The sequence below is a fragment of the Ceratotherium simum genome, chromosome X (genome assembly GCF_057802395.1).
Source record: "Ceratotherium simum simum isolate JZ-2026a chromosome X, ASM5780239v1, whole genome shotgun sequence".
NCBI lineage: Eukaryota > Metazoa > Chordata > Mammalia > Perissodactyla > Rhinocerotidae > Ceratotherium > Ceratotherium simum.
This window is the reverse complement of record NC_141940.1, coordinates 34,598,289-34,670,377: the sequence shown is the minus strand read 5'-3', so window position 1 is coordinate 34,670,377 and position 72,089 is coordinate 34,598,289. Positions and strand designations below refer to the sequence as shown.

General features: G+C 36.4%; 1 long non-coding RNA gene across 1 annotated transcript; it reads left to right on the top strand.

Annotated features, from left to right (window-relative positions):
* Positions 1 to 18,456: 18,456 nt before the first annotated feature.
* On the top strand, positions 18,457 to 66,725 carry LOC147911814 (uncharacterized). Its single transcript, XR_015550668.1, has 3 exons — positions 18,457 to 18,542; positions 61,465 to 61,552; positions 64,048 to 66,725. It is a non-coding gene; the product is annotated as an uncharacterized LOC147911814 (long non-coding RNA).
* Positions 66,726 to 72,089: the final 5,364 nt, after the last annotated feature.

Genomic DNA, 72,089 nt, shown 5'->3' with positions numbered 1-72,089 from the left:
GGCGAGCCCCAGCACAGTTGGCTGCAAGTTCTAATACCACATTTGTGTTGCAGTATTTCTTTTAAGTGAGTAGGCCCCCACCGTGGCAGGTTGTTAGGCTCAGGGCCTTACAATTGCTGTAAGCCTCTAGCCTATTAGGTCTCTTGTCAGCTCTCTGAGGATTGCAGCTGGGTGGGGCTGGCCTCAGGCACAGGAGCACCGAATCGTTTCAGGCTTTGGAAGGTGGGGCAAACCCCCTATGTGGGTGTTTGAGAAGCACAAGTCTTCTGCAGCTGACAAACCCTGCCGCCCACAGGTCCACACACAAGTAAACACAGTCCTGCCCCGTGTGAGCGCCCCGACCTCCCCAAGCGGACCCAGTCTCTCCACGGCGGGAGCCCCACACTCCGCCACCACCCCACACTCTCCACCCGCTCCTTGTGCACACCCTGCCCTGCTCAAGTCGGCTCAGTTGCCAGGCTGCAGAGAATCCAGTCACCAATCTATGCAGGCCCACACGTTGCCTGAGGGCTTGTTGTTGGGTGGGGCCAGTCTCTAGGGTGGGCTGCCTGCCCTGGCTGAGCTGGATTAAATCGGTGCTCTAGCAGGTGGGGCAGACCCTGGCCTAGCAGGCCTCAGGGAGAACTCCAATGGTGTCTGTGTCAGCACGCCCACACCAGGCCACAACAATGGCCGCTGCCAATGTCCCAGTCCCTGGAGAGCTCTCACCCCTCACCGAGATGCACTCAGGGCCTATTAGGTGAGTCTCTTTTCACCACAGCACTGTGCACCTTTCTTTCTGGTGATTTTAGGTTGCTTTCTGAAACGGGTGAGTTTGCACGTGGGCCCTTTAAGAGCCAGTTTTAGTTTCTTTGTGAACCGGGTTTTCTGGGGGTACTCCCCAGTGTTTTAGTAGCAGGCAAAGTCAGATATTATGCCACTGGTCTCGATTGTGCTGGGTCCACAAAATGCCCACAGCGGGGGTGCTCCCCGGCTCAGTGCCCCACGCCTCCAGGGAGGCTGCGTACCTGTGAGCTGCTCCCGGCGGCCACGAAGCTGGCGGCTTGTGAAGGCGGCGTTTTTCCTCTCCGGAAGGGAGTCTCTGCCTCTTCTACCCCAGTTAGGATTGTCCGTTGTTGCAGGAGTTCCTCTTATCCAGTTTTCAGTTCTGTCTCAGGAGTAATTTTTCCACGAGTAGTTGTAAATTGGCTGTGTCCACGGGAGGAGGTGAGTTCCCAGTCTGCTTACGCAGCCATCTTGACTCCGCCTCCCCTAGATATGTATTTTAAATTATTTTAATCTGTGGTTTCACTCTCCATTTTTTCATGCAACTGCTTTACTGCAAGGAGAAGAGAAACTTGGTTGTTTGTTCTGGATAGATTTCTGCAAACTAGCTTTTGCAGATTGGTTCTGCATGGTATAAATTAGTATGTTCCCCTGTCATCTATATTTTGCGTGAATCAGAGGTTGGTAAGCTGTAGTCCTTGGGCCAGATTTGACCAACTAGCTTTTGTATGGCTTGCAAACTAAGACTGTCTTTTTTTCTTTTCGTTGTAAAAGGTTGAAAATTAAAAATAGTAAAAGAACATGCAACAAAGACCACATCTAGCCCACAAAACTTAGAATTTTTACTCTCTGGCCTGTTATAAGATTTTTTTTTCAAATCCCTGCTCTAAATTAATAGCTGGATCCAGAGACTTAGACTGATTCATATTCCTTTGTTTTATTTTATTTTTTTGCAAGACTATTTCATAGGCTATCATGGCTTCTTCCATCTTATGGCATACAATGTCTGTTTGAGTCTTAACTGGTTATATTTGATTAAATGTCAGATATTGTGAAAAAAATTAGAGATTTAGAATCTGAACAATATTATCATTCTCCAGAGAAGATTTAGTGTTACTTTACAAGTTATTTAGGTTAGGGACAGATTATCTTAATCCAGTCAAGAAATGTACTGATTCAAAGCTATGCTTTAGTCCTTGTAAAGGCTAATCTATTTTTATTTCACCAATACTCCTAAGGTATATTCTTTTCAGGTCCTAAATGAAAGCCTGAAGTGTTTATCAGGGCTCATTCTCTTCCTGGGGACTTGAACTTCAATAAATTTTCTAAGCCATGTGAGACTGCTGAAAGTTCTGCATGTGAATCTCTCAGGGAATAGTTGTACCAAATGTCAGGCCTCCTCTTGTTACTTTTTCTCCAGGATATTGGTCCTACAAGTCCTTCCTGTATCTATAGCTTTCCAATGCCTTTAAGTAGGTTTGTCTAGCTTTTCTTCATGTTCTCAGCAGGAGGGTTGGGGCAAAACAAACTATTGCACCATTGTTGTAAGTGGAAACTACATATTTTATTTGAAATACCTATATAACATCTAAAAAGCAAATGTCTTGAGGACTATTAGATATGAGAATCTGGAACAATTCCTTTGTCTGCCTCCTAAATACTGATGTTTTCCTAAATCTCTTCTCATCTCCCTGTCCCTGAGTGACCTCATAAACCCCTATGGCTTCATTTACCATTTATATGCTTATGCCTCCTTTTTCTAATATCTTTCATCCAGGGCTTTCTCCTAAGGTCTAGACTTGAATTTTCAGCTGTCTACTAGTTATCCATTTTGATGCCTCATACCCACTTCAAAACCAGATCTCTTGCTTTCTCATCAATGCCAGCAACTAACTTATTCTTTGTTCTGAGTAAAACTTCTCCTTCTTCCTTAACACTGTTATCCAATTCTTCATCAAGTCCTGACTAGTCTACCTTCTAAATATCTCTCAATTCCATTCATTTCCCTCCATCCTCGTTGTTACCATCATTTTCAAGCTACAATGCTGATCATTTTAATTTCAGGGACCATGATTTATTATTCATCATTTTACCTCTGATTGCTAGTAGAATGCCAAACATTCAAAAACATTTAATTAAGCAGAGTGTATTTTATTGAAATTTGAGGACAGATTTCATATAAATATGTGAACTCAATTCAGCATATTAAAATTGGAAAACATGATCCTTTGGAATCTGAGTTCTATTATCTCACACATGAGTTTGGAGCACAGGTTCTGAAATCAGACTATGTAGATTCAAATCCTGCCTTTCTGATTTACTGTGTGAACTTGAGTAAAATTTTTAATGTCTTAGTGTCTCAGTTTCTTCATCTGAAAAATGGACTAATAATGATATATTCTTTGTAAGATTATAAAGAAGAAATTAAATAATGAATATAGAGAGTTAAAAGCATTGCCCAGACATTGGAAGTGTTCAATAAAGGTTAGCTATTATTAGTAGTAGTGATAGAATTATGTAACTTACTTCACTTTGTCCAATATAAAAATTTTATAAGCACACCTTCTGTGCATTCTTCCATGTACTGACCATGGTCTTTTAAACTGGAAAGATTTTATAAGTGCTACCAAGAATAAGAAAATATATTAGTTCTTATATTTCAGTGTTAACACATGATATTTAAAATTAATGGTATTTTGATATAATTTATTCGGAAGATTTAAAAAATCAAATTCACAGACTCAGAAAAAAAGATACTTTTTTAATCATTAAAAATATAATAATATATAAGCTAATTTGTTATTTACAGATTCATTGGTTTGGGAAACATAAATTTACTTGTGGTACTCTAAAGTTCTTCATTCTGGATATTTTTATACTTGACATTTACTTTTTTAAGCTACATTTTTCTCTTTAATTCCATCAATTTCTATGATTCTTATATGTGCTGGATTTTCTGACACTTTTGAAAAATTTTGTGTGCTTTACATGAGCATCATATGCAACCATAAATTTGTATGATCCCAAGAGGAGACTAGAAAAGTAATGCTTCAAGCTCAGGTTTTTAAAGCCTCATTTTAGTTTTTATTAGTGATTGTAACAATAAATTTAAAAATTATATTAAAATTATAATCTTAGGATTCACACAATTATGTAACTACTGCCTACAGCCCTGCCATCTGAGTAGTACAGCTGTCTGTATTTTATAGATTGTTAAAAAAGCCCAGGTCTTCACAAATGGTTCTCAGTTATTCCTATGTTTATACTTACATAGTCATGAAATATTCAAAGACATACCATATATCTTGTATAAATCATAACTTCACCTTTTCTAAGGTAAAATTATATATGGCCAATATATTTATTACTTGTGGGGATTGCCTAATTTTTTTTGAGAAATAAGACAGCAATATGAGTCACTGCATCCTAAGCTTTTAAAAACTGCACATATCAATCAACAGTAGGGGAAAAAAACAATCTAGATGTTCACTGAAGCCTGACCTAGAAATAAATGAAAGAGTTACATTGAAATATCAATGTCTAGGTTAACATTACAACCCTCTAATAATAAATGGGAGGAGGGCTCTAAAGCTAAGCTGTTAGGGGGGAAACCTACTCTTCTGCTGGTTAGGTGATCTATTAATGTTGTTTAAATTATTTTTTCTGCCGCTAATCCCTCTCCCTAGTTTGGTGTGATTGTGGAAGCATACAGAGCATAGAAAGCACTGAATGAGGGCATCTGTGAGTGAGGTTGGTAACCTGAGTTGAGAAAGGCTTGAACATTAACTTGTTTTGGGTATGTGGATCACCTGAGAAATAGTGCCAGTCTTGACATAAGAAAGGAAATTCTAGGAAGTAGTTTGACTAAAGGTATGGACTTTATAAAAAGGAAAACAGAACTCGTCTGCTGTGTTGGGGAGGATGAGTTGACTGTAATGGGGAGCTTCTTGAAGGTACGGACCTTGTCTATCTTGTATTTGTGTGTCCTTAGTGGTTAACACATAGCAGTGCGAAAACTTATTTGTTGCATAAGTTATAGGACCATCCCAAATGTAGAGAAGTTTTATGTTAATATGACTGTCTGAATCCTGAGATTCCCAGGAATTAGAGATTTCAAACAGGGTAAGATGGTGGAAATTTGGAGTATTAGACACTTAAAAGGAAAGTAGATTTGGATGTACCAGTGAGGATACTTGGTCAGCTAATAAGAAGAAAGACAGCATTGAGTGCTTGGAGAAAAATGAGAGAGTTCAGAAAATAAGATGAGAAGCATCAAAAAGGTTAGAAGATCTTCACCTCAATTGCAAATTTGTCCAGACCCTGACGGCAGTGAACTGTCACTCTACCGTCATTGAAAATCAGCAAAGACTATTTAGTCTACCTATTAAATATCTTTGAAATCTAGCCCTCCTTTGTCATCCCCACCACTGCAAATCATGATCTCTTACCAGGATGTTTGCAACAATCCTCCACTAATGTAGGTTCCACAAAAGCAAGGATTTTATAAGTATTGTTCACTGCTGAATCCTCATAACTTGGAACATTGCTAAGCACATAACACACTCTCAATTACTATCTTATCCATTCATTCAAAAAATATTTGTTGAGCACCTACCATGTGCCAGGCATTGAGGTAAGGGGATGTAGGTACAGTGAAGCCAAGTTAGGCAATATCCCTGCCCACATGAAACTTACATTTTAGTAGGGTTATGAATAGTAATAAACATGAATATGTAGCATATTTTCAAGTAGCAGATCAGTTCTATGAAAAAAAGAACAGAGTATGTAGATAGAATGTTATAAGGGTTGAAGGTCATTTTAGACAGGGTTTCAGAGGCCTATCTGAGGAGCTGACCTCACAGACCTAAACAAAATAGGAAAACAAGACATGGGACGATCTGGAGAAAGATCATTTTAGGGAAAGGGAACAGCTAGTTTAAATACCTTGGAGTGGAAACAGACGATGTGTCTAGAGCAGAGTGAAAAAGGCAAAGGGCGTGAAGAGTTGTGGTTTGAAGTAGGTTTGTTGAATAAATGCTTGAATGACAGGCACATCAGCAGCTTATTTAACTCAAGGCCACAATGGCTGCCAGATGTTAACCTGCATGAAGATGCTGAGGTTCATTACAGGAAAATGTGTTTCACACTAATTTAATCAGACTAGCAAAACAAAACAAAAAAAATAACTTCTGTTCCTGATAAACAGTGCCAAATAAGTCAATCTGTATCTCTGGACCTCTCTCTGCTGGCTTAAGCAAAAAATGAGTTGTCGAGGGCGGATTAGCCAGGGCTCTGAAAGGGCCCCCTGAAGTACTATACAGTCAAGCCGAAGCACTAAAGAATAGGCTGCAGAACTAGGAAAGAAATTAAAGTGAAATCTTAGACCTAAGAAAATCGTGAGCAACTGTCCTTGTTTGTCACATCCATTCCTTTAGTTAACAAGAGCTCCAAAGAGCACTGGTAAGACCCACGTGAGAAAAGTAGCAATTTGGCAATACTGGGAGTCTTGGAGAATTTTGCTTCTCCTATGGACTAACGCTGAGCTCCACATCAAGGTAAATGGTGGAGTTCATGAGACTCCAAGGTTAAAGTAGATATTGTAAATTAGCTAGAAGTTAAACTAATTTTCTCTGTAAACCAGTAAGCTTGCAGAAAGGAGTACAACCCACAAGATATGATTATATTCAGAATCTTGTGAACTAAAGCAAGAACTGTGTATTCAAGTAGGAAGTAATCAGTGTTCCACATTCTGTAATCACTCAAGCAGAACTCTTATTTTCAGGGGAAATTAAGCATATATGTTTGAAGGAAGAATGTAGCCTTGCACTATAGAGTCAGGCTCAATACATGACAAAATAATATTGCACTTAGCCTCCCAGATTAGAATTTACTTATTAAAAATAATAATAAAGTACTTAAATTTTGAAAGCTTCCCACCTCCACCACTCCAACTCCCAAAATTGAGAGAAACATTAGCAAATTCAGAAAATGTGTATTGAGATAAGGCCAGTCTTGCTAATTCTAAAGCTTTATCCAACTGACTAAACGTAACATTAAAAAGGCCTACTTGGAAGCAAATTGTTGAGTCAGCTCTATGCTATTTTAAACTCAGGAAGGGTACCTCTCCTTGAATTCGTTTGGTGGAGGGGTTCAATAGGCATAGAAAAAAGCAATCCTTTTGCTTTTTAATCATGGACAATGAAATTCACCATCACCATCACCAACATCAGTGTCATCAATGTTAACCGATTATTTAGTATATCAAACTGCATAACTGTGGTGACTTATCCATAGGTCAAATTGGGAAGCAGGGTTTGATAATTCAGATACTTTTACAGTCCTTTTTGAGATCACATCCATCATATCATTTACTCATTCATCAAATATATAAGCCTCTGCTATGTGCAAAGCATGCTGTCTATATATATATAGTATGTTTTGTTTCTAGGAGCTCACCTTGACTTGGTTCTAGGTGTTCGAGATCTGGTACACAATAGTTGCTAAACAAATATTTGTTGACTAAATGAGTGAAAGAAAAGGTTCTTCTCATCTAGGAGTTTATAGTCTATGATATCTCTCATAATTAATATGAGGGCAAAAGTATAGCATAAGACATGTAGAATAATAGTATCAACACTTCTGTTTCTAAAATTCTATGATTCTATGTCAAAGTATTAGTTGCCAAGCATATATTTCATCTGCTGATCAGGAGTAAATAAATTCTGAGAATGGGGCAAGAATAAGTTCATACTAGGGACAAATTCTAAAAATAAAGGAGGGGGCCAAAGATTCTTTTCTGACAATTTGATTAATATATGAATTCTTCCTGAAGGAAGTAGAGTCTTAAGAACTGTTGCAAAGATGAGAGTATGACATTGGTTATTGATTTTTTGTGTCCCCCCCTTATGGTAGTGGTGGTGTTAGGGCCTCAGAACTATCCATACCTTTAGGTATTTGAGTCTAGCATTCAAGAAATATTTTCTTTCTAGGTGCTTTGCCTCCAACAAGATATGCTGACAATAGATGGCAGATAATACTACAGGAAGGCAGCCATCCTTCCTATAATCATGAGTAACTGAGAGAATATAATCAATTTATTTTTGTTTAATTATTACTATTTAAAGCAGAAAGATGATGCCACTAACTAGCTATGTGACTATGATCACTTAACTTTTGGGGCTTTAGTTTCCTCATTGTTAAAATGAGGCTTTCTTGGGCTGGCCCGGTGGCGTAATGGTTGAGTTTGCGCTCCGCTTTGGTGGCCTGGGGTTCATGGCTTCGGATCCTGGGCACGCACCTATGTACCACTTATCAAGCCATGCTGTGGCAGGTGTTCCACATATAGAGATGGGCACGGATGTCAGCCCAGGGCCAATCTTCCTCAGCAAAAAGAGGAGGACTGACAATAAATGTTAGCTCAGAGCTAATCTTCCTCACCAAAAAAATGAGGCTTTCGTGCAACCTGATGCCTGAAGTCCTTCCCTGGCCTCCAATTTTATTTGCCAAGCTCAACCCTTATACCTTTGTACTTTAAAAATAGAAACTCTATGATTCCTTGTTTACTTTGAATTTCCTCCCTGTAAACATGACTCCCCCCCACCACCACCCAAAAAACTCCTTTTGTTGTTGACATAATAAATTACTTTTATTTATTTATTTTTTTTATGTCTTTTTTTTTTTTAAAGATTTTATTTATTTATTTTTTTCCCTTTAAAGCCCCAGTAGGTAGTTGTATGTCACAGCTGTACATCCTTCTAGTTGCTGTATGTGGGACGCGGCCTCAGCATGGCCCGAGAAGCGGTGCATCAGTGCGCGCCCGGGATCTGAACCCGGGCCGCCGGCAGCGGAGCGCGAGCACTTAACCCCTAAGCCACAGGGCCAGCCCAATAAATTACTTTTAATACAGAGATTAGATTTCTAAAATCAAGCTCACTGGAACATTACTTAGCCACTTCTAATCTTTTCTGGAAGAGAGAGGCATATAAATAATAAATAAATGACATGAAAATGAAACAGCATATTTAAAAGCCCACTTAAACAAAACTTAACAGGGTTTTTAAGCACAGGAAGCAGAGACATCAAAAATCTCTCACCCTAGGGAATTCATTTAGCAAGCTGGGGGCAAAGGGTATTCCAGGAATAAAACATTGCAGAAAAAAACTTGGAGATGAGAAGACTTGTACCCAGAGATATCTTAACTTTTCTGAAATGGTAGGAATGTTTAGGGTCACAGAGGCTAATCAAGAACTAATGCAACTTAGACTACCATGTAAACAAAGTGGAGTGATGGCATGTGCTACAATTAAAAGTTGGGAGAGGGGCTGGCCCAGTGGCATAGCAGTTAAGTTCATACACTCAGCTTCCGCGGCCCGGGGTTCGCAGGTTCTATCCCGGGCACAGACGGACGCACTGCTTGTCAAGCCATGTTGTGGCGGTGTCGCATATAAAGTAGAGGAAGATGAGCGTGGATGTTAGCCCAGGGCCAATCTTCCTCAGCAGAAAGAGGAGGATGGGCAACAGATGTTAGCTCTGGGCTAATCTCCTCACAAAAAAAAAAAAAAGTTGAGAGAAAGACAGCTAGACAGTCTGGTAGTTAGAGTAGAAGTAATGATACTACTACCATGTAATTCAACCATACTATGAGCCAGGCCCTGCACAAAGTATTTTGCATGCATTTTTATATTTATTCCTCATATTAACTCTATGCAGTTGGTAGTTTTACCCTCATTTTATAAATTAAGGAAACTAAGGCTTAGAAAGTTAATTAAATGTTCCATCGTCACACAGCTTATGTGCATCAGAGCCTGTCTAAAAGATCTGCCTCACTCTAGGGCTTATGTTCTCACATACTACCTAGAGTGTCTGTGCTTCAATGTTGCCCTGATAATTCTAGGGATTTGGTCTCTAGTTTTGCATGCTTAAGAATTCTGTTCCTGACATACAAATGTATACTTCTCTTTGACACTCCTTTACTTGAAATCTGTGTTCACACATCCTTCTGTTTTGCTAACATGACTTGTGACATGTTACAATTAATTAACTAAAGCTCATCTTACAGTTGCTCTATTTTTGTTTCCTTAATGGACTCCTGAGTGACACATTCTGCTCCCTTGATGAGATTCAGCTCAGAAAGCTGCCTAGGTTGTCAGTAACATGTTTCTTAGTTTGCTTCTATTTTTTAATCTGATCAGTATCCATTTCAAAAAATAACAGGGTTCCCATTTTTACAGTTAACACTGGCACTCATGATATCAAAATGAGTTTAAGCCATTTAGCTGTAAGATCAAGCTTGGTTATAAAATATTAGCAATGCAAATAGATGTTTAGAAGAAAAAATTTCCAAATTTCTTACTAGTCTATTTGAAGATCCCAGTATTCTGTTATGGGCTTATATTTGGCATTTGCACAGTTTAAATTTTTCTTGTTGGGCTACTTTTGTAAGAGTGGCTATTTTCTCCACTTTCGATTTGGCTTGTAGTCATTGGCTATGCAGAGAGGTACAGATCTATCCTTCTAAACTTATAAGCTATGCTATGTACTTAAGAATATGCAAATCAGAATGAATTCATGCACTGTGCCAGGCAATAGGGATGCCAGAGTGATTTAGAAATTGTTCCTACCCTCAATGGAGCTTATTGTTTACTCTATCATTCTAACATGTGTTTCTTGAAATTTTAATATCCCTTGAGACATTGGATCTTTGAAATAATGGATATTCCCAATATAGTTAATATATTTTAAAACATTGAAAAGTTTTAGATTTATTGGATGAGGAGAATCTTGTTTAACTTTTTTTAACCCAGAGAAAGCCAAATATGCTTGACCACAGATCTTTTCCTTCCTTCATTTCTCTCCCTCTCTTTTTCTCTCTCACACATGCCTACATACATACAAATATTAACATTTTGCAGAATGTGGATTCTCATAAAATAAAGATTGGAAATGCCAATCTAGTCCATTACAAAAAATCAAAAAAGAAGTAAAATGAACAGATGTGGTTTCTTCCTCACCTGGCATCATACCTGGGAAAAAGCTTAGCTTACGCCTGCATCCTTCTTAGAGGACTGCTGGGGAAAGGCAGGGAGTGTCTGTTGTTTATGAGACAATATTGTTATGAAGTAATTCTTTTTCAATCTTTTTAAGAAATATTTACATTTTAAAATAAACTTACTAGAACTCATTCTATTATCAAAGTTATGATATAGTCTAGACCTCTTTCATGCATCTACTGTATATTTCTAGTATTAACAAGGCAAGAGGTAGTTCTAGTTCAAAGTTCTAGTTCAAACATCATGAATCATATGTGTGCTAATCCAGAATTCCTAAACCAAGTTACTAGTCAATTTTAATTCTCTGATACTTCTTTTAAGCATGACAGGGTCTTTATGAGTAATTTGATTTCCAAGTTAATTGAGTCAGTACAGTTTATTCAGAATAGTTAAATAATATTTGAGCATTGCACAGTGTGAATCATGTAAATGGTTTGAATGTTGTCCTAAAGCACCGGACTGGAGCAGTGATCTACAGACTCATTTTAAAGGACTTCGTCAGCCCTGTTCTACCACTTTGAGGTTGTAGTGGTATATATATACAAAGAATATAAATTCTTTGGCAAGAAGCAGGGTATTTTCACTGTTCTAAATAGTTAAACAAATGGGCAGTACTTCTCCCATCGGTAGCTTAAATATAATTTCCAATTTCAGACGAAATTCTCTGAACAGAAGGCACCATGGCATTTTTCCAATTATGATTTTATCAATCCAAGTTACCAAAATGAGTTAACTATTTTGTATAAATCAACAATCCCTCAGAGGAATGTAATTTCTAGTTTTTGAACCTCAGAAGGAAGAAAGTATCACAATTTATTACATTTTCAGAGGTGTCCCATTACAACTTGATATCATATTCTGCTTTTTTTATTGGTGTTGTTCATAATTGTGTGGATCAATAATAAACTAGCATGAAATAGTGATTCTAATCATATCAGTAAGCATGTCCTCAGGGTCAGTTTAAATGATTTATAACTGAGAAAATTAGTATAGATTTTATGATTTGTTTATCTATATGTCTTTCATGTGCAGGGACTAAGAATTCCTCCTGTTTTCCAGGGTAATCAATATTCTAATTACCAGAAAATATCGTACCATGAAAGTGATTTACAATGAAAGGAAAAGTTCCAGTGACATGTATTCTGTCCTTATGTATCCATTTGTTCATTCATTCATTCCATCAACATGTACTGGGTTCCTACTTGACACCAAGCACTGAAGTAGGCAAGGGGATATAAAACTGAATAGAACACAGAACATGATCTATACATTTACTGGATAAGGAGAGCCTATAAGAGATAAAAATGATGAAATATCTTAGACACTTTACTAGAGATGAATAAAGTACTATAGAAGCAGAGACAGGAGCAAAAGGAACTTGTATCAAAGTAGAGATAATTCTAGGAACCGGGCATCAACAAAGTTAAAGTAAAATTAGAGTATACTTTGGGAGCTGTACAGAACAGAGAAATCCTTTATCTTTATTATCTTCACTAGATGGAAGTCATTTTATCAATCATATTAAGATTATGTTCAAAAATGGAAATGCTAACTATAACTGTCACTCAGTATCAAATACTTTGATGGCCTCTGACCCTACACTTTAACAAATTAAAACTATGTCAAATCAACATGGAGACTGACTCATAATAATGTTACTTTTATTATCTCAAGTGTATTCAGATTTCACAACTATTGGAAAGAGTGGAAATTTGTCCTATACACGATAAAAGACAACAATTAACTTAAATTGAGTTCAAAACAATGCAGCTTAATTTAAATTTTAATGTCTCACCTATATACCCAATTATATTCTATTACAGAACCATACTTCCACTGGGTCGGGAATAACAGAACAAATCATGGAATATCCATTCCTTAATTAGTATTTAGACTCTTTAGGAAGAATTTGTCTTTGTAAACTGCTATTTGATTGAATAGCAGTTTATAATAAAAGCATTATAAATGCCTGGTTCTTCACTGCTGAAGGTAAGATAGACTTCACAATTAAGAATCCATATGCATTTTTCTAGTTGTCAATTCTTTAAAAATAAAATTTTATGGCAGCTTAAAGAGATCATCCAAATTAATTACTACAACCATATTTCCCTTATAGAACCCTAAATCTTCGATACAAATGCTTTGGATATTATACCTGCCTGAACCAAGTGTGCTATGTGCATGTATATGATAATTGAATCCAGGACTAATTGCCCAGGATTCTGTTCAGCCATAATTGCAAATAACCAAGGGCAGAGTCCTAGGGAATTCATAATCAGCATGAGGTGTTTTGGCACAGAATGACCAAATGAGATATTTTAGCACAGAAAGAATGGCGTATTTCACATAAAATAGAAGTGGTGGTCCTGGCATCAGGATCAATGGAGAGGAGAAAAAAAGAAACATTGGCAAAGAAATTGGAGGAAGAGGAGTTGAAAAGAAGGGTAACGTTTTGCATGTAGGTCTTTTTTTAGGGGAAGGTAAACTTTTCGAGCTCAAGTATTAAGAACTAAACCAATTAGTTTAAAAGGAGCTCAGATGTGGCAAGACTGTCACTCTGTCACTTCATATCTTTGTTGATTAAAAGTGACTGTCACTGGCAGTCAACACAATATGTCTTTATATAATAAAGCAGAACAAAATAGCTTTGACCAGTTTAAGATCCCTCAGGCCCTTTGGGGAGAAAATAGTGTGTTTCATTGACGATTCTGGTTATTTGGAGAATAGCAGGGATTAGATGCAGAATTCATCCACATCCAGCAGGTGCAGAGAGGAAGAAAGCTTTCAGAAAAGTTAAATTTTGCTCCTACTATGACCTGTTACAACCCACTATCGTATGGGGCCTCCAGAGCATTAAGATTATGAGGGATATTCATAGAAACAGAAGTTTACAAAGGTCTTGTTATGGTCCTTAGAGAATGCCAAGGATCTAATTCAGTCATTTACTAATATTCATTGAATCTTTGCACTTGCTGTTCCTTCTGCCTGGAGCTCTCTTCCCTCCCATGACTTCCTCCCTCAAATTGTTTAGGTCTCTGTTCAAATATTATCAACTCAGGGAGGCACCTCCCTGAACTCCTCCTCTAAATGGCAATTATTCTCTATGCTTTTATCCAGTTTTATTTTTCTTCATAGGGATTTTACTACTTGACATTATATTGTATGTTTGTTTATCTGTTTATTTTCTGCCTTCCCCACTAACATGTAAGTTCCTTGAAAGCATGGAATTTATCTATTTTGTTCATTGCTATAAACTCATTGCCTAGAATATGCCTTGTGTAAGGTAGATCCTCAATAATTTAGGTGCAAACAATTTATAATTTAGTATATTAGTTGATCAAATTCTTTCAGTGTGACATGCCATATTTGGTCTCTATTTGGGTGAGACACGGAACAGATAAATTTTGATGGGTGGAGAGCCAGCCCTGATGGCCTAGTGGTTAAATTTCGGTGTTCTCACCGCTTTGGCAGCCCAGGTTCGTTTCCCGGTCACAGAACCACACCACCTGTCTGTCAGTTGCCATGCTGTGGTGGCAGCTCACATAGAATAAATAGAAAGACTTACAACTAGGATATACAACTGGGGCTTTGGGGAGGGGGAAAAAAAGGAAGATTGGCAGCAGATGTTAGCTCAGGAAAGAAAATAATTGATTGGTAGTGAGTGGAGAGAAAGGATGTAACTATGAGATTAATGTCTAGATCAAGATAATCAGGATGGAAAACCACAGTATGGAGCCTTGGCTACCTAGGGGCCTGGGTGAAGACACTTACGGCTATCCCTTCTAAATGGAGAATGACAAGCAGGAGATGGATTATAGTGGAGATAGTGGTAAGGATATCTTTTGAAGGAATCAGTTTAGAGGCGGAGAATCATAAATGAACACAGATAAATGAAATAAGGGGAAGAAAACAGCAGGGCCTAGCATAGGTAAACAGTGCACCCCAGCTTTATATTTGAGTTCTCACAAGGGTGCAGCCTACTCAGTGCCTAGCACTGTCGTAGCTTGGGGAATACTGTCCTCAATAGGTCTCTATTTTGATAGTGTTGTTTAGGTACCAGTAATATTATCTGAGTCCCAATAAAGAGATTAAAGCTAATCATATTGGATGGAGCTCTCTCTTCAGTTGCAAGGGCCTATGTCACAATAGTATTGATTACTTTAGACTAGCAAAAGAGTTTCCCATGGCCAATCTGGCTGATATTCACTTGCATAAACAGTGTTGAGGTCAGAGATATAGCTGGTAAGAAACGAGGTTGCAAGAGGAGCTGTACCAACTCATGGTAACAGCATGCCATGCCATGCCATCCATCATTGCTACGGCTAATCTGTACCTACAGACTTGGGTACACACAGGCTGATGCCCAGCTTGTCCTAGTGTCCAGGAGCCTCCTTATTCTGGTGGTGTTTTCCATTACCTGAGTTTCAGAATTTACCTTTTATTTAGTGAGATGAGTCCTTCTTGTTTTTTTTTTTTTTTTTTTTTTGTCACACTCAGCTCAAAAACCCCACCTCTTAATACCATCACCTTAGGAATTAGGTTTTCAACATATAAATTTTTGGATGACACAAACATTCAGACCATATTGCTTATAAAATAGGAAACATCAAGAATAGGTTTAAAGTCTAAACCTAAGGTCATTTTGGACGTGAAGTGTAGGATGTGGTAGAAGAATATCTGTTAAAGCAAAACATCCAAATTTTGATGTGAAGACATATTCCATGTGTTGGGTTAAACCAAGCAAGAGCTAGCATAAGACAGAACTTTAAGCACTTGAGACCAGAGATGTAAAACCATGTTAGGTAGAGCATTGAATTGGTAAGAGAATAAGTTTTGGATTCAAACAGATAGGTATAAGTTCTGTTTCTGCAACTTACTGGCTGTGAGAACTTGAAAAATTACTTAACGTAGTGCCTCAACTTTCTTCAACCTCAAATGAGAATAAAAAATAATACCAAATTCATAAGATTGTAGTGAAGATTAAATCAGACAGGCAATGTTAACTCTGTAGCACAATGCCTAGTACTTAATAAGCACTGATAAATGTTAGGTGGTTGCATTGTCTTCTGGCATTTGATGACTAACTCTGAGGCCAGCCTGATCTTTATTCCATTAAGGTAATCTGATTTGTGAGCAAGGGTACTGGATCCTTTTAGAATACTTTACTTGTTCATAAAATTTAAAACTTTCTTTTTTTTTTTTTTTTTTTTTTTTTTATTTTCTTTTGTTCTTTTTATTGTTGCTGTGTTTTTTTTTTTTTAAATTTAAAACTTTCAAGTAGATTAGTTTAGATTTTAATCTATTTTCTTCATTTTTCTATTCTCTAAGTCCTTTCAGCTTGTCAATTTAGTTCTCCATTCAACTCATTAAGCTTTAATTCTGTCTTTGTTCATTATTTTCCCTTTGTTTTGGTTCATTTTTACTAGCTGTGTGATATTATACAAGTTACTTAACCTGTCTGAACCTCAGTTTTCTTGTGTGTAAAATAGATATATTGATAATACTAACCTCATAGGGTTCTTATGAGAGGTCAGTGAGAAAATGCGTATAAAGCACTTATCACAATGCCTGGTATATAAATAAATATTGTTGTTTATATTGTTATTGGCATAACAATAGCTTCCTTATATCTGCTATGAAGATTAGTGATATAATATCTAAAGTTCTTAGAACATAATTGGCATTCAATGAGTAGCACCGCAAAGGGTTACAAAAAGATTAGTTGTTACAATGATTATGAACCACAATCATAATAAAACACATGAGATAACCACACAGTGGACCACAAACTCCTTCCACTCTGACCAATAAATAGCTTAGCCTCTTGTGCTGAGCCATGCCACCAAAACGAACATGGGATAGAGCAAGTATTGGTATTTGACCAAATATGTTAGTAGAAAGCAATGTAGAAGGAGAGGGAAATAATGGCTATTTCAAGAAACAGATACTGCTATGTGCTCATTGTCAGCGAAATTGCACAACTCAGTGTAAATCACCTACTGCTTTATTAAATACTTTCTGTATTCACAACACTATGTTATGTACTGAGAAATGACTAGGACGTAGTCTCTACCCTCTAGCAAATCACAGAGATATGGGGCAATCACTTAAGCTAGATACTTATATATGAAAATAATGCAAAGCAGACTGTGGTTTGTGCTAAAATAGAGATAGAGATAAAGTTGTCTGGGAGCATAAAAAAATGAGATAACAGAAAAAACAGTTTATTTCCACAATACTGCTGGAAAAAACACAAATACATCTACTTCCAAGGAATTGCGATCAATTAACAAGTAATAAGTTAGTTAAGGATGATAATTTCATACAAGCTAAGTCAAAACAAGTTATATAAAAATATAAAAGCATCAACGTGTTTCAATCGATTTAGTTTGCAGAAAAGATGATAAAGATCAAGAAGATGTGTGTGTGTAGGTCAGATTTGGAAAGGAGACGTGATATGTCAAATACCACACAGATGTTATCTGGAGTGATTTTGGATCCAAGTCAGAGGGATGTCCAATTGAATAATCTTCATTGGTTTTCTGAAAACAAAGGCAAAGAATGTAGTGGAACCCAATTATAGCACTGAAATTGGGGAACAAGAATAACATCTTTGTAATAGGCAATCAGTGAGAGAATATGAGTGCTCCATCAAAGAGTATTATTCAGAACCATCTGGGGGTGGGGAAGCAGAGTCTTCTTTGACGTAGGGAGGGATTTTATACTTCATGGTTTCACTCTTTGTGAGTGAACATGGAAATGAGGAATAGCTCTGGCAAGTCTCCAAATATCATTCCGTAATTGAATTAAGTAAAATTTGTTGTGGGGAATGTTATTTAGGGAATATCAATAGTACTCTAAGAATTGAAGAAAGGGATCGGTGCTACTGAAACTGGTTTTTGTTTGCATTAAGAAGTAAGGCGAGCTTTCTGCCAAAGATAGAAGAGATACAATTGTAACATTACAAAGGATTGAGTGTACTGGCACCTGGAAATACATAGGTGAGTCTGCGAAAAGAATGGACATTCCTTCAGTGGGAAATTAGTCTGAAAGAAGATAATAACAGTCAGCCAACTGAAAGATGTAACCTTACTTGAAGGATATGATTACCACTTGGAATATAAAAGCCAAGGTTCCTGCAATTATCCAGTGAAGTGGGAAATGAAATGTAATGAACTACATTAGTTCAGTAACTTTGAACTACATTAGTTCAGTAACTAATTAGTGACGTGAAGTATAAGATAAACGCAGTAAAACTTTATATCCATGACCTCTGCCAACATCATACTTTCTGAAATAGACTATACATTGTTCTCCTGCTGATGTTGTATTTTGAATCTATTGTGTAGGCATGATGTTTAAGACTAAGTTATATAATATCTGGGGCTTTGAAATATGATAATGGTACTAATTCAGAGGAATATTGTAATGACTGAATGGGTACAAAAGTGTAAGTACTTAGAACAATGTCTGGCACAATAAGGGCTCAAGAATAGTATCATGTGGCCATGGGATCCGGGGCTACTTTATCTCTGCCACAACCCTCATGGACAAGCTTCCCATTCAGAACCCTCAGCTATATTCTACAACTCTTCATAGGAAACAGTAACTTCTGTATGTATATCTTTCACCACACAGAGAAGCTCTCAGGAAGACTGGTGAAGGGGCCACCTCTGAGGCCTCCTTTCAACACCTTCTGGAATCCCAAACAAGAAGTGAGACAGATAGGTATGTATCTGCCTGCCCTCTTTCCCTACATCTCCCTTCTAATCCTCGTATTCCACTGGGGCTGGTAGGATCAGACTTTCCCTTTCCCGCTTTAGCTGACCATGACTACTTCTTTTATATAAAACTCTAGATCAAGTGTCTTTGCTTCTTGCTATGTTAATTGTGAATAAAAGGAATTAAGGATATTAATAGCTCTCTCTTCCTCTCTCCTGCACACACACATTCCTGGATTTCATAACTGTTATTCTGCAAAAGGGAACACAGGCTTTGTCAGAAAGAAGTAAACTGCTGCTTCTGAGCAGGATATAAGGACAGATGCACTTTCAGTTATGGGGAAGAGTTGAGGAGAAAGTGGCAGGAGGTATTCCCTTATGAATGCATCTAAGAAGGCAGGGTCTCTAGAGAGTAAAGGGGGAGGCAGGAGGGTAGCAGGCTTAAGGAGAATGTCTATAGGAATAGCTAACATTGGGAGTGAGAACAGCAGCTAAGATACTTGTGACAAGGACGATATTTGCAAAATATGTAACTGATTCATTTTACTTGCCCTCTTTTTTATTGTGGTAAAATATATGTAACATAAAATTTACCATTTTAACCATTTTTAAGTGTACAGTTCAGGGCCGGCCCCATAGCTTAGCGGTTAAGTGCGTGCGCTCCGCTGTTGGCGGTCCGGGTTCGGATCCTGGGCGCGCACCGATGCACCGCTTCTCTGGCCTCATGGCCGCGTCCCACATACAGCAACTAGAAGGCTGTGCAACTATGACATACAACTATCTACTGGAGCTTTGGGGGAAAATAAATTAATTAATTAATTAAGTGTACAGTTCAGTGGTATTAAGTGCATTCACATTGCTGTGCAACCATCATCACTATCTATCTCCAGAATATTTTTCATCTTCCCAAACTGAAACACTGTACCCATTAAACACCAACCACTTATTCTCCCTCCCCCAGCCTCTGGTAACCACCATTCTACTTTCCACCTTTATGAATTTTACTACTCTAGGTACCTCATTTCAGTGGAATCATACAGTATTTGTCCTTTTCTTCAAGGTTCAACCATGTTGTAGCATGTGTCGGAATTTCATTCCATTTTAAGGCTGAAGAATATTCCATTGTATGTATATACCACATTTTGTTTATCCATTCATCCATCGATGGACACTTGAGTTGCTTCCATCTTTTGGCTGTTGTGAATAATGCTACTATGAACATGAGTATACAAATATCTATTTGAGTCCCTGCTTTCAATTTTTTTTGGTATAAACCCAGAAGTGGAATTGTTGGATCATATAGTAATTCTATTTTAATTTTTTGAGGAACCATCATACTGTTTTCCACAGTAGCTAAACCATTTTACATTCCCACGGACAATGCACAAGGGTTACAATTTCTCCACGTGCTTGCCAACACTTACTATTTTCTGTTTTTGTTGTTAATATAATAACCATCGTGAAGTGGTATCTTATTGTGATTTTGATTTGCATTTCCCTACCAGTTAGTAATGTTGAACATCGTTTTGTGTGCTTATTGGCCATCTGTATATCTTCTTTGGAGAAATATCTGTTCAATTCCTTGGCCCATTTGTTTATTGGGTTGCATTGTTGTTGTTGTTGTTGAGTTGTAGGAGTTCTTTTTATATTCTAGATATTAGTCCCTTATCAGATATATGATTTCCAAATATTTCTCCCATTCTATAGGTTACCCTTTCACTCTGTTGATAATGTCCTTTGATACACAGAAGTTTTTAATTGTGATGAAGTTCAATTTATCTATCTTTTCTTTTGTGACCTATACTTTTGTTGTCATGTACAAGAAATCATTGCCAAATACAGTGTCAGGAAGTTTTCTCATATGTTTTCTTTCTTTTTCTGTTTTAATGGAGTATAATTGATGTATAACATTGTGTAAATTTAAGTTATACAAGGTGTTGATTTGATACATTTATATATTGCAATGTGATTACCACCATAGCATTAGTTAACACCTCTTTCACTTCACATAATTATCATTTCTTTTTTGTGGTGAGGGCACTTAAGATCTAGTCTCTTAGCAACTTTTAAGTGTATAATACAGTGTTGTTGACTATAATCACAAAGCAATGCATAGATCTCCAGAATTTATTCATCTTCTAACTACAAGTTTGTATCATTTGACCAGCCTCTCCCCAGGTCTCCCACCCCCTAGCCCCTGGTAACCACCATGTTACTCTCTCTTTTTACAAGTTCAGCTTTTTTATTTTTTACTTTTTGTGAGGAAGATCAGCCCTGAGCTAACATCCATGCTAATCCTCCTCTTTTTTTTTTTTGCTGAGGAAGACCGGCTCTGAGCTAACATCTATTGCCAATCCTCCTCCTTTTTTTTCCCAAAAGCTCCAGTAGATAGTTGTATGTCATAGTTGCACATCCTTCTAGTTGCTGTATGTGGGACGCCGCCTCAGCATGGCCAGAGAAGCAGTGCCTCGGTGCGCGCCCGGGATCTGAACCCAGGCCGCCAGTAGCAGAGCACACGCACTTAACCGCTAAGCCATGGGGCCGGCCCCAAGTTCAGCTTTTTTAGATTCCACACATAAATGAGATCATACATTATTTGTTTTTTTCTGTCTTATTTATTTCACGTAGCGTAATGCCCTCAAGGTCCATCTATGTTATTGCAAATAGCAAGATTTCCTTCTTTCTCATGGTTAAGTAATAGTCCATTGTATATATATACCACATCATTATCTGTTCTCCAATTGATGGACACAGGTTGTTTCCATATCTTGGCTATTGTGAATAATGCTGCAACAAACGTGGGAGTGCAGATATCTTTTTGATGTCCAGTTTTCATTTTCTTTGGATATATACCCAGAATTGGGATTGCTGGATCATATGGTATTTCTATTTTTAATTTTTGAGGAACCTCCATGATGTTTTCCATAGTGTACCAATTTATATTCCCACCAACAGTGCACAAGGGTTCCCTTTTCTCCACATTCTCTGCAACACATTATCTCTTATCTTTTTGGTGATAGCCATTCTAACAGGTGTGAGGTGATGTCTCATGATTTTGATTTGCATTTCTGTATGACTAGTGATGTTGAGTATTTTTTCATGTACCTGTTGGTCGTTTGGATGTCTTCTTTGGAAAAATGTCTATTCTGTTTCTCTGCCATTTTTAACCATATTATTTGTTGTATGAGTTCTTTATATATATATATATATATATATATATATATATTTGTGTGTGTGTGTGTGTGTGTGTGTGTGAGGAGATCAGCCCTGTGCTAACATCTGCCAATCCTCCTCTTTTTTTGTTGAGGAAGACTGGCCCTGGGCTAACATCCGTGCCCATCTTCCTCCACTTTATATGGGACACCGCCACAGCATTGCTTGACAAGCAGTACATCGGTGCGCACCAGGGATCCAAACCGGCGAACCCCAGGCCGCTGCAGCGGAGCGCGCGCACTTGCGCCACTGGGCCGGCCCCTCTTTATATATTTTTATATTACCCCCTTATCTGACATATGATTTTCAAATATTTTCTCACATTCTGTAGGTTGCCTTTTCAGTTTTTCATTTTGTTTCTTTTGCTGTCCAGGAGCTTTTTAGTTGGATGTAGTCCCACTTGTAGATTTTTGCTTTTGTAGCTTGTGCTCCCATATATTTTCTTCTAAGAGTTTTATAGTTTTAGCTCTTACATTTAGGTCTTTGATGCATTTTGAGTTCATTTTTGTATATGATGTAAGGTAAGGGTCCAACTTCATTCTTTTGCATGTGGATATCCAATTTTCTCAGCATTATTTGTTGAAAAGACTATCTTTTCTCCATTAAATGGTCTTGGCACCCTTGTTGACAATCATTTGACTATATATGCAGGAGTTTATTTTTGAGCTCTCAATTCTTTTCCATTGGTCTGTATGTCTGGCTTTATGCCAGTGCCACACTGTCTTGATTACTATAGCTTTGTTTAATGTTCCTTTTAAATCATGTTCTTTTTTAAATCATGTTTTCCACTTCTCAAACTTACCCATGAGGCCTATTTCCTCAGAGAAAGGGAAAGTTAGTATGCCTAGGAGGCCACTGATCATCTTTGACTCTCAAAGCTTGTGCAATTAGGTAGGGGCCAGGAGCAGGTTGTAAAACTGTTTATTTGCAGAGTTCCAAGTAGGAAGTGGAACAGAAGCCTCTTGCCCTCTCTATTTCCTTCAGATTGTCCAATAAACCTCTCCATGACCTTTACCCAGAGAGGGGCGATTAGACAGACATCTGACTACCTGCTTTCCCTGCCTGCCTTCCCCTTCATCTCCCATTATCCACCAAGAACAGATGAAATTTTCTTCCTTTCTCTTCCTGTCTGACCTGGACCTCCCATATATAAAACACTATCATTAAGTCCACTAACTTTTGACAGTGTCAATAATATAGACAAGTTTGCTTCTTCATCTTGGCTTACAAATTTGGGCATGGCTCTATAAATAATGGAATTATCTGTTTGGGGGTTTACTTGGCTCAACTATCATACAAATAAATACTAGCTCACCCTCTCTTCCATTTCTATCCGAAGCAAGGCATGTCCAAGTTAAGGGCCATTAAAAAAAGCATTCCTGAGTAAGACAGAGAAGTGACTGCAGCTCTGCCTTGGATCATGATTTGAAAGGCATTTGATAAGGAAAAATATTAATTCTGGACAAGGTTAGAACCTTGAATTACCTACTGAGTTATAAATATCAGGTTAAGAGATATACAGATGTCCAATGTTCCATTAAAAGTGCACAAAACTCAAACTAAGTGTACATTTCTGTTTTGTGTTCAGTAGAGGCTCTCATGGCATTAACCTATGAAATCAAAATGCCCTTTGGAAAATGACATATTGCTCTTATGTGAGATATTCTCAACTAAAATGATTTGAGGACAGTAGCATAGCCAGTACTGCTGACTGTCAATAAATGGAAAGGCCACCGACGCGCCGCTTCTCCAGCCATGCTGAGGCCGCGTCTCACATACATCAACTGGAAGGATATGCAGCTATGACATACAACTATCTACTGGGGCTTTGGGGGGAAATAAATAAATAAAATCTTAAAAGGTCTAGATCTGTTACCGAACTGCAAGTAAATATAGCATCACCTACCCTGCCTCTCTTCAGGACTACCATGAGGAACAAATGAAATCACACATAAAAAAAAGCATTAAAAAAAATAAATAAATAAAAATAAATGGAAAGGCCACTAAAAGTCTGAGAAACAGTACAAAACCAGGAATAGTAGAAAACAAAGAAAAAATTTGCTGACTGGATAGCACTGCCAAGCACTGGCCTTCCACATGGATGGCCAAAAAACTATTGCTGAATGTTGAAAAGCATCACTTGGACAAATCCACACAGGGGTCATTGCCATCTAGTTTACTGGCATTTGTTATTCTATAGAGTTTATCCGGGTTTGCATAGAATATGTAAGTTTGGAGTTTACAAAATCCTACTCATTGAGTTTTGAAAATCAAAGCCAAAAGGTTTTTTGCTTCTTTAACTTAAAACTTTGTTAAAACATAAGCTTCATCCAAAATTTAATCCCTCTGATTTTGTGACAGCAAAGAATATTTTAAATGCATATTTTCATTTTTCAATACTTTCCTCATTTATTATAATATAAAAAATATTGAGATGAAAAAGAGTACAGTTTATTAACTACTGACAAGTATCTTTAGCGAGTTATATGATGATGGGAGTAAAGTAATGCAGTTTTCTTTTCATGTCCATATCTGGCACAATTCTGGGTTCATAAAGATCTTAACAGGGCTACAATAAAATGGACTGCAATGGCCTCTTAGTGAAATTTAATAAGTTACTCAGTCACTAGCTTCATTAAAACACAATGAGTTCATTATAACCCAATCTTGCAGAAACTTTCATTGCACTGGGTTTGTATGACTTCATGTGATTCTGCTTTTTCCCCTCCTCCAAACCCCATCACACCCTTGGTACTACATTATAGCCAATTAACACATTTTAACTGCTTGTTTGCAATACATCATTTTTTTTATTACTATTCTAAAGGAGTTTTCTTCCCCATCATTTTCTTCATTGGATCATTGAAGTAAGTCTCCAAAGGCTTGAAATGTTATAATTGATTATACTCAGAGGTTTGAAGGAATGCTGTTTTAGGACTATGAGATACTACTAGCATTTTGAATCATTATACCCTCTCTGTGATAAGAATATGATCCAATACAATTCTTTTCTCTGCATTGATAATAAAAAAGATATGGGAGGCTCATATAGAAAAAAATATGTATATGTAATAGACTGTAAGCTTCTTGACAGGATAATTATGATTTTGTTTTCAAAGAAGCTACCATTTATCAAGTGCTTATAATATATCAGCTACTGTGCTGGTTAGGTTTGTTATCTCACTTAATATAACAGCTGAATGATGTATGTACTATGCAATTATCCTCATTTTACAGATGGAAAATAATGGAGCTCTGAGGAGCTAACGACTAGCTCAAGGTCACAAACTTAGCAGGTGGTGGAACAAGAGATGCTCTCTAGTTCTAACTCCAAAACCAGCATGTTCTGTGGTCTACCAGGCTGCTTCTCTGGGTCTTTGTGTCTTCAAGGCCCAGGACAGTGCTTAGCTCTGAGTTGACACTCAAATATTTGTTGACAATAATGTTGATGATGCTAAAAAATCACCAACAAGTAGTTGCAGTTCAATGCTGTTTTATTTCAATGTTGTTCTTTTTTTTTTTTTTAACAGTTTTATTTATTTATTTATTTATTTGTGAGTAAGATCAGCCCTGAGCTAACATCCATGCTAATCCTCTTCTTTTTGCTGAGGAAGACCGGCTCTGAGCTAACATCTATTGCCAATCCTCCTCCTTTTTTTTTCCCCCCCCCAAAGCCCTAGTAGATAGTTGTATGTCATAGTTTCACATCCTTTTAGTTGCTGTATGTGGGACGCGGCCTCAGCATGGCCGGAGAAGTGGTGCATCGGTGCACACCCGGGATCCGAACCCGGGCCACCAGTAGCGGAGCGCACACACTTAACCGCTAAGCCATGGGGCTGGCCCCATGTTCTTTTTAATAGCCATTTTTTGCTGGATTCAACTATTGTTTTATTTTGTTTATTGTCAAAGTGATTTGTGAGCACATATAGCTCAAAGAGCACTGAAAAGTAAATGTTTACCATAGCTACAAGGAAGCCAGTCAGGGTGTTAAAATGGAATTTGGCAATCAAAGGAAGCTGATAGAATAAGGAACCAGAGAAGAGAAAACCAACAAAAAAATCAATAAACAAAAAACAAGCACCTACACCTCCTTTTGTATTTTCTATTTCATTTGGTGCCACCATCATTCCCCCACTTACACAAACTAGAAACTTAGAACGCATCTATGACACTCCCTTCTTTTTTTTTGGTGAGGAAGATCAGCCCTGAGCTAGCATCCATTGCCAACCCTCCTCTTTTTGCTGAGGAAGATTGGCCCAGGGCTAACATCCATGCTCATCTTCCTCTACTTTTTATATGGGACGCCGCCACAGCATGGCTTGACAAGCAGTGCGTAGGTGCATGCCCGGGATCCAAACCTGTGAACCCCGGGCCACCGAAGCGGAGCATATGCACTTAACTGCTTGCGCCACTGGGCAGGCCCCCTCTCCCTTCTTCTTTACCTCCCTCATCCTTCTCAATAACATGCCTATTCTAAATACTGCATGTATTTTTGTAATCTGTCCTCTTCTCTTCTCACCTGCAATCATTTTCTGTTTTATTTCTCACCTGGATTAAAACTTTTCAAATTAATCTCCCTGCTTTCATATTCTTCCCCTTCTTAGGTTCTTTGTCCACACAGTTATAAGAATGAGATCAAAATTTCAAATCTTTTTAGTTCACTCACCTCTTTTAAACTCTTTAGTGGCCTCTCTCTAGCTCAGAATAAGTCTAAACCTACTCTATCTTTCTTTTTAAGCCCATTTCTATGTGTTGCAAATGAGTGAAACCAATGTGGACAATATATCCAATGCCAAGTTTTTTGTGTGTGTTCTTGTTGTTGTTAATATTGGTAGCCTCTGGTGATGAGAGATAGTTGGGCTATTAAATGGTATGTTACAATGCAAAAAGAGTCTTTTGTTAAATTCTATCCAATGTACAAACATGCATTAAGAAAGAGATAAAAAAAATCTATGTAACCTGTTCTATAGCTCTGGGAGATTCCACTCTCTGACCTAAACCCAAAGACTGGCACTTTGCATGAAAATCACATTCTGAGGAGGGCGCAATGTGGTAGCGATGGTAGAACTAGGGAGCTTTGTAGTTGGAGTAGGCAGCAGAAGACTGAGAAATGGAGATACATAAGATCAAATGGACTCTAGACCTCTAGCTCTTTGTTGCAATCTAAAACCTCCTTCATGCAGAAGTAAGCAGGTCTGATATATCACTTCTAACAGTAATCTACCTTAAACCCCATTATTTTCACCAATTAAAATTTATCACTTATATCCCTGAAGGTAAGGAGTAGACCCTATGGTATAGCTTTTGTTTAAGATGATCAATGTTAAGTAACCAATCCTTAAAGTAATAATTCCTGATTGTGATATTTCATGTGTTATTTGACAATCCCTGGAGTGATGATTGCAATTAGGGCACTTCTAACACTATTTAACTGCCCTCATAATGTACAACGTGCCCACTTTCATACACTTTTACCTCTAGTGACATGCAACTACTTGTACTTTCTTCACTGATTCATCCACAGATTTTTATTTAGTACCTCATATATGCCAATCACTGTTCTAGACCCTAGATATACAGTAGTGAACATGGCAGACAAAGTCCCTGTTCTCATAACACTTACATTTCAGCAGGGACACAATATATATATACATGTATATATCTGATAATGATAAACCCTATGCACCAATATTCAGATATCTTCCAGTTGCAAGTGAGAAAAATCCAAGTAAACTAATTTACCAAAAAAAGGAGAATTTTTAATAGAAAGATAAAGAAAAACAAAAGGTGATCTCCAGGAACCAGGAGAGTTTAGTGGATTCAGGAACTAGAACTGAAGATGTAGTTGTCTTAAGACTCATACTGTCTAAATCTCCCCATCTCTTGTTTCAGTTGTTCTTTACATGTTGACTTCCTTCTTTCCTATAGTAAAGGATCTTTCTCCAGTTAGAAGGTAAAATGGTTGCAGTGATTCTCACCCAGGGTCAATTTTGTCCCTCAGGAAACATTTGGGAATGTCTAGAGACATTTTTGTTTCTCACAACTTGGGTGATGCTACCGGCATCTAAGATAGAAGCCAGGAATGATGCTAACTATCCTATAATGCACAGGGCAATTGCCCACAACAAAGAATTATCTTGCCCAAAATGTCAATAGTGCCAGTGTTGAGAAACCTTACTCTAGTGGTGATTCAAATCTTACATCATCCCAATGTAAGAATCCCATAGCAATCAGTAGTAAGTATATAACAAATATACCAATAGCATATACAATACAACAATAATATCTACAATATTTAATAAGTACTTACTGTGTGACAAGAAATATTCTAAGTGTTTTATGTATATTAACACATTAATCCTCACAATACTATGATGCAGATACTATTGTGGTCCCCATTTAATAAATGAGGAAACTAAGATACAGAAAGATTGAGTAATTTATCTAAGTTCACACAGCTAAGTGGTAGAACTTACATTTGAACCCAGGCAGCCTTATACTAGAGTATATTGTCCTAGCTTTTGTGACACACTGTTTTTCATTTGCTACTCTGGTATATTAAAACCCTAAGGAAAGCGTCTGATTGATCTGGCTTGGGTAACATACCATCCCTTGTATGAACTGCTATGCCCAGGGGAATGTTATATTGTGATTGGCTGTATCTGGGTCATATGCCCATGCCTATAGCCATGGGGGTAATGTAATATGCTTAACAGTCCCACCACATAGTTGGAGTGAGAGAAAAACATATGGCTAAAATAAGAAATGGAAAAGGCATACAAAACAGACAAAAACAATAGAAACCTACCTTTTTCATAATGCTATTTTTCACCTCTGTTCATCTGCTCATATTGTTCTCTTTGGTTGGCATGCTCTGTCCAATATTTTCCCACAAGTACATATCTCAATTTGAAGAATGACATAAGATAAAATCTCTACTTAGAAATCTTCCATTATCACCCTCCTCAAGTTGAGCTATAAACTCTTTTCCTCTGTGTTCATAATATCCTACACATATCTCTATCATGATATTGTCCTCATGGCATATGTTTCCATTTCCCCCTCTATACTGTGATTGTCTTCAAAACCATGCCTCTGTTTTATTCATTTTTTTCTTCCTAAGGCCTAACCTAGTGTCCACACATATTATAGGAATTCAGTAAATGTTAGTTGACTGAATGGCAGATTTGGAAACCCATTCGGAAAAATCAAAGGCAAGAGTCTTAAGATTACTTGAGTTCCTATAGTAAGATGTTAAGAAAAAAATCCCAGGTGACATGATCTGTCTGGTAATAATTCAATTCTTTCAACTGAGCAGCCTGCCAAAAAGAATGCTTTTATATTGGTATTGTGGAGTTCAGAAAAGTCAGAATTCTAAGCTCTTTGCAAATTTATGAATCATAGAATCATGGAAGGATAGAGGTAGAAGAGTCTTTAGAAGTTATTTAGTCCAGTACTTGTCATTTAATAAATAAGAACTCTGAAGTGAGATATTTTATGTTAAAGTGTGCAGAGTAACGATGCTTGCAGAAGAGCCGGGAATGATAACACATCTCAACTACTACGCTAGTCTCTGGTACTTTACCACTTTAGCTTTCTTGACTGATTTCACCTTTGACATACTTTTGGCTCCCAGCTACACAGTGTTCCCCGATATTATTGACTGATTGCTTAGGTCCCTCTAGAATCTCTTAGCATTCTAGCATCTCCAGACATGCATCTTGACTTGACCTTTTGTTTTCCTTTTCCTTTCTCTCTCCATAAAACCTCAGACATTAAAACTTACTTGTCCTAAGAAGAACCCAGATCTCTATTTTCCCAAGTCATGGCTTCTGACAAACTAATTCTGTGTCAGTGGTAATTGTTAGGAGGCTCTCTTAATCGATGTGCCCTGTTTTGCTACTACTCATTGCAAGTACTATCTCCAACTTCATTAATTCTCTGCCTAAAAGGGCTGCAGATTCTCCAATATGAGGGGTAGCCACCAAATTCTGAGGAATCAGACACAGTAGCCTTCACATCAGGAAGCTAACAAAGCAGTATCAAATTCTCATTTGAAGGCCAAGGTTTTAAAGAACCAAGTTTGTATATCAAAGTTGAGCTTGCCTATTGTGTGATTAATTCCCCACTTAACACCTCCAAGGAGGAGACAAATCCAGTGAGAACTATGACTGAGTATGGCTACCATGCTACTCATTTTTTCCCCTCTTCTGTATCTGGAAGAAATGTGGAATCTATAGGAATAAGGCCTGTGGTCATTTGGGGTTGAGCATGTAATCTTTTTCTGTTGGGGAATATGAGGTAATATAGCATTAGTGGTAAAGGCTGTAGAATCTGGAGCTAGACTGCCTGGATACAAATTCTAGCTTTACAAGCAATGTCTGTGCAATCTTGGTCAAGTTACTTATACTTGTTATGCCTCAGTTGTCCCATCTGTAAAACAGAAATAATGAAAATAGCTATCTTATATAAGGTTGATCTGGAGATGAAATTTGTTAATACCTTTAAAGTGCTTACAGCAGTACCTTGCATATAGTAAGTGCTATATTGTTATCATTGTCTGGACCCAGTGGCAGAAATCATGTATCAATTAGCAATCTTTGCTGTGGTTCCAGGAGACAGGTGACTACACATGTCATAAATGTGTCATCCTTGGTAGAGACAAAAGAAACATTTAAGCTCGAAGAGGCTACTTTTGGAATGAATAACTTAGCTGTGGCCACATAAAGACCAGACAATTTAAAGTTAATTGAAATAGGTGTGACTACTTGAGGACCTTAACATTTACATTATAAGCAGCAAAGAAGAGAAAGGCAATGACTCAATTATTTCAAAGGTAGGAAAGAATAATCACAGGAGAACAAATTCTGCAATGTACAATCTACAAGCTATAACAACCACTTGAGAAGACTTAAAGATCACCAGACAATGTGAGAAAGGAAGAATATGGAAGCTTAGAATGCCAATGACAAAACTGGATGAGATTAAGAGCCAAAACCTAAACATTTACTTGTCCTTAAGTTTGTGTGATCTTGAGAGAATTATAATGTATTTCAATTAATATCTGCTGGTAAATTTAGAATAATCCAAGTACAATTTAGAAAATACCTCTGCTTGATCTTGTGAATTCAGCCTGTTTCTAATTGGAGTCCTTTTCTAGAAATCTGAATTCTTTTTCTGTTTCCACATGTTTCTACTGTAAATGCAACCTGAGCTTTCTCTGAGCTCTTGCCATCACTGACGAAACAGTAACTCCCATTTGGTCCCTCCAGGATGGATTTTGGCGTGTGCATAAATTCTTCTCCCCTAGTTGTTGGCCTTCCTTGGTGTCTACACCTCTTAAAGTTGACCAGTGCATATTTTTCTTTTATTAGTTACTTTCTCCCCACTTAGCCTCATTTCTGGGTCTAGCTATTTATCCATCAGTGGTGCAGGAACTTATTGGTTCTTCTCAAACCCAGAGACCGTGTATCTGTTAACAATTAGCTCTATTCATTAAGATACATAAGCACAGTCCCACACAGTATTGAACATATGTACAAAAGCAGGCCTTTCTTTCTAGTCAAAGATTCCAAATGTATTTTGTATGTAATGCTGGGCAATTTGTCTATACTCTCTGGGGCTCATTTGCTCTATTTATGAAATATCACGTGTAGAGAAAATATATGGAATTTAAAATAATTTTAGTTTTTCTAAAGAAAGCAGTTACACATAAAACCTAAAGAAACCTCTTCTTCACTCTGTACCATGAATAAATAAGTTGGAATACATTTCTGGTACAGATTTTAGTTCATGGAAAAAAATAAGTCAGGCAATATGATTTAGTTGGGAGCATCTGGAGTAGAACATCAGTTTATAATCCTTATACATCTTCATATAATCTTTATAATCCTTTAATCCTTGTAATCTTTTAGTAGCTGCATGACCTTAGGCAAATCACATAATCTGCCAATCAGGGAAAATACTACCACTTTGCCTACTTCTCAGAATTGTTACCTTTGCATAGGTGTAGAAAAATACTACACATGGGCCGGCCCCGTGGCTTAGCGGTTAAGTGTCTGCGCTCCACGGCCGGCGGCCCGGGTTCAGATCCCGGGTGCGCACCGAGGCACCACTCCTCCAGCCATGCTGAGGCCGCGTCCCACATACAGCAACTAGAAGGATGTGCAGCTATGACAGACAACTATGTACTGGGGCTTTGGGGGAAAAATAAATAAATAAAATCTTTAAAAAAAAAAAAAAGAAAAATACTACACAAATCTGTAAAACTCTCCCTCCCTGCCGTAAAAAATTTAATAAAATTTATTTCATTAAAATTTTATAATCAATGAAATACTAATTTAATAAAATACTAATTTAATTATTTTAAAAATTTAAATTCTAAACTTAGGATAAATTCTTATTATTAAGGAATATATCATTACTTTTACTATTAGCATAGACATGACTCTTACTGATGAATGAGCAACCTATTGATAGTCTCATAGGCCTCTGATGAGGATTGTTTTATGTAACAAATATTTGGCCACTACATATAAAATCATATTAATCTTGTATAGTGGAAAACCATTTGATTTTTTTTGTTTTGTATCTTGTAATGAGGCAAAAATTATCATTGAGGATTCCACACGGGTTTGCATAAATGGTCAGTGGACACTGCTTCCTAATCAGATGCATCAGAGGCAGAATCAATTGCATGTTTTGGTTGCCTATGCTTATTTCACATCTTCACCATTTTCTTTTATATTGCCAAAAGATTGCAGATACTCATAGATGAGCCATGTAGTTGAGCAACAGAGGCCCCAGCACAAGTTTTAATAACCACGGTGTTATTCTTTGCCATTTGGCCCTCAGTGCTTTTGCAATTCTCCTACTCACAAAGGTAGCTCCCCTATCTGGATCTCCCATCCCAGGAACCACTTCATACTCTAATTCTTGCTCTTTCATCTTCTTTCTGTAAGGATTTACTCATCTCCTGCCCTACTGAGTCAGGAACTGTTTGCTGCTTTTCAAGTTAACATCTATCTAATTTGATAAAGAATCACAGGGAGTGTGCTAGGGACAGTGTCTTTGAGTGCGATCCATGGAATGCCAATTCACTGAGTTACTCTGAAAAAAAATCTGTGGTTAAATAAAATTTGGAAATGCTTTGATATAATATACATGATATTCCTAATATCACCCTCTTGATAATTCAAAATGTACATTAGTATACTTAAAGGTCCTGAGAATTCCAGCAGTCAAGAATCTGATTTCACTTTATGTAACACCGTTTCCCACACTTATTTGAACGTGTATCTTATTTTCAAGTCACACTTATTAATGTCTCTCAGAGCACTAAACTTCCAGAGAACATACTTTCTGCATTAGAACACACATGGTATTAGAAAATGTTAATGACATGATATGTCACTCCTTTCTTGTAGCATGTTTACTTTTAACAGAGACTTTATGGAGAACTTTTAACTCAGAGATTGCCACATTTTCACAGAGAGGAGCAGTTGTTTTTTATTCCCTTTACTTTGTTATTCCTTTGTTACTGTATCTAAGATTTCCTACAATTATTATTGCACCTGGATCACTTTTATGCTGCCTAAAGTCCATTCTTTAGAATTTCCTTTAATGAGGGTCTACTTGTTGGCTGAAAACATCATTATTTCACACTAACCATTGGAGGATGAGCATATTTCAATGACAATGGAATTCTACGTCTGCAGTTTTTTTAGTACTTTGAAAATATTATTCCATTGTCTTCTGACTTCCATTGTCGCACTTGATAAGTCAACTATGATTTTAACTGTGACTGTTTTTTAAAATCTTCTCTTTACCTTTGATCTACAGTTTCACTGTGATGTATCTTAGTGTGGATTTATTTTTATATATATTTTATGTTCTCCACTTAGGCCTCATTGAATTCATGAATCAGTAGATTGATATTTTTTTTTTTTTTACCATTTCTGGAAAGTACACCACCATGGAAGAGATATTCTTTATTTCTCTTATGCTTAGAGATTGCTTGAGAATCTGATTGGGGATGTATTGAGTGTAGGTGGGGGGATGGAGAGAGTTGATAGTGGTGAAAGAGAATTGGTCCTCTGAAGGTCCAAGGTGGTTATGGAATATAGCTTCTTGCAAAGGCCCAATTCTCAATAAATAAGCTACCACAGGGAAGAGGATAGGCAGTTCATGCTACCCCAGAATTAATCATTTGGAGATTCCCATGTTAATGCCCAAAATACTCTTATGATGGGAATCTCTATGCTGTAGAAGATGGGCATATGATAGGGAAGTTTGTTGCTTGTTTTCTTGTTTGTGAAGGGGAGTGGTCTCACAATTCATAAAATTCTTGATAAGAGGCTGCCTATTCCACTTAGGTTGAGACCTTACCTGGATTTGAGTAGTAAATAGCTTTTATATCCTCTCAGAAACTTTTATTCAAGCATTGCTAGAATTCACCCAATTTTTTAATTTTTTAAATGTTACTTGGTGGTATTAAGCTTTTTTAATGTTAAAGCAGAAGAAACTTCGAAAATAAGCTAACCTTTTGGAGATTATATTTGATCTCACCTTCATACCCCGCTTGGGTATGGATGACCTCTTCTGGGCCACTAACCCTAGCTGGTATTCAATGATACTAGAGGTGTGTTTCACCACTGTAAAAGCTTAATTCAACTAATAAAAAGAAGAGATGAAATAGATTAGAAAATCATCAAAGGAACAGTTGAAAAATAATTTCTAGAATGGAAGACTATCAGCCCCTTGATTGAAAGGACCTACTAATTGTCTAGTACAAAAAAATTAAAAGATGCACACCAAGTCAAGCAATCATAAAATTTAGGACTCTGAGGACAAAGAGAAGCTTCCAAAGAGAAAAATAAATAGGTTACAGTCAAGGGATCAAGAATCAGAATAGCTTCAAACTTCTTAATGTTAATGTCAGAAGCTAGAAGGCAATGTTCAAGATTCTAAGGCAAAATAATATTAATCTAAAATTACATATGTGGTCAAACTATTGATCAGGGTATATTTTCACACATGAAAAGCCTCAAAAATTTAAAGCTACTGGATAAAGTATTTTACTAAAATGAGAAAATAAGCCAATAAATTGGGATCTAAGAAGCAGGTTATTCCACGCATGAGAGAGCAACAGAGAGACGAAGAAAATTCCACTAATGATGGTCAATGGAAGTCCCAGGATAGCGGTTATTCAGCAGAGCTAAAGTACAAGTCCAGACTAGACTAGAAGATGGAAGGCTCCAAAAAACATGGAACCTACAAATTACTAGATTGGTTTCAGCATGTGGGAGGCATAGAAAAACTTAGATATAATTTGAAAAATTTTGACAAATAAAAAAATATAGAGAATTATTAAGTCTAAGGAAAAAATGCTGTACATGAAAGGAAATGTTACCAGGAGTGCTATGTTCTTTATCTCAGTTACCATTTTAGCAAGAACCTGAACCCATTCACCCAAATTTAGAATTGGCAATGCTCTTCAATAATGCTGTTATCATTCGAGTGACCATAAAGTTAACTGTCCAAATTTGGAAACTTGAGAGTTAAAAAGAGATAATATTGATAGTTAATATGAGACAACAGGCATAATTTAGATCTCTCTTAAGCAAACTGGGACATATGGTGATCCTAGCTGTAATAAAAATATCACTTTCCACCTGGTGGCAGCTTACTTTTAATTGCAGTCAGAGTACTCAGGAGAAAATAAACTGTTTGCTGATCTTGGAATCTCTCTCCTACAATGTGAATAAAAATATCACAATCTACTTCTGAAATAGAAGTCAGACGCTTTATGTGCAGGTGTTCAGGCATGCATAGCTCACTATGTAAAAACAAGTAAAGAAAAGAATTCTCATTCATGAAAAGTAATTTGAAAATCAAATTCTTGGAATAGACATTATTTGTTGTTTATAATAAACAAGTATTTCATAAATTACTAATGTTAGCAACCATGGGTTTTAAGAGTTTCTCAATAAGGCTCCAAATGTGTGTAACCAATTGAGCCTAATCTTAGAGCTCTAACAACTTGATTTCATTAACTAATGAAAAACTCCCATCTTCCTACTTTTTTGTCAGTCCTTCTCCAGTCCTTAGCTAGGCTGATTCATTAATTATATTAATTATGTGGCGAACCCTCCCTCCAGCTTCAATACTCACTCAAAATCCCCATTGTGCACATGCAGTATTTTAAAAAATATATAACTGAAACATTATCGGAGGGGCCAAAATCAAAATATTCCCTAGTTCAACAACATGACCAAAGGTCTGTGACAACTCTTCAATATTGAAGCTAGATTTTTTTTCCAGGCAGCATTGTGAATATATTCATAAGAATTTGAATTGTGATTTCCTGATGAAGAATCACGACATTGCTGTTGTTCTTGTCATTCAAAGCTTTTCCCATCAAGTGTAACATGAGCACAGGATGGGCTATTACCTTAATCTGCTCAACATTTTCATTTGATAAGTTCAAATGTGACCATTTTGATGTGTTTTATGCTATAAATATAGAAGATTCAGTGAAGAAAATTCATGACTTCAAAGGTTTTCAAGGTTTCTGTAATATTTATTGTTAGTTATGAAAAAATTTGTTCAAGTGAATGAGCATAACTAATAAAACCACATACACAGCACTACTAATAGGAAAGATTTCTCCAAACTTAAGTAGATATTCACATTATTAGAAAATTGCTTACCTCAAGGGAAGCTTTTCTTTGGTTTTAAGTTTCTTATTCATTTCCCTTTTTAAAATTTAGCTCTTTACTTTTTTATTTTATTTTTAATTATTTTTTGTGGAATGAGCTGAAAAGGGGAAACACATTAAAGTTAATGTTTTGGGAATCTTACTTTTTAGAAGAACATGTAATGACTTGAGCATTTTAATAATATTGTCATCTGTGAAAACCCATGGATGTCGTTTTAACTAGTGCTTATAAAATTAAAGCAATTTCAAACATTTCCCCATACTCGTGAACAATTCTGGGAATTGTCTTTCTAAAAAAAGTCTTTGTTTTTCTAAATTGAGATGAGAGAAAGAGACCATGGGTGATTCTATGAACTTTTCTTCCAATGCTTGCATACATCTAGCCAATCTTGCTCGTGTCCAAGCGTGCCAGCCTAAATCACTAAGCCATCAGCATCTTGGAAAAGACTGTGCAAGTTTGAAGGGAAGCTATTCAGGAGTAGAGAGTAACAATAAATAAAATAAGTTGGTTTAACCAGAATTCAAGTAAATATCAAGGCTATATTTTGAAGTGGTAAGGTATTCACAACTTAAGTGTGAGTGTGTGTGTGTGTACTTCTGTATACATGTGACTCTTGTTTGTGTAGTAGAAAGTTTCTGGGAACTAATTCTAGTTCCTGAGTTCTAATTCCAGTTGATCCTGGGATCAGTTGAGGCAGGGTCACTATTTTGAGAAATTGCCAATTTCTTTACATAATCGCAGAAAGGCCTATGCCCATATGGGTACACAAGAGTGTTAACCAATGTTGTGAGGGGGTAAAAACCCTGTTTTTGTCTTTTGTTAGCTTAAACCATTTTCTGCCTCCTAAAAAGAAACTCTTAAATACAACGGCCTTTTCCCCCAGGGATTGAAGTCTGTTAACATGCAGTTAACGTCCATTTCAAAAATAGCTATATTCAACCTCAACTCTACAATATGAAACTGGGATTATATAGACGAAGCCTAAGTCATCCAAAAGAGAAAATCAGCGAGAGATGTCTATCTATTGGGTACTTGAATATGTCAAAGGCAACTTGGAATTTTAGCTAACTTTTGTAAACCCATCAGGCTTAAAAACTAATTAGCATCCAAGGAAACTAAAATTGTGAGGGTTCACAAGGTGCTCTTTCCAAAGAGAAAAGGCCTTTCAAGGATGCTTGAAGGAGGTTCATTCCCTGAAAAATGACCGGTCAGCTTTGGCAGGGAAATCTGTCAGGTGCCTGTGTTGCACTAATAGCACAGGTTGAGGAGGCAGACAGCTCTTCTGAAGGCTGCAGAACAGCCTCTGAAGCAATCAATCAGCAATCAACCAAACTGCCTTTCCCAAGCTGCTATGTGTCAGGCTCTAATAGTTAAGAAGTGAAAAGAAATTTGGAAGCTAGAAATTGAATAATTTTTATACTAACTCAAAGTTCAGCTTTGGCAAGATTACTTAGAAGCAGCCCATCCCATTCATGCTAACTTTGCTCTAAGACCTTTTTCCAGAACACATCCCATTCAGTCATTAGCCACACAGATCTCAGAGGTGTCCCCAGTAAAAGAATTTTTGGTAGAATTGGATTAAGGTCCTAAACCTTGAAACATTGTGGTGACCCATATATTGATATGTAATTAAAAATAAAATTGTATTTTTCAGAGTGACATAAAACTTGAATACAAGCTAAAATTAAATATTTCAGATATTTTTTCTAGACATTTTTCTTCTTTCTAGATTCTTTTATTACAAAATTTGAATAGATTAATCAAAGCTGAACTTTGCTGGTGCCATAAACAAGAGTTTAGTCTAAGTTTTGGGTAACTCAGTACTGAATCTTGGATAAGATTTCTATTATCAATCAGAAACATCCTGCCCAGCCATTCTTCCAAAATGGGCTTCCTAGAGTACACAACATAGACAAATTTCAGAAAACCGACTCAACAATTACAAAGCTCCTGAAATCTTTGGGAGCCCCCCCCCCAGTTTCTTGCCTATAGTAGAGGCTTCATTATTATTTAACTTAACTTTATTTTTAACTCTTGAAAATGTAATATTTGTTGGTCTACAGTTGGATGCCAAAAAAATATGTTCAGCCAAAGTGGTCAATGTACTAGAGGTTCAGAACTGAAAAATTTCTCCATTCAGAGTATTTTTTTAATCTCCTAAACAAACCTTAATTGATGCACACATTCATTTCTCAGAGGTGAACACTTTTACCTATACACAAGACCAAATCTAGCAGCCTCTTAAGGAATTGTAGTCTAAAATCCAATTAGTCAAGATTTAAAAAATTTGGTAAATCAATAGCTCATTCAATTAAATCAGTTAATCATTTGATTCATTAATTTTCACCATGTCAACTAGGTACTTTTAGATGTTGTAAATGCAATTCTTTGGGAGACAGGAGGCATAGATGAGGCAGTGTTACAAATACAAGCCTATGATAACCTCCAAATACAGAAATAGAATTATCATGAGGCAGTATTCAAATTGTCATTAAGAAAGAAGGAAAATTAATATTCATTAACAACTAGTTTCCAGCGACCTTGCTATGTTTTATTAAATTTGTTATTTTATTTCTTCTTTACATTAACCCTATGGGGTTGATATTACTATCATAATATTACAGATGTAGAAACTGAGGCCTAGGGACATTAAATAACTTGATTATGGCTGGTAAGGGGTAGATCCAAGACTGGAGCCCACATAAGCAGACTCTAGAAACTTCTCTTTTTTTAGGCAATATACATAATGGTTAAGAGTTGCAGCTCTGGAGCCAAACTGCCTGGGTTTGAATCCCTTGATTTCAGTTGTTTCAATTGCTAGTTGTGTGACCATGAGGAAGTATGTTAATTGTCTGTTCCTCAATTTCCATATTAAAATGAAACAATAATATTGCCTACCTCATAGGGTTGTTAAGAAGAATTAGTAAGTTAAAATTAGGAAAATTTTTAAAGCTTTTAGAATAATTCTTGGTACAAATAAAGTACTAAATAAATGATAGCTATTGTTACTGTTTTTATTATATCATCCAGTTGATACTTGTCAATAATGAGAGGCTGTTTATATTCCAATCAAAGTAACTCATTAAAAAAAAAATTTGTCCACAAGGGTTTACAAATGAGCGGGAAAAAAAGTAAAACTAGGATTTCCTGGCCAATTTCAGATAACAGTAATTTTCCTCTGAGCTTTTTTTTAAATATCAGAACTTATCAGAATAGTTAGCATATTATTTTCCTACCTTTTACAAGCCATGCCCCTTTGATACATATACAAAATTTTAAACTACTCTTAATATTATTTGTAATTTCAAGGTAAACTAAATGTAAAGATTGAAAACAGATTAAAGTTAATGCAACAAGGGTAGCTTTATCTTCAAAACACACTTTCCATCTATTCTTACAACATTTAAGAAACACTGATTTAGCAGATATGACAATATGTGCCGAGTGTCTTTAGACAAGTAATAAAGTCTATCAGAACCTCAGTCACCTGCTGTAAAATAGGGATAAATACACAGGTTTTATCTCCTTGCCAGGATGTGCTGGGAATCAAACACTAGATATGAAGGCCTTTTCTATTCCATAAAGCCTGATCCAAAAAGGAGATGTGGTTATTGTTGTGGATGGCAGCAAATTTGTCATCTTGCTGTTAGTAGCTCAATCATCTTTAGCTAAAAGCATCCACACGTATTTCATTGTTCTCAAAGTCAAAGAAATGCCAACCTTTTTTTGTCATAGTTAATAAGTAATATTTCAGTTTTAGGAAGGACAACTCTATGAAGAAAGACGTACACAGACCCTTCATGGACAATACTGTTAGTTTTCCAAATGCTTTCCGATCCAGGTTCACTTAGGCAATTTATAATTTAATGGTATGACTGTTAAACATATCAAATGCAGATACAGTCCTTATAATTCATGATATTGTAAGGAAAATATATTGTGAGTCCCTGCCATTTAATCTAAAGTGACATACACATCTTATATGTGTCACTTAGGACACTTTTTTATGGTAATAACCAGGATGAATCAGAGAATCATTTGGAATGAATATATTCCTGGTCACTGATTGCAGGAAGATTGGCTAATATACCATGTTCATTATTTCTACAATCTCTCCTTATTGCTATATTTGCATGCAAATGACTTCGTTTTTCTTTCAATTTAAATAGAATCCTCCATTACAAACAAAGAGCTAAATGTAAAACCATAAAAGAAAATTTGTGCGCTGCTTTTATTAAAAGTGGTCCTGAAAAAATAGGAGGCAGCTGCTGACAGAGTAATCCCATTTTCACATTCTCACTGGAATTTTAGCAAGTTTTAGGCAAAATAGGCACTATTTCATCTCATCTAGATTTGTCTTTTTCTCGATGGTGATGGAAGCAAGAAATGTAGTTATGGGGTAAGACTTAACTTTGGAGTTACAGAAGGAGAGTTGAGGAAGAGAAGGAAATAAAAGGAAGGGGGTAAAACGAAAAGAACTTGGATGGAGAAGACAAAGAAGAGGTCTGGAAAAGCTTGCAGCTGCACAAACGTGGAAGAGTGGGCTCACACATCCTGAAAAGAACTTGAGCCTCCTTCTTCTGAGCTTACTCCTCCTCCTTCCCCTATCCCCTCTCCTTCCCACACACACATTTCAAACTAAATCAGTCCCTCTAATCTTTGCTGTCATTCAGTTTAAAGCACAGAGCAGATTTTGACTGATGATAAAATGACTGCATTGCATCATTTTTAATAATGAGCAATTTTAATGCTTTGCCAGGATGAACGTAGGTTGAAACACTGACATCTTTCTTTGTTGTATTTCCCATTACAGTGTTAACTTTTTTTAATTGCTTCAGTTGATGTTTATCTGTGAATATAAACTACTGTAAGCTTTCAGAATACCATAAGAATAATTCCAAAGTAAAAACAAAAACAGAAGCAAAAACCCTTGCCAGAGACTGGCTTATTTTTGAGCTATGTCTAGAAAAGGGCATTGCTAAACAAATTAATATTTTCACAAGGATTATAGGAGGAATTCCTAAATCACTGATTCGAGCTCTTAGTTCTAGACTCGCTTTAGCAACTTCTATTTACTGGTAAATAAATACTTAAAACATTGTAGAGCTTCAGAAATCTCAAATATTGTCTATTCTAATCTCCTCATTTTATAGATGAGGAAACAGAGCACTGTTAGTAGCAGATCTGGAACAGGGTACATATGTCTTGACTCCTAGTCCATTGGGTGTATTCACTTTTTTTCATACTATTTGTTTAGAGCCTAATGACAATCATATTTTTACTAAAACAAGTCCTATCAATTGCCAAAAATTGGTTAGCTTTTTTAAAAGTTTATCTTATTAGACTGCTTGAAAGTGACTCTGCTATATCTCTTTTGAAGCATATGTGATTTAGACTTTTTACAAAATCAGAATTGCCTTCTTCTCAATTATTCTTAATTACTGATGGTTTATCTATGGTTGCATCCTTAAGCTTTGCTATTTTTCAAAGTAGGAATTTAGTAAACAGTGGTACAGTTTTGTTTATATTTGCTCTCCTGGTATTTTATCACCTCAAGATAGTTAATAAATCAGTGTCCCTACCATGGATATAAAGGGAAAGGAAATTAACTATGAAAAATGATTTTTAGAAGAGTGCACTTGAAGACTTTTTACTTTAGATTGTGAAACCATTTTATACTCTGATTTATGGCACATGATTTGTTTTTAAATTAATCATTCTCCAAAGCACATTCATTCCTGTGCAATTCAAAATGTCAAAATAGATAAACATATGTAGAAAGTAAGCCTAGTTTATGTTTATAAAAATGGAAAACTTTCTTGAATATTTATTGAAGTGTTCTTTTTTTCGAATGAGCATGACATTATTTGCATTTCAGTCAATGCCTATGCTGATCATCTGAGCCCATATTTCAGTGTCTCGTGACACAGGCATGCAGTGTCCTCATGCCTCCTTTTCACTATTCAACATGGACTATGCCTTTGTTCTTGTTCTACTTTTCCTGTGAAAGTTTACCTTATATATGTCCCATTCTTTAGAGCCCTGTCAGATGATTAGCTGGCAGATTTGTTGATTATTCCTTTGCATACACTTATTTCATCAATTCTAAGACACATATTGTTTTTCTACATTCAACATCTTTCATATAGGGATGCTTCCTAAAACTCTATGGTGCCTTACTATCAACCAGGTGTAAGTTGGTTGTCATTATCTACATGGTCATCGCTGTAATGTGTTGTATACTTTCTTGGTAATATACGCATTATTTCTAAAATGTCTCCAGAAAGACTATACTGTGATTTCTCATTGAGGCAAAAGTTACTGAGTATGCAAGAAGGGGCAGAAAAAGATCAGGGGTCATGAATCTGATATTAGTCATTATGGTAAGCAGAATAATGTCTCCCCTACAAAGATGTCTGCATCCTAATCCCAGGAACCTGTGAATATGTTACCTCATATAGCAAAGGATAATTAAAGTTGTTAATCAGAAGTCCTTAAAACAGAGAGGTTAGCCTGGATTATCAGGGAAATCCAGTGTAATCACAAGGATACCTAAAAGTGGGAGAGAGAGACAAGAGATGAGTCAGAGTTAGCAGGAGATGGGACTACAAAAGAGACAATTAGAGGATGATAGTGTGAGAATTTATCCCGACATTGCCAGCTTTGAATGGAATCATGAGCCAAGGAATATGGGCAGCCTCTAGAAACTGGAAAAAGCAAGGAAACAGGTTCTCGAGTAGAGCCTCCAAAAGGAATGCTTCCCTGCTGACAACTTGATTTTAGCCTGTTGAGACCCATTTAAGACTTCTGACCTCCATAGTTATAAGATAAATTTATGTTGCTTTCAGCCACTGATTTGTTAGCAATTTATTACAGCAGCAATAGGAAGCTAGTTATATTAGTGATAAGTGGAGAAATGATAAATTCCTAATTATCTTTCAAAGAACAAACCAAAAGTTTTATGAAACTTAAGAAATAAAGATGCCTACATGTAGATGAACCTGCATTATATCACATTACATTCCTTTTGATATATGTGGAAAATGATTATTTATCACATACCTAGTAATGCAACTGAAGGCAGAAGACAGAATAAATCGCCAAATCCTTTGGAGCTGATAAAAGAAATTGCAAAGCAGCAAGAGACTGATGTGACCAATTCAAATACTACATAGACCTATCATTAAAACATTAAGTCATAGTTTACAACATTTGTTTTTTTTTTCTTAGAGGTACATAAAGTAATGATGTTTCTTACTATTGATGTCATCTTTCATTCAATAAGTTAATAGTAAGGAATTTTCATATCAAAAGATTAATTCAGGAATAGAATCGAAAGCCCCGAAATAAACCCACACATCTATGGACAGCTAATCTTTGACAAAGGAGCCAAGAACATAGATTGGGGAAAAGAAAGTCTCTTCAACAAATGGTGTTGGGAAAACTGGATAGCCATATGCAAAAAAATGAAAGTAGACCCTTACCTTACACCATACACAAAAATTAACTCCAAATGGATTAAAGACTTGAATGTAAGACCTGAAACTGTGAAACTTCTAAAAGAAAACATAGGCAGTACGCTCTTTGACATCGGTCTTAGCAACATCTTTTCAAACACCATGTCTGACCGGGCAAGAGAAACAATAGAAAAAATAAACAAATGGGACTACATCAAACTAAAAAGCTTCTGCACAGCAAAGGAAACCATCAACAAAACGAAAAGACAACCTAACAATTGGGAGAAGATATTTGCAAACCATACATCTGATAAGGGCTTAATCTTCAAAATATATAAAGAACTCATGCATCTCAACAACAAAAAAACTACCAACCCAATTAAAAAATGGGCAAAAGACCTGAACAGACATTTCTCCAAAGAAGATATACAGATGGCCAACAGACACATGAAAAGATGTTCAAAATCACTAACTATCAGGGAAATGCAAATCAAAACTACAATGAGATATCACCTCACGCCCGTCAGAATGGCTATAATTAACAAGACAGGAAACAACATGTGTTGGAGAGGATGTGGAGAGAAGGGAACTCTCATACACTGCTGGTGGGAGTGCAAACTGGTGCAGCCACTATGGAAAACAGTATGGAGATTCCTCAAAAATCAACGATAGAACTACCATATGATCCAGCTATTCCACTGTTGGGTATTTATCCAAAGAACTTGAAAACACCAATTTGTAAAGGTACATGCACCCCTGTGTTCATTGCAGCCTTATTCACGATAGCCAAGACTTGGAAGCAACCTAAGTGCCCATCAAGGGACGAATGGATAAAGAAGCTGTGGTATATATACACAATGGAATACTACTCAGCCATAAGAAACGACAAAATCCAGCCATTTGTGACAACATGGATGGACATTGAGGGTATAATGCAAAGTGAAATAAGTCAGAGGGAGAAGGTCAAATACCGTATGATTTCCTTCATTAAGTAGTAGATAATAACAACAATAAACAAACACATAGGGACAGAGATTGGATTGGTGGTTACCAGAGGGGAAGGGGGGAGGGAGGAGGGTGAAAGGGATAATTCGGTACATGTGTGTGGTGATGGGTTGTAATTAGTATTTTGGTGGTGAACATGATGTAGTCCATGCAGAAATAGAAGTACAATGATGTACACCTGAAATTTTTACAATGTTATAAACCAACGTTACCGCAATAAACAAAAAATTAAAAAAAAAAAAAAGATTAATTCAAGCTCATCGTATATATTTTGGAAAATACAAAAATGTATCAAGAAGAAAAATGAAATCTTCCATAATCCCTCAGTTTTAGTCAGGATAGTCTAATTCATGTTATAACAACCAACCCCCAAATATCAGTTGCTAAAACAAAAGATTTATTGCTTGCTCATTCTACCTGTAAATTGTGATTTGGCAAGGAGAGTCTCTACTCATAATAGTTTCTCAAGGACCAAGGTTGTTGGAGCAGCAACTGAGTTGAACATTACTATTAGTCATGTCAGAGGGCAGAGGGATTTTGGAGAGTCTCACAATGCCAACTAACAGCTGCATCCCCGAAGTGACATTCTATTATTTCTGCTCACAAGCCACTGGCCAGAAGTAGTTATATGACACCATCCAACCAGAAGGAGGCCAGGAAATGCAATCCTGTTATGTGTTGGGAAGGTTGAAATTTTAACAAATGACAATTAATGACTATGGATTTTAACGTTCAGAGATAACCACCATTAATATTAAGAAGCTAATGCATTTCATCCAATTTTAAAATGTATATTTATGCATTACTAATGAAATTGACATTCAACTATATATACAATTTTATTTAATGTTACATATTTATAAGAGTATCCGGGGCCGGCTCCGTGGCTTGGCGGTTAAGTGTGCACGCTCTGATGCTGGCGGCCCGGGTTCGGATCCCGGGCGCGCCCCGAGGCACCACTTCTCCGTCCAACCCGGGGCCGAGTCCCACGTACAGCAACCAGAAGGATGCGGACCTATGACGTACAACTATCTACTGGGGCTTTGGGGGGAAAAAATGAATAAATAAAATCTTTAAAAAAAAAAAAAAAAAAAAAAAAAGAGTATCCGTATTACCTCAACAAGGTAAAACTCACAAATTCTGTCATCCAATGAAGAGTTACCAAGCATGGAAAGAAGCAGGAAAAGACAACTCATAATAAGGAGAAAAATCAAACGATTGAAATTGACCTAGATATTAGATGGTAGCAGATAAAGACATTAAACCATTTGTTATAATTGTATTATATATGTGCATAAACGTAAGCAGAGACATGAAAAAATATTTAAACAGATTCAAACAAAACATTTAAGCATGAAAACTATAATGTATGGGATGAAAAATTCACTGGTTGTGATTAATGGCAGACTAGGCATTGGAGATGAAAACGTTAATGAACTGGATGACATAGCAATAGAAACTTTCCAAAAGGAGCCTAATATATATATAATTCATGTCCTTAGAGGAGAGGAGAGAGAGGGGAGGACAGAAAAGATAAGTCAAGAAATAATGGCCAAAAACTTTCCAAAATTGATAAAACTCTAAACCTAGAGATCCAAAAAGTTCAAGGATCCTCAAACACAAGAACTCAAGAAAAAGTACAACAAGGCATGTCAGTATCAAATTGCTTAGAACCACCAATGAAGAGAAAATCTTAGAAGTAGCTGGAGAACAAATTGGAGGGCTAATACTATCTGATTTCAAGATTCATTATATAATTTTAAAACATATGAAGTATTGTGATTTTAGCCTTCAAGAAAGACAAATAAATTAATGAAACAGTAAAGATCTGAGAAAGAGACCTACAAGTACATGGACAACTGATTTTGACAAAGGTGCAAAGACAAGTCAATGGAAAAAAGTCTTTTTAACAAATGTTACTGGTCAATTAGATATTGATATGCAAGAAAATGAACTTTGATCCATATCTTGCAGTTTATATAAATATTAACTCAAAATGGATCATAGACCTAAATGTAAAACCTAAAATTATAGCTCTTGATGTAGTTGACAGAATTTCAGAGAAACCCACAAGAGACCACCTGGAATCTACACTGAACTGGTGTTCAGTACCAATAGGGGCCCATTGAGCATTCTCCCAGATCACTACATTCTTCAGGTGACCCTGGTACATTCTCCTGAAACCCGAACCTCCTTGTTTTAAGTCGATGGTCCAGAGTTTATATGAGCTGTTTCAAACCTTAAGAGTAGGTACCTTAAGGGAATACTGGTACATACCCTAGGTAAGAGGAACCTAGGAAGAATTCCTAGGAAAGAGAAACCTAGGGGGTATTTCCTAGGCCAGGAGACCCTAAGGGGAACTTTGGAGTGAATGGGGCAGGCTGACCTTTTTAATTTGGCTTTAAATTGGAAAGAATTGTATAATAAAGTCTGAACAAACTGCTTGATGGAGAAATGGGAGTCTGAACTTGTTCAGCTCCAAAGAGAAGGGACACCAGCTCCTTCCAGTCTAAAGGCATTCTCAGGTGACTGAGAACCACATGGAAGTGTTTGAGGATCAATCCTCGTGACGCGTAGCAGTCCCATGGGGAACTCGACTATCATTCACGTTAATTAATTAAAGACTTACCTGGGGACACACAAATGAGGAGTGTTTTTCCAGCACTTTGAGCCCCCATGGCAGTCTCAAACTGCCAGCAGGAGAAACTAAGGCATGTGAGAGAGTGTTTATGACCTTTCTTTAGGGCATAACACTCACAAGCAGCACATTTCTGACCCACTACACTGTCCCTAGAAATTGTTCAGACTTTATAGTAAAAGGAAACTAAAAGAAAAACAGGAAATCAAGCTTCTAAAAGCTTACCAGTTCCTGAATGGGCAGCCTCCCCTCAGAACTCTGGCTGGCTTCATGCTGAGACTTACAAGTGCTTAACAAAATGGGAATAGCTATAAATGGCTGGCAGGATAACCTGGGATAATTTAAAATTAGAATGGCCACTTCAGGGCTCCTTTTTACTTTTTTATTTATTTTTTAGGTGAGGAAGATTGGCCCTGACCTAACATCTGTTTCCAATCTTCCTCTTTTTGTTTGAGGAAAATTGTCCCTGAGGTGACATCTGTGCCAATCTTCCTCTATTTTGTACGTGGGACACCGTCATAGCATGGCTTGATTAGTGGTGTGTAGGTCTGTGCCTGGGATCCCAACCTGCAAACCCTGGGTCACCAAAGCAGAGTGCATGAACTTAACCACTATGCCACCAAGCTGGCCCCTGGGGCTCCTTTTTAAGAGCCAAATAACAGAGAAATCTTTAAAGAGTCGAACTCACCACCTTCTGGCACAATTGCTCAAAATAAAGGTTCCAGAAACTGTAAATATTTACAAAGAACAGCAAAAATCTTGCCAAGCTTGTTTCGTGTCCTGAGGGCTTGGCTTAATAACCGTCAGGTTGGGGTCCCAAAATACAGTTGGACAAAAATGTGGTTACACCCCATTTTGTAGTCAGTGATGGTCAGACAGAAATGTGGGTTGTGCACTCCATTCATGGCTAAGGCTCCTGTCAAGCTGCCACCAGCCTCAGGGAAATTACATTGACCATTAGAAGGAATGTTCTGATTAGATAAGATAATTTAATAAGTGGACCTAAAAGCAAAAACTTCAAAATGCCAAAATACCCTTATTGAAAGTTTTGTTACAAAAAGCCAACAGAAAAATAAGTTATAAAATGTACCTGAAAGAAAAATATATTAGGTCATGGTTTTACAGACACCCTCATTATCTACCTTCAAAGAGGGCCCAATATGAGCCCCTCCCAGAGTTAATGAGACTCAGAGATTTTCTGGGACTGCTATGTTAAAGATTAATAGAGTTGTTCAATACTGCCAGGTATAATTAGTTTGTCCTGCTGAAACCTGATGAGATATTTGAAAGGATTTAGCAACTTATGATCAGAAATCCAGCCAAACTGGAAGCTGATATTCAGAGCATGATAGGAATTTTTTTTTGAGGCCTTCTTCCCTAAGTTAAAATAAAACTAAGCACTCAGAGGGAAAGAAGCAAATTAGGGATGATATAGTTGGACAAGTAGATTGACCTATAATGTCATTTAAGTTACAACCCAAGTTTATAAGGACTTAAAAGCAGCTGTCCTCAACTCACAAACCTTTGCAATACCTGAAAGCAGCTCTAGAGGCCGTTCAGATTCCACACATTTCCTTTATCTCAAAATGGCTTATAGAAAATGTGGTATATATATACAATGGAATACTACTCAACCATAAAAAAAGACAAAATCGTCCCATTTGCAACAACATGGATAGGCCTGGAGCGTATTATGTTAAGTGAAATAAGCCAGAAAGAGAAAGACAAACACTGTATGATCTCACTCATATGTGGAATATAAACCAACACATGGACAGAGAAAACTAGACTGTGGTTACCAGGGGCAGTGGGGGTGGGGGGTGGGGGGTGGGCACAAGGGGTGAAGGGAGTCATATATATGGTGATGGACAAGCAAAAATGTACAACCCAAAATTTCACAATGTTAGAAACCATTAAAACATCAATAAAAAAAAAAAATGGCTTATAACCTCTCCGGGAACTGTTATCTAGACCATCACCAATTCCTAAGACTCAAGAAAAAGAAAAAAGAAAAAGGGAGCTTTGTATTGCTGTACCTGATTCATGGCAGTAATTTTAAAACTATAGCTGTGGAGTCTCTGTGTATGTGTGTTCATGTATATGTTATATATGTGTCTGATTTTTTTTACCTCGGATAGTATAATTTCTAAAAGAGCTCTATTTAGTTGGCTTTAAGTAAGCACTTATATAAATGTAATGGAAACTAACCAAGATGTCTTTCAAGTTAATGTGATATAAAATAATCTTTGGTAATGAAAAGCTTATTTAAGTTTGTTGGTTTGATTAAAAAATATGTTTTCAGAATTATTAACATCGTATATGATACAGACATGTTATCTCTTTTACAAAATTTGTCAGCAGAGAAAATAACTTAGAATAATAGCTTATTTTGCCTAATGCCTCATGAAGTTGTATAGACAATCTACATAATTATTGGAAGCAAGTAAACTAAATAGATGTGAAAAAGATAAAAGTGTTGGGTGAACTTTTTAACGATAATTATATGTTATGGTATATGTACTTAACTTCAAAACCTTTTGGTAACTTGAAACGTTAGAGTTTTGCTAAATTAAGTTAAATGATAAAATTTATTGAGTTTCTAGGTCATTCCCACATAAGATATAATATTAGATATTAATTACTAAGCATAGATTTATCTACCTTTGGCTTTATATTACAGAGAAACTGAAAAAATACTTGGTTTTTATTTATAAACATGTCTTGTGCCATGTTGAGAAATTTTCTATGAGAAAGCACATGTCTAGACAGTATTTGTGGATCTTCCAATCCACAAGATGTCAATATATAAAAAGTTAAGGAAAGTAAAATGTATTTCTTGGTAAAGAAGATTGAAAGGAATGAAGATATTTTTGTTTGTTTGTTAAGAAAGGTAAATTTGTCCTAAAGTACTAGGAGGGAAGAAAGAAGGCATAGAACAAATTGTGAATGTAAAAAGAAAGTTATAGAAGGTTTGTGGAACAGGAACCCTGAGGAAAGAGTTTTGGGCATATTCAAGTAGGCTAAGATTAAAATGAATTTAATTAAATGAATAAGTTTTAATACCAAAAGGAAGCTGGTACAAAAATTAGAATTTGGTTTTGTCTCTCTTAAAAGGATAATTTTCCTGGACTTTTAGTTGGCTCTTGATAATGAGATTATGAAAGATTTTTCTTTACTTTTGAGTAAATCTACCTAAGAGACAGAAATTCTGTGTTTTGTCAAAATAATTTCCTATGTTCTAAAAGGCTGAAAACTCTCTATTAAGAGAACTAAGGATTTTTTTAGATTGTTTAACTCTATATGTTTGCCTTTAACATCTGTTGTCACTTTGGTTAAATGGATGACTCAGCATTGTTTCACAGTGACCATTGTTTCGCAGAGACACAAGATCAGCAAACACTTGATATTATTTGACCAAGTGTTTTAGAACCTTTTGGTATTTTCAACTAGATTCCCCAAAATTCAAATCCTAAATGAAGTTTTTCTTTTGACCTGAAAAAAAATTTCTTTGAGAATCTCCAGAGGGCCCCTGGGATGTCTCAAAGAAATTTGTTCTTTCTTCCTATAAAGAGGGAGATACTAAACTAATTAGGCTTGTTTGATATGCTAAATTGCATGGGAAGCATTGTCAAGTAAATGATGATAAATCTTCTTAGGTTATATTGCATAGGTAAATATTATTCACTATCTTAACCTTGCTACATTGATTCCAGTATCACAGGAGGAAAATGACCATGGCTGCATTTTATTATCTAATTTGATTTTCAGATGGGTCTTACTTAAAGGATAAGCAAGGACATTATCAAGCTAGATATGCTGTCCAACTTCAAGAATGCCTGCTACTTTATATTAACTCTACTAACCCAGGAAAAGATTTCCTTCTACAGGTTCAGGAAATTGCCGTGGGAGAATTGCAACAAAGGTGGCAACAAAGAGGAGGAATTTTTGACCCCAGCATGCAGACGTGATTAGGGTCTGAGTAAAAAAGAAAAGCCCATAGTCCCTATTGGAGCACAATTGCCACTGCCCCAGCATATTGCAGACATGATTTGGGTCTGAGTAAAAAACAAAAAAACCCATAGTCCCTACTGGAGCACAATTGTCATTGCCCCAGCATATACCAGTTAACCCATTGGGCACCTGAAAATATGATTTATGGAGAAAACAATACTTTTGGAAACTTTCTCCCACAGTGGCTAAGTGATTGGTTTGGAACAGACTAGTCTTGAAGTCTGGGCATTTATTGGGTGGCTCCTAATGGAATTCAGTGGTTATGTGGAACAAACCTCTGACCTTTGCTATTGCCTAGATGGCTAGGACACTGAACTCTGGGCTTCCCCTGGATGCAGGGAAGGATTTTCCCTGAGCTGACATCAGTTGCCAATCTCCTTCTCCTTAAGGCCAGATGGGCTCATGTAGTGTTCCAATGGTATGGCCACCTAGCAGCTATATTTATTCCTTCTTTGGGGCTAGAAGATGTCATATCACGTATAGTAGCTCTGACTAAATTTACACAACAAGCTCTTAACAGTAGTCAAGCAAGAATAGCCTTATTAAATACCAAAGTGTCTTTAATGAGAAAGGCTGTCCTTCAAAATAGAGTGGCCTTAGATAATCTAACTGCATCCCAAGGTGATACATATGCAGTCATTCAAACTGAATGCTGTGTTTTTATATCTGATGAATTTTCCCATGGGTCGTCTCTGCTAAAGCACATGAAAAACAGGTGAATGCCTTAAGTGATTCTACATCCAGTCTTGATTTATTTGGTTCGCCCCCTTCAGGTATTGGTTCCCTTTTTCGATCTAGGTTGCAATTTCTATTTCTATTACTCCTTAGAAATCTTGTATTAGTACTGTTTTCTTTACTCAGTGTTGTAAGACTAACATGCAGGCTAGAGTAATGATTGCTCAGCAACTCGAGATGGTTGATCAATCTTACAACCCTGGAAAAATTTCCTTTTCTGATAAAGACTATGGCAAAGAACACATTTTAAAACTAATCTTTTTAAATATTGAATTGTCGTCATTGTTACTGTTCCCATTCTATAATTGTAAACAACATAAGCATGAGGAGTCATGTAAAAGCACATGTACAATGTTTGTGCAACAATCTAAAATCAATTGAAAAATTATATAACCTATGAAATGCTTCCCCTGTTAATATATACCTCTATGGTTGTCCAACTATTTCCCCCCCAACGTGGATAACTGGGCAAATAAATGAGATAAAAGCCTAGCACCAAGGGACATGATTGACCTAGGGCAGGCAGTCACCACTCTGGCACCGAGGGACAATATTTTGATCATCAGTGTTTTCTATCACAAGATTATTGATCAAAAGGGGGAAAATGATGAATAAATGATAAGCAATAGGATATATTGGAGTATATGAGGAAGCCATTTGATTTAAAACTAATTTGGCCGGACCTTGTTTTTCCAAAAAGGCCTGACGTGGCCCGTTGAGCATGCATTGTACATCTGCTTTAAACATTTACGATGTCTCAACGTTAAAGGATATGGCTTCCTCCCATATTGGCATTTCTTTAAGGATAAGCATCTCTTTCTAGAAACTAAGGATTAATTACCAACCTGCGGTGTTCACCTTGTGACTACTGACGTGCTGTGCCAGCAAAGCAATCTCATGACTATTGTGAAAGGGGTATTCCTGTCATATGTGATGTATACTCTTTGTTCCAAGACAGTATATAACCACTCTCTACACCCCAATTCTTTGGAATGCTTCCTTCCTTAGGGAAGGAAGCCCCTGGGCTATAGTCCTCGGACCTGGCTTATAATAAACTCACCCTAATTTTGATTTATAGATTGATTATGGATTATTTGCGTCAACATAACACTTGTAGAGAAGGGGTCAGCAATCTGTGAGCTGGGTGCTGGCCATCTGATTTTGTAAATAAAATTTTATTAGAAACAAATTCTACCCATATGTTTGTATATTGTTAATAGATGCTTCTGTGCTACGACAGCAGAGTTGAATAGCTGTATTTCTAAGACAATTTTGAGAGAGAGAGAAAGAGGGAGAAATTGACATAGAGAGAGATTGATTAAGAGATTATGTTTTATAGTAACTGGCACCTGTGTTGCCTTTACAGAGGATCTTCAGTTACTGACGTTGGAAGGCAGTAGCATAGTGAGAGTATTTTGCTTGCTGATATTTTCAAAGAAATACTTCTAGTCTAAACCACTCCCATGTGTAGTCTTTGTGTCCCCCATTCCTTAAGTTACATAATTAGTAACTAATCAGTCATTGATTTTATCACCGTGTTTTTCCTGTACAGGGGTTTCAAGACTTGTAGGCCTGGGAATCATATAATTCAATTGCTTTTTAGGGGGCTTGTAAGGGCCTCAAAAGCCCTCTATGCTAATAAATTGGTCACCCATAACAGGTGCCTGAAATTCTACCATCAATTTGCACCATAATTACTTAAAATTTTGACCATTTTCAAATTGCTTTTGCTATGAATGGCTTGTTTTTAAGAGCACGCTGTGAATGGAGGATTTATAAAACATGAAATCACCTTTAACCTGGTGAGGACAAAAGGATGGTGCGTCCCTGAAGATACAAAAGAGCACTGAAGATGAATCTAACTTTTGCAGTTTTGCTGAGGCTGCTCCTGGTAACATCTCACTGAAATTTGTGAAAGCAAGCAATTGAAGTTGCAGGCGCGTTTCAGCACAACATAGATATAGTATGAACACTAGCATTTGTTTTCTCTCCTTCTGTTTATAGAGTGCTGATATTGCCACAAATGGTAAATAACTGAATAAAAGTCACTTCCTATTTCTTTCTTCCTATAATGCCAGAATACCCAGATGCAAAATAAAATATTCAGTCTTTTATATGGATATTTTGTCTCCATGATACCAAATATATAACTGTTTGCAAAGTGATGAACTATCAATGACATTTGTCTTGACCCTTCAGAATGTTTTGGCACTGGTAATGCAAGTACTGTGTCCAGTAAGAAGCTTGACTCCTCAGCAAACTGCTCAATTATATCATTAGCCACCTCCACTTCACTGGGTCTTGTTCATCTACTGATAACTTAGTATAATGGTAAAAAGTATGCGCAATGTGGGTACACTACTAGGGTCCAAATCCTTTTTCGTCTGCTCACTACCTGTGTCACATTATGGAAGTTAAGTAACCTTTCCTTGCCTATTTCTGCATCTGCAAAATGAAGATAATTAGCATACCTAACAGAATTGTTGCCACAGTTAACTCAGATAAATGTAAAGTGCCAGGCATATAATAAGCATTGAATAAATATTATCTTTTTGTTATTCTTTGTAGTAAAGCATTCAATGATGTCACAGAGCTACCTTAGAACTGAGAAGGAGATGACCCTGGGGGCTCCTAGGTCCCCAGATTCTTTTCTTCCATTTGATAAAACAGATCTGGAGTAACTTGAATGGTGTGAATGCCAAGCCAGTTGGGAGGTGGGAGTGCACGACCTTGCAATGCCCTTTAAGCACGTGCACGCCTGCTTGGGCATGTGATCTCATTCTTTCCCATGTGTTTACAATGTAAGCAAGGCAAGGGGTCTTCTTTTCATTTTGTTTTAGGTAGCTACATGATTATAAAAAGGGATAATAGCTACTGCTAATCTTAACTACTCAACGCCAGAGGAATTTCCTCTTATTAAAGACCTTTGTTTTGGAATTTAGATTTAAGATTTTATCACCTGAATGGAACAAGAGAGGGAAAAATAAGCTATTTAGTTTTGTACATTCCAGCCAGAAACAATTGTCCTTCAGAGGTGTACCCTGTGGACGCAGCTGTTTATTAGAGAGGTTATTTTTGCTCAGGGGTGAGCCTTTAGCCAAACTGTGAAGGAGGCAATACTGATCCTTAGAGTTGTTCTGCCACCCTTTTAAGTTCTCTTTGGCCCCTGTGTAATGCCTCAGCCTAAGGTGTCCAGTGCCTTCCTGAGAGCCTGGGTCTTCCCAGTCATAAAGGAAAGGGATCTGGTAAATTAATTGTCAGTAAGGTGTCAGATATCTAATCTGTTACCCTTCCAAGAGAAATTTTGAAAGAGACTGCTTCTAAAGGGGAAATCCTTATTGATTGGAATTGTACTTTAATGAATCTCGATGAAAGAAGGGGTACGTACAGAGGTTAGGAGATTCTAATCTTTATATCCCAACTGCCTATTATAATAGGAGTTATTATAACTGGAGTTTAACTCCTATTATAACTGGAGTATAAGGCCAGCCCTAACTTGAGCTCTTATCAAGTGGTAATGGCCAGAATGTTAAACTGTTCAAAATTCAATAATTATAACTACCATTCTGCAAGTGTCAGTGAGCCTCTGGGGTTGAAATAACCTTTGAAGAGACATAATGTAAGGTTAAAAGAAAAACAACTTTGATCTACAAACCTGTCAATCAATTTGAGTACTGTATAGGAAACTCTCTGTGTAGCTAAGACACCCAAACCTTGTCAGGATCAAGGGAGTTATTCACTTTCAGTCCAAATATCTGTAATCTATTGGAATATACAACTTTAGAAACTCACTAACTGAATTGTTGTGAATCAGGACTCACAGTCTTCTAACTTGACAATGTCATTGCTCTTTTTCTCTATACAAATGAAATGCATCATCTTTTTATGAGAATTTTGATATAACAACTAAATTTAATAGGAAGTTCAACATATTTATAATATGTTTATTTTAGTGTGTCATATAAAGATCTTATAAAATAATTGCTTATAAATAAATTTCTTGCAAATAGCAACCATTGTGAATTAGGACTCTTTTATATTTCTTATTTTTTCCCTGCTTATAGAATTCTGAAGACATGCCCAAAACCATTTTACCATGGTCTGTATACCTGTCAAAATAGACATGATGTGATTTAAAATTTCCATTATTTGAACTAAAGCAACATAAATTGGACTGATTTTATAAGCAAACAGGACTGAAAGCTTTACATTTCAAAAGCATGAGACTACGTGAATGAGCCTTGAATTGCTTGAATAGTCTAATTTTTAGCAGTAGGAATAGATTTAAATCTTAAAAAAAAAAAAACCTCACTGGATACAGACATGCCTTTTTTGACACTTAAAATGTTGCAACAGGATTCTTTGTTAATATATGCTGTACATCTCTCCCTACTCATAGATAAAAGAACTCACATTCTACATGAGGAGTGGAATACAAGCTTCCTATTATGGCTCATTTCCCGAGGCAAAACTATATTTAAAATAACACTCATGTAAATTCTACCCCCACAATGCTTTTCCCTTTCCTGACATACATGCCCAGGGGTCTGTTGATCTATCCCCACATTTTCTGGCTACTGGTGCTCTCAGAAAAGGATTACATGTCAGTCACTTTCTCCTTACAGTGAACTCAATTCAGTATGTATGAGAAGAAAATCTAGTATTTTAAAATTGTATTTATGCAATTGTACATATACAATTATACACTGTGTCAGAATAGGTCTGTTTGTTTTAAAGAGATAACTTGCTAAATTATTTACTCAGCCTCACTTTAAGGGAGATGATTTAAATTAGCCCAGGCAGAAATGTTACCATGTGCTTCCATTAGCAGCTCAGAAGAAGGGAAGCAGGTTTGAATGAAGCCCACATCTGGACATGAACCACAGAGCAGAGGTTTTATTTAGAGAGAAAAATTGCTTCCGACCCTTCTGAAAAGAGGAAGTTCTCATTCTTAAAACAAAAGAAGTTAGTTGCCCTTATATTGTGGGTTTTCACAAAGTAATTATAGAAAAAAACATGTAAAAATTCAATTTCGTTGCTGAGTAGGCTGAGAGAAGAAAATAGAGAGTGAATAAAAATAAATTTATCTGTCAAATAAGAGAAGAATGTAACTGATAGTTATCATTCGTTTTCTTTTTTTGTCTTGTTCATTTGAGGAACTGAATTAATTGCTTTACAGCTTTACTTTGTGTGTGTGTGTGTAATTAGCTTTGTTACAATAACATTAGAATGTTATTTTCAAAGAAATTCTTAGCTGTCCAATCATACGAACCACAAACAAGCAGGTCACCGGGCAGCAGTACTGTAAGAAAATACAGGATACTTAATAAATCTATCAAACTTTTCCCAATATGGAAGGGAGTTCAGACGTTAGACAGGAAGGAGCAGAAGAGTTAATATTTGGGCAGAAAGGGAGCTTATCACAGTAGGTGGCCACATACCTAAATGTAACATCTCCCTGCCCAAAAAGGATACTAGGTTATGTATATGTGATTTTCATAATAGATCCATATTTTGAGGTAAAATCCCTACTTTAAAGAGGATATACTTAATCTCATTTTATTAAAAGGGCTATTCAAACGGCAGTTCATATATTTGTAAAGTAAAAATGTCAAGTTATCATTTTATAGGAATTTTCCTAAAATGTTTTCCAAAAAATTCTCTGAGATGTTCAGATGTAAGTCTCAAGGCAAAATTTCCAAGATATAGCCTTTAAAACTTATAGATATTTTTTCCTAAAATATTACTGATAATTGATACTCATGGACTGCCGATATAACTCAATTTAGTACCTTGCGTGATACTACCTTGAGAGCATGCTGTGCTAGATCAAAAGCCTAGCAACACAGGAACTGTAAGATACATGCCTTATAACTCCTTTTCCTCTAATGTAGGTAATTACTGTGGCAATTCCCATGACTCAGGTACTATTTGAAATTCTGGGGACGTCATCTGAAAGCATAAGATTTGTCTGTTTATGAAGTATATATGTTAACTATTTGAGGAGTTTCTGAACATGAGTACTTTCATTTTTTCCCACTACTTTTGACTCTGAAATGTTTGCATCTATGCAATGAAAACATTCTCCCTTAGTAGGCATTGAGATAATAAAAAAACACATTATTTTAAAAAACACTATAAGATGCTTTGGGCTGTTTGTTCAGCCAAAGGTTATAAATTATAAATATAGGGAATATAACTGTTGCTAATAAGAAATACTCATTACAGTCAGTAAATCAACATTTTTCCTCAGATTCTCTGATCATATCATTGTAAAAAATTAACATACATCTGATTTATCTGGAATTTATAAATATTCATGGGTACTTATAAATCAGAAACTGTCACAGAATTAGTACTGTGTCAATACTAGATTTTAACTTGGGAATGCAGTAGGCCATTGGTCTATTCACCCAATGCATCAAACTAAATGTTTTATTCATATTTGAAAGATATATTTATACACTTATTAAGTATTTTGGGAGGGGATTTGAAAATAACTGAAATGATTGTATTCACTACTCTAAAATACTTTTCTCTTTAAATCTGATCCCCTGAGGAAATTGAGATTGAAAGATCCCAGTTGTTAAATTTCTGTTTTTTTAAAAAAATAGAAACCTAATTTTATGCTATACCTATCTTTGTTCAGTTCAAGAGTCAGAAAAAATATGCTGCTTTGTTTTTCTACTTTATTAAGGGAAATAATTGCTTTATAAACTGGTCATTGAAAAGCAAGTTTAAAATTAGGCATATCAGTATATGGACAACTTCAAATAATCCCGACTCTGCCTTAGGCCACTTTAAGTTTCAGTTTCTATATCCATAAAAATCATGGTAATAATTCCTTATTTCATTTGCTGTTATGTAGTAAGTATTCAATAAATGTTACCTATTGTTATTATTATTACATGACTATACCAAAATTTGAATAAAAACAGCCAGACCTGATGGTAGGCCTATATAGGCTTGGCTTCTTTTGGCACTCATAAATGTCTTCAGTACTCATGTATTTCCTTGTGATTTCAAACTTTTCATATTCCTGACATTCACTAGAACTCACTGAAAGCCTTGTTTCTTAGCTAGGGATTCCAATATCTAATTGGAATATTATAGCTGATTAACATGTGAAAGAAAAAATACTGGAATTCTAATGGAATTATAAATAATTAGCATACAAAAGACTGTCACTTGACAGACAAATATTAACTCTGTTTTTCTCAGCAACAGATGAATATCTTTGAAAATTTTTGGATATTCTTTTAAATCAGACTTATTAGCAATTTTGTAACAACTTTATTGAGATAAAATTCACATATCATAAAATTCACTCTTTAAAATTATATACTGCAGTGGTTTATAGTGTATTCACGGAGTTGTACAAACATTACCAGTATTTAATTTTAAAAATTTTCATGACTTCGAAAAGAAAAGTGTAAACTTGAGCAATCACTTACCATTTTCCCTCCCCTTATGGCTATTATGACTAATGCTGCTATGAACATTCCTGTACAAGTTTTTGTGTACACTTATCTATTTCAATTCTTTTGGGTATATACCTAGGAGTGAAATTACTGGGTAGTATGGTAACTCTATGTTTAATTTTTAGAGAAACTGCCAAACTATTTTCCAAAGCAGCTGCACCATTTTACATTCCCACCAGCAATGGACAAGGATTCTGTAGGGGAGGAAAAAAACTTGTCCTCTACCCTCTTAAGTTAAGGGTCTGGAGATTGTGAATTAAACTGATAAATGACAGATTAATGGGAAAAAAAAGTTTATTTCATATGCACACAAGAGCTTCACAGGAAAGAAATGAAAACCCCAAGGAAGTGGTTGGACCCGCGGGATTATATACCACTTTAACAAAGGGTGGTGAATTGTGGAAAAGTGGCAAGACAGAGGAAAAGTGGTTTGGGCTTCTAGAGGCAGTAAATTGAGTGAAGGTAAAAATGCAGGGAAAAATTAATGGAAGATGATAAGGGTTATTTAGTAAGGTTAATTGCGCAGATTCAAGTCAATTCCATCTCCAGTGTCAAGTTGTCTCCTCTTCCTGGTACAGGAGAGGAGAGGGAGGAAACCTTCAAAAGGGAAATTTATGCCCTGCTTTTAGGTAAAAAGGGGAGGGCAAAGAGTTCCTCCTATGTCTGCTGTTTCTTGATTTCAGCTCAAAATAATCGTTATGCCAAAATGACATATTTTTCAGTGGCATATTCTGATCACCTTCAGTTCCAATTTTTCTGCATCCTCAACAACACTTGTTATTGTTTTTCCCTTTGATTACAGCCAATCTTGTAGTGTAAAGTGGTATCTTAATGTCACTTTTATTTGCATTTTGCTGATGGATAATTATTTTGAGCAACCTTTCATGTGCTTATTGGCCATTTGTATATCTTCTTTGACGAAATGTCTATTCAGATATTTTGCCTATTTTTCAATTAGGTTATCTATCTTTTTGTTGTTGATTTAAAAAATTTACTATATATTCTGGATACAGGTCCTTTATAAGATATATGATTGGCAAATATTTTCTCCCATTCTGTGAGTTGTCTTTTGACTTTCTTCCTTTGAAGCACAAAAGTTTTTGACTGATTAACTATTTTATCAATTTTTTTCTTTTGTTACTTGTGCTTTTGGTGTCATTTCTAAGAATCCATTGCCAAATCCCAGGAAGATTTCCACTTAGGTTTTCTTCCAAGAGTTTTATAGTTTGAACTCTTACATTTAGATATATGATCCATTTTTAGTTAATTTTTTATATGGTGTGAATTAAGTGTTGAACTGCATTTTTTTTTTCACATGTGAATATCCAGTTGACCCACCACCATTTGTTTAAAAGACTGTTCTTTCACCATTGAATTGTATTGGCACTCTTGTCAAAACTCAATTAACCATAAATATATGGTTTATATATGGACACTCAATTGTATTCCATTGATCTATATGTCAAAGCTTATGGCAGTACCACAGTACTAATTACTGTAGTTCTGTAGCAAGTTTTGAAATTGGGAATTGTGAGTCCTCGAAGTTTGTTCTTCTTTTTTTCAAGATAGTCATAACTACTGTTAATTTTAATGTCTTAAAATCTCTGTTTTTGAAGTATAGTTTGCTAGGTATAGAATTCTTGGTTAATGTTTTTTTTTTTCCTTTCAGGATGTTAAATACATCATCCAACTGCCTTCTGGCATTCATGATATCTGATGAGAAGCCAACTGCTATTTTTACTGAGGATCTCTTTTGTGTAAGAGTTATATTTCACTTACTGTTTTCAAGATTCTCTCTTTCTCGTTGTCTTGGGCAGTTTGTCTATATGTGTATATATTTTTTAATTTAACCTACTTGTTGATCATTGAACTACTTAGTTGTGCAGATTCATGTTTTTCATCAAATTTTAGCATTTTTTGCAATTATTTCTTCAAGTACTCTTTCCGCCCTGTCTCTCTCTTCTGGAGCTCCCATTATATGTATGTTGGTATATTTGATGGTGTCCCACAGACCTCTGAGATGATTATTCTTCATTCTTTCTTTTTTTCTGTTTCCTAGTATAATCATAAGTAACCTATTTTCAAGTTCCCTGACTCTTTCTTCTACCAGTTCAAAAAAAATCTGCTATAGAACTCCATTAGTGAATTTTTCATTTCAGTTATTGTGATTTTAAGCTACAGAATTGCTATTTGGTTCTTTTTTTATAATTTTTATCTCTTTACTGACATTCTCCATTTGGTGAGACATCATTGTATTACACCGCATTAATTCTTTAGATATGGTTTTCTTTGGTTCTTTGAACATTTTTATAATAGCTGATTTAAATTCTTTGTCTAGTAAGTCCAACATCTTGACTTCCACAGGGACATTTTCTGTTGACTGCCTTTTTTCCTTTGTATGGGCCATCCATTCCTATTTCTTTGCATGTCTTCTAATTTTTTTGAATACTTGACATTTTAAATAATGTAATGTGGTCACTCTGAAAATTAGAATTTCACTCTTCCCAGGGTTTACTGTTGCTGTTAGCTGTTGTTGTTATTGTTGTCAATTTTCGTTTGTTTAGTGACTTTCTTGGACTAATTCTCTAAAGTCTTTGTCATATGCAGCCAGTAAAATGTCTGCTTGGTTAGTTCAGGGGTCAGCTAATAATCAGACAGTGATTTCCTTAAATGCCACGAACCAGTAATTCTCCCAGCCTTTGCAAAAGGATTTTGTATGCTCCTTGACACATACCTTCAATGCTTCTGCAGTTTACAACTCTGCCTTAGTGTTACTTCCTGCTTATTCAGAGCCTTAAGGTTAGTCAGAGGTAAGAGATTAGGCCCATCTGAGGTCTTTCTTAGGCATGCCTATAGCTTTGCACACCATGTGGCCTTCTAGAGTCCCCAAAATATATAGAGCTTTCCAAAGTCTGCTACAAACATCTCATTTATCAGTTTTTCCTTTTAAGTTTTTTAGTCAGCCTCTTGTTAACTCCAACTAGTATCACTATGTCAGGTAGCTGCAGTGTTAAACAATTACCACTATTTTTTTTTCCAACAAATTCCCTAGGCATCGGGTTGCTTGTACAAAGGGAGCTTTGACTCAAGTCAATTAAAGACAGCCCTGAGAATGGAGCAATGCAAGGAGCTTTCAGACATGTCAAATAGTGACAGTTATCAGGAGATGAATTTTGTGGAACTCTAAACCTGTTTCTGTTCCCTCCAGTGGTTGCTAGAGTGCTGATTTTCATGGCTACTATAGTTGTGAGGCTGTTAGTTTTCAAGGTTCCCATAGATCTGAGGAGTGGGGGATAGCAATACAGCAAGCTAAAACACCACAAAGCTTGCTGTTTTTACTGAGATTAAACTGTTTTTCTTGAAGAAATTCTCCTTGGATTATTGTAAGTCTTTAATTTTCAGAGTTTTAAAAAAGTTGATTTTGACCATTTTTTTCCAGTGTTCTCATTGCTTTTATGGAGGGGAGGACTTTTGGAGAGCTTCTTTATTAGAAACTTTGACAGCTCTCTTTGACTTTTGTTCAGATATGCAGAACATTGTCTTGTCTCACATAGTAATAAATTCTAATAAATCTTCTTTGCACAATGTGGAGAAAAAGTATTTCGACAGTTGAATATTTTGGGATACAAACAAAGACATCTGTTCTATTTAGAGTATAGCCTCATTTAATTCTTATTTGTCATAAAAGTTTTGCTGCCTCCATAGATAGCATATCTCATACTGAGGGAAATATAATTACATGAAGATTTTGGCCATAATAGTTCTCATTTTATAGCACTCCTCCCACCCCATACACATATACACGTATTTATCCCCTCTGGACATCAGTCAACAAGGCTAATTTCATTGCAAGGCCCTGAGGCATGCTATGTTGACTTTTGTTTCAAATTATATATAAAGGTACAGAACATTTATCATAGTCTACTGAAGTCTGAATGACACATATTACAAATACAAGGATTACTCGTTCAGCCTTCTCCAGACCAAATGGGCCTGATGTGGAAGATCTTAGAAAGTTAGAAAGACCACATTCTCAAATTCATTTCACTTTGTGTCTTTTCCAAGGAAATTTTAATTTATCATCTTTGAAAGTAACTCAAGAGTAACTACCAGGTTTGGTCTCTGAATGATGTGTTCCAACTCCACATTTTGTAATGCTAATTTCCAACATAATGACCAACAGGAATGGTCATTATATTTTGAAATGATACCTACAGATATGCAAATTAGTTTTTTTCTCTGTTTATTCCAGAGTCTGGATACCTTGACATCTGTAACAACATGAGAGAAACACTGTCTTGCCTGTAGCAAATTGATTTTTGAGCTTAGATTCAGCATCTCTTGCTCTTTAGGTACTTCATTAAGCTGTTCCAAGTTGACTATCAGTTAAATGAAGAACAATGAAATAGCATTCATTAGAGTTTGCTTAATCCAAGGAAACCTGGCCCGATAATGATGGTTAGCAGAGTCGTTGTTGTCCTTCAAATTACATTTAAATTACTCTGTAAGTGATATTCAAATGTAAGGTGTAAGAAGCAAAAATGGCAAAAGTACACTGCAACACACCATTTTGGCATCTTTGGAGAGTTACTCAACTCCCTAATGACTCCCTCAGCTGCATCAAAGGCATAATGATAAGGAAAACTCAAGTTTTTTGTTATTTATGAAGGGCTTTACTATGCTGCTGAGGAGTTGACAGACTAATGTACATTGTTTGAAACTGTGTATATCTTTCTATTATTTTTAGTAGCTCCCACCAAAACAATGTCATTTAAATACCATTGCTCTTGGTTGTTGCCTCAACAGAGTAATTGAATATAGATAGGCTTTGTTAACTAGCAGAAATTACTAACTTTGCAGTAATTCTCAAAGAAGAGGTATCATGCATATCTGAGGAAGTTTGAAGTTTTTGGTAGTGTTTTTCATTGTCCATTGACTAGAAGTACCACACTAGCATTTAGTGAGTATTGGACAGGGTCCCAGATAACAAACACTTTTCCCACCCGGAAATTCCAATATGGCCCCCTTTGAGATACAGTGAGAAATGGAATTGCAGTCTAGTTATAATAGGCAGTATACTACAATGATGATGCACTTTCTTCACACTTGCATGCCCTCAAAATGAAATCTATTGCAACATGTCAGAATTCGTTGTGAGTGCTGTATTTTGGATTACTGCATGTTTAAGAACATTAGGACTTCAGAGCTGAATGGATTGTGAACTCTTAATAAAGAACAATTGTATCATGTAGGTATCTGTTTTGTAGCTCCAACTTATAAACTATTGCCTTTGTACAAATTTACTACCTTGCCTATAGAAAGGACTCTGTACTATCAAATTAAGAATAGGGTTTGAGATAGGACTGGATTCTTTTCAATTGTTGTGGTGTAGGGCTCAGTTCTGCATCCAGGTTGGTGGGAGGCAAAATAGAGATTGATCACAAGCACAAAGAAACTGGAGAATAGGACAGATAATATATAGGATATATAAGGAATGATCAACTACGCAGTAGTTCTCAAAGAAGCACAATATTGAATAGGGTATAGGATAGTCCATTTCCCTTAAAGAGGATTTAGGTTGGGTTGGAAAGCCAAGAGTAAAAATATGATGATAATAGTAATAATACGATAATAATAATAAAACATGCAAAATGGCCTAATAAGTTGTTACATGTAGTGGTGCTAGGAATGTGTACTTGAGGAACTTAGAGATAAGGATATACATTTAGGCTCTTTTAGCTAAGAATGGCTTTATGGTAGCTGTGAACCTTTGCTGAGTCTTAAGTACTGTGCAAACAGCAGATGGTCAATTGAAATAATACATCTTTGACTTATTAGGAGGTGTAACAAGTACATCTTAGGTGAACCCAAGATTGTATATGGGTTTTTCTGAGGTTTTCTGAGTCACAATTGTGTCACTGCTGTTAAAGACACCAAATTTACTATATGCTACTCTAGGGTTCACAAAGATTCCACAGAGATGGCCTGTAACCCAAGCTTCTCCAGGCCTTACCAGCCTTTAATATTGTTGAATTAATAATTACAATCCATATGGCCTCAATTACTGATTCAGTACCTCCAAATCTCTTAAAAGTCTTATCCAAACTGAGGTGTTCACACATGTACAAAAGCAATATTTCCATGTTATATACCCATCCTTGTTTTTGAACCATGTCTAATAAAAAACTTGAAGATAATACCTGGTCATGGTGTCTGCTATGGGCTGAATGTTTATGTCCCCTCCAAAATTCGTATGCTGAAAGCCTAATCCTCAGCATGATGATATTTGGTGATGAAACCTTTGGGAAGTGATTAGGTCATGAGGGTAGAGCCCTCCTAATGGCATTAGGGCCCTTATAAGGAGAGACATGGGAGAACTTGCTTCCTCTATATATACTTTCCGCCATGTGAGTGTACAATGAGAAGACAACCATCTGCAAACCAGAGTTCTCACCAGATAGCTGATCTACTGCCACATTGATCTTGGACTTCTCCTCCTTCAGAACTATGAGAAATAAATGTTTATTGTTTAAGCCACCCAGTCTATGATAATTTGTTCTTGCAGCCTGAACTGACAGTGTCTTTTTCCCAAATCCATAGTATGAATGACAGGGAACTATCTCCTAATTCTTTCCCAGCTGCAAGCCCATGGAGTGCTAAAGTGATACATTGCCCTTTGGAATCCTGATTGAGCCAAAGCTATGTCATACTCCTTGCAGAAATTGGAAAATGTCCTTCCTTCTGATATGTGTTATGCTTTGTCATCCAGGTCCTGAAATAGTATTACTGATTCCCCCATATTTCACAGAGTCTCCCTAGTAAACAGCTACTTGAGCTGTTGCCTAAAGCCCATTTCTCTACAAGGCTCAAATGCTAACTCATACGGCAAGGTCAAGGGACCAATTTTTCCAACAAATGGTATATCGCCTCCATCTACCCTTTCTTTCATTCCGCCAGACACACACACACACACACACACACACACACAGACTCACACACACTCAAAAACAGAACCCCTCATAACTTTGTGCAAATTATGTCTTTTCAAGTTTGCTCACCAATCATTACCAGATATGCTCAAATATATCTGAATCCCAGGTTATGTGAAAGCTGGTCTTCTATTGTGGATGCATAAGGATGTATATGTGTGTTTTTTTAATTCCTCATACTCCATACATGTATGCTGTCTATGTGAATATATTCTAGTCTCATCTTCTCACCAACTTCCTATGGATTTCAAACCAGACTAATTTTCCAAATCTGAGTTTGCTTGTGTGCAAAATGAGGATGGGACCAGAACTAGATGTTATCTGAGCTTGAGGTCATTTTCATTTCTGCTGTTTCATTGTTCTATGACTCTAAGTGCAGAATCAAAGAAGATGTGTCATTAACCTAAATTAAAAGTCCTCTTAGGTTATTATGCTAAGCGAAATAAGCTAGACAGAGAAAGACAAACATCATATGATTTTACTCTTATGTGGAAGATAAACAATCATGTGGATAAAGAGGACAAATTAGTGGTTACCAGAGGGGAGGGCGGTGAGGGAAGCGTGAAAGCAGTAAAGGGGCACATATGTATGGTGATGGATAAAAACTAAACTATTGGTGGAGAACATGATGCAGTCTACACAGGAATTGATACATAATAATATACATCTGAAATTGACACAATGTTATAATCCAATATGATCTCAATAAAAAATATAAAAATAATTTTTAAAAATTCCTCTTCTATTCTCTGATAATAATTCACATATCACATTCATCGTCAATCAATAATCAAGATTTTATGGAACATTTAATTAACAGGCACTCAATTAAGAAACTACAAATTCAAAGAAAGAGATTAAGAGGAGGGTGTTGTTTTTTGTGGAAGACTGTAGTAAAAGATTTCTGGAAGAAATGATACCTGAACTGAGTCCCAGGATGAATAGCAATTTACAGATTTCAAAAGATCAGGGAGACTTGACATATTGCAGTGAATTATGTAACTTCACATAGTTCTGTTATGGTTATTGGAGAATTGGTGGAATGTCAAGATGCAAAACTGGAGATTTTGGCAGAGGCTTGGTAAAAAAGAACCTTCTATATATAAAGTTTGTATTTTATCCAGAAGTTAATGGGAAACATTGAATGGTTTTAAGCAGGAAATAAGATGATCAAATTAGCATTCTAGAAAAAAAATTCTGGCAGCAGTATAGAGAACAGATTAGAAAAGGGTAGGATTGGCAGTAGGTACACTGGGTAAAAGGTTATTGGCAGCAATCTAGGACGAAATAAGTGCCTGAACTAAGGCATTGGCAAGGGAAAAGGAGAAGACCAGTAGAAAAACAATAATAAAATAGAATCAACAGACTTTGTGATTTGTTGATATGAGGGGTTTTAGCAAAGGAGTTCTCACTTGAGCTATTGAAAAAAATGGTGTTTCTATTAATCAATTTCAGGAATTCAGGGATAGTTGCAACTGTGGAATGGTGTGCGTAGGGAGTAGTATGAATGGATTTGAGCTACCTGTGAAACATCTCTATGAAATGATGCTGAAGGTAGACTAGAAAAAAGTATATCTGGAAGTCGTCGTTATTTAAGAGGTAGTTTAAAACTGTAGAACTAATAGATATGTTCTGGGGGCGTGCTCTCAGTATAGTTTTCAGTGTGTGGTCTTCACACCGTCTACATCAGAAATACCAAGGGTGCTTCATAAAGATGCTGAACCATAACATAGTGGATCAAAATCTTTAGGAATGGGCCCTGAAATTCTATATTTTGAAAAGGGGATTTCTTAGCACACTAAATTTTAAAACTGCTGGTGTATGGGAAGAAGCAAAGATGATCAGGGACAGCACCAAGGTGTGTTAGCCAGCCTCCAAATTGGTCCTTAATAAACCCCATCTCCCTGTATATACAACTTTATATAGTCCTCTCACACGTTTGATCATGTTTGATCTGTGTCACCAATAAAATATGACAGAAATGATGGCACATGGTATATTGCTTCCTATATTAGGTTATAAAAAGACTGAGGGCTTCCACCTTGGGGGTTCTCTATGATCACTCGCTCTGGAAGAAGCCAGCTGAGAATACTCAGGCAGCCTATGGAGAGGCCCACATGGTAGGTAACCAAGGCCTCTGGCTAACAACCTGTGAAGAACTGAGGCCTTCCAACAAGAATATAAGAGAGCAAGTGATCTTAGTAGAAGATCTCACAGCCCCAGTCAAGACTGCTGATGACCATAGCCCTAGCTGCCATCTGGACAGCAACCTCATGACACATCCTGAACCAGAACCACGAAGCTAAGCCACTCCTAGATGGCTCCTGACCCTCAGAAACCATAAGAAAATAAATGCTTGGTTTTTTTTAGCCCACTAAGTTTTGGGATAATTTGTTATGCAGTAATACATGTGGTAAATTTTGTATGAAAATCACAAGGCAGAATTCAAGATTTTTAATTGAGGTTTTAAGAAATATGTAAAAGCTTTTTTTCTTCTTTATCAATTAGTATTGATTTATTGATTCAACAGATATTTATTAGATGTTTTCTCTGTATGTACATATTTATTGCCTGTTTCCTCCATTAGAATTACAGTGATCAACTCATCCCAGGTTTTAGCACTGAGATTTTCTAAGTTTTAGCACTCTAAGTCCCACATCTCAGGACAGCTCTTTTTCCTACTTAAACCAGGACAGTTGGTCGCCTTCATTAGAATGCACCAAGAAGTCAGGGACATTTTCTTGTTTATTACTATACCTGAGTATCTAGAACAGAGCCTAGTATATAGTTGGTGTTCAATAAATATTTTAAATGAAAGAATTGGTAAAATAACACTCTATGTGTTTATTGGTCAAACTCCTCCTAGTGGGGCAACAAGCTGAACTGGGCTCCATTTGAATGGTATGTTGTACAGTTAAGTCTTGATTGGAAGGAAATTTGGTAGAGGAGTCCTAATCATAGGATTAAGGCTGATCCTTAATATCATTTTCCACTTTGATCACACAGGATATTGTAAGCCATGGTAAGAAGATTTGATTTTTTTGTACCTGTCATGGAAAGTCATTGGAGGATTTGAAAACAGGAGAGCAGAATAACTTGACTTATGTTTACAAAAAGATTATTCTAGATGCTTTGTGATAATAGATCATCATGGGACAAGAGTGTCAATTAGCTGAGCATTGTACTAGATACTATGGAGGATTCAGAAGTACACAAACACAATGTAGTTGGAACACAGAATTAGTTAATATAAAACACTTTATCAATAGAAGATAAATATGCAACCATGCTGCATGAGTGGTGAAGATTGTAAATATTATAGAATCTCAAAGGAGGAAGATATTGATAATTGATATTTTAAGGGAAGGATTCAATAGAGGAGGTGGGAATTGAGTTGATGCAAGATATGTAAGTAGAATAGAGAAGGGTTGGCATTCCTGGCAAAAGAAAGAAAGTCACAGATGGAATAATGGAAGTATGTTTGTGGTAAAGGTGATAGATTGTACTGATTAAATCTGAGGATTCTTTTTAGTGAACAGCAGGCTATTGGATAGTTAGGCCAGGAATAGTTCTCATTGGGATGATGTTGACCATTCAGGGGTTTGGGGTAGAGAAAGAGGATTGCCACTATTTGTTTCTCTTATTGATGTGATGGGGTATGCCCAATTAAAGGCTATGTGGAGTTGAGGATACCTAGGAAAGAAGACCTAAATCTTCTTTCCTCTTTCTACTGGTATTGTGATACTTATCAAAATCACTGATCCTCTTCAGTAGATCTCATGGGTAAGATCTGGGTAAGAGACAGCTGTAAGTTGGTACAAAACACTCAAGAGGGCCGGCCCCGTGGCTTAGCGGTTAAGTGCGCACACTCCGCTGCTGGCGGCCCGGGTTCGGATCCTGGGAGCGCACGGACGCGCTGCTTCTCTGGCCATGCTGAGGCCGCGTCCCACATACAGCAACTAGAAGGCTGTGCAACTATGACACACAACTATCTACTGGGGCTTTGGAGGAAAAAAATAAATAAACAAACAAACAAAAAAAACACTCAAGAGTTCTTGTGGCAGACCAGAGACAAGAGGAGGGATTTCATCAATGAGCAATGCCAGGGAAGAGGACTCGATTTGAATACTTAATGACCAACAGGCTCTGACATCTCTAGGAAGATATTTGTGACTTGTTATTCCACTTAAAATTGACAGTAAAAATTACCTATCAGTGAGCTTGCCAACTGCCTATCATTTATCATCTCATAATGAGGTTTTTAACACTAACTTTAAATGAATACAATCAATGGCCAATAATATATTTTGAAAATTCACCAGTAAGACTATTCTTTTTTTGTATGGAAAGGTCAAGATCCTTTAAAGAGAATAACAACTTTATTATGGACAATCATTTTGTTTTATTTTTTTTAATTATCTATTTATTTGTTTATTTTTTATTTATTTATTTTGCTGAGGAAGATTGTCCCCGAGCTAACAACTGTACCCATCTTCCTCTATTTTGTATGTGGGTCACTGCCACAGCACAGTCAATGAAGTGGTGTAGGTCCGCACCCGAGATCCAAACCTGCGAATCCAGGCCGCCAAAGTGGAGTGTGCCTAACCTTAACCACTACGCCACCGGGAAGGCCCCCAATCATTTTATTTCTATTTAGTAACTTGTCAGTGGGGAAAACAGGGCTTGAGGTCAATCCTTTTACTGTCTAATACACTGATTCATGGACAAGGTCAGAGCAATTTTTATTCAAACTGCAAATATGATCATTTTACTCTTCAATTTCAGAATGAAAATAAGAAACATTTGTTTCTTAAAATGTATTCATCTTTTTCACTTTTTGACATGTTCTTGAATCAGCATTGTAAATTGCTTATGATCTTCCTGACAGTGTTATTCCAGTTCATGTTTCATTTTTTTATCTTTTTAATTTAACTAAAATATCATTTTAAATTCAAGATATTATCAACCATTATCTAGCAAACATTTCTCTTTTTCTTCTATATTTAATTGCCATCATATTTTTACTTTTTAAGTTTCTCTCTTGGCTCCCTTATAATATGGATAAAGTCTGTGAGATAATATTCAAAAGATTGAATATTATTCCTAAAGAAAAATTTCAACCTACCAATAACAAATAACTTTCAATATGAGTGATAAGAATTAGTGAGTATGTATTATGTAGAAGTTTTGGACATTCAGTACTTGGTGACAAACACAGAGTTGGGGCCTGGCTAGATCTGTGTTCTCCCAGCAGTGCTCCATGGCCTGGACTGCTTTTTCTGACTTTCCATCTAATCAAATTTTC